This window comes from Dipteris shenzhenensis, chromosome 29, assembly GCF_047967505.1.
Source record: "Dipteris shenzhenensis isolate YYH24624 ecotype China chromosome 29, Dip_SZ_1.0, whole genome shotgun sequence".
In the NCBI taxonomy this organism is placed as follows: domain Eukaryota; kingdom Viridiplantae; phylum Streptophyta; class Polypodiopsida; order Gleicheniales; family Dipteridaceae; genus Dipteris; species Dipteris shenzhenensis.
The window spans coordinates 27,490,873-27,562,961 of NC_141624.1; the positions used below are offsets into that span (position 1 = coordinate 27,490,873).

Here is a 72,089-nt window from a genome sequence, read left to right on the forward strand (position 1 = left end):
CCTACATGGCAACCTAGATGCTACCCATCTACCAAATTCTTGCCAATGTGACAATGTGACAACCCGAGCCCGAAGTGAACATCCTCTCCATTTGTAAGACCCCAAGCCTACCTTGCCCTCGGACTACTTTTAGTCTCAGAGCTGGTCTTTTATCTGTTGCAAACAATCATATGTGTCCTGCAATCATTTTGCCTCTGATCTGTGCTGATAGAGTCCTCCAAAGAGCCTGACATGCCAGGTATTTCCTTCATTATGTTTGCCCACTTGGTAGCCTGTTTGCTGCCCATGTGGCAGCCCCTTCTCTATGGCTTTCTCTAAATGGTTGCTGCCCACATGGTAGCCTAGGTGTTGCCCATGTGGCAGCCCCCTCCTTCTAGGTTTGAAGTCCACATGGAAACCAAAGTGTTGCCCATGTGACAACCCTAGCCCGAAGTCCATGCACTCGTCATATGGGGGCTTACAGATGAGGAGGTGACCTCCAATCCCTCTCACAGACACATCTCGTTTCGATCCCAAATCATCAATGAAGAAGCTCCATTGGCTTCCCTCTTGAAACAATCTTGAAGAATTTGGTGTGGGTCTTGATTCCTAGCTTTTCATCCAACGGCTCCCACTCCGCCAGGTCTAGTCCCATCCAAGCAAAACTCCCTAGTACATAGGTCCATCCATGGTAGCACCTGATGGCCCCACTAACTTCAATCACGTACCTGCATTTGACCTCAAGCAATAGCATTGCCCAACTGTCCAGCTTGAGGTCCTCCAAGCACCATGCTCTCGAAGTCCATTTCAACCCGTCCTCCATCAGGCAAGGTCTACAACCAAATAACAATTCTCATACACCTATGTGAGCCTGAGCCCCTCCTCCATCTGGCAAGGTCTACAACCAAATAACAATTCTCATACACCTATCTCAACCTCAACATACTCTTTCCCGCAAGGGTACAATCCTCCAAACATCCAAGTAGATTCCCCCGAACTTTGAATCAAGGTCGTCCGTTAGAAATGGCCCCCACAAAGGGTATCCCATAGCGAAGGCTAATAGTGTGTCCCAAGAATTACACACGAAAGTGTTTAACTACGGAATTCAAAACTTATTTACTTATGTGTACTTCACAATCGTGAATGGGTCTGTTGGCTCCCAATCTCCTTGCTGCCCTTGAGGATAGCAAAGGGTTTTGATCCTCATGAGTCTATTGCTGATGGCCACCTCCTTTGTGCATGTCTTAGTCCTTGAGGCAGGCTACTTGCAGCTCCAATCTACTCCTCAGGTGAGTGAGTAGTGAGGCCCCAATGGCCCCTTTATATAGGGGAAATCTCTATCCAAAAGTAGCCAACCCAATAGCCCTAGTGGACCGACCTCTACTGTCCAAAATTGACTCAGGTCCACCAGCCCTAAAAACCAACCAGCAAAGCCCCTACCATCTGACATGCAAGTCGGCCTGGTTGGCTACCTCTGCCTTGCCTATAATCAAGCCGTCATGGCCACGCCTATATCATGATAGCATTGGTCTCAAAAGCAACCTTGCTAGAGAATGGACCTCCTTTGTGCTCACATGCAGAGTTGATGTGTTGCCACATGCTTTCAAGATGGCAACAAAAGTAAAGCCACTTGGTGAAAGACCTTGCTTTGCATTTCTGCATAAAAGCTAAAAGATTCCTTGCTTTTGTTATTGCAATTTCTTCACACCCCAAGATCAATGTACTCTTTCATTAGAATGAGGCAATTCATGAAAGACACACCATACATCATCACAATGCATATGCATTTCCACCAAAGTGGTTCCCTTAAATAAAATAGACACGAAGACACTCTTAAAAACTTTGGAGTTGAGGGCTTTACCTTTCACCAAACGTCTTGTTTTTTCAAACTTCATGTCAACTCGATTCACCTCGTCTAACACTGCAAGGCTATTGCAAGCCTTCACTACACCAATGAATGTTTGGGCATTCAGTTAGACACCTTCTGGCTGCATCCCAACATAGAAATTTAAAGAAGCAGGCACACACTCTTCCTGCTTGCTACAACCCATGCTCATGGCAAACTAAGAAAACACATCAAGATAAGGAAATTGGTCAAAAACCCTCCATGCATCCTCCATGTCTCCACATTTTATGTACATATCCACCAAATGATTTCCCACAAATACATCTAAGAGTAAGCCACTATCTACTACTTGGAAGTGGATAGCTCTAACATTCTAGAGGCATTCTACTACCACAGATTTGTGGTCAAGCTGCTCCCCACCTTTCACTATCGCCAAGGTATTGCAAGCCTTCAATGCACCAATAGATGTTTGATTATTTGGATGCAAGCTAGGTGACTTATCTTGCTTGGTGTATCCCAAGGTCATGCAATCCATGTAATGACATCATGATGAGGCAATTCATGGAAGACATGCCATGCATCTTCCAAGTTCCATTATAACACATGCATATCAACCAAGGTATTTCCCACACCGCCGCTAGACAGGGCTGCATTATCTAGACCTATCGAGCCATAGTAATTTGTAGTCATTTTACTGTTTAGAACTTTAACATAGATCATGTGGGCTTCGGCAGCCTTCCTGTAGAGAGGGACCTTCTCCCTTACTCTGTTAAAACTGGAGAATATTGGGGGTACTCTTGCTCTAGATCCTCACTGAACTGTGGAGGCTTGAAGCTCTGCTATAGGACTGGAATGTAGGCTCAGCGAGCTGCTACTGATTGATGCTTGAAGAATGAGAATGCCCCCTTTTTACAACCTGGAAGGCTCCTATAACTACCATTTCACCCCGCAGTAGCTGCCCTTCCCCATTGAAGGGCAAAGAGCAAATCTAGGGGGGCTAAAGCAAGGGGGGAGAAACCGGATTCAGGGAGGGATTGCGGAGTAGGGGGGGGGGGGGGGGGGGGGGGGGGGGGGGGTTATAGGGTGAAGTTTGAGATAAGGAAGCAAGGTGAAAGATGTTGAAAGTTATCAAAGGGGTGGGAATAGGTATGGGAATCCAAAGCAGAAGATGATCTGTTGTCGAGTTATGCCTACAAATTGAATCAGGTCAGCGCTCCTAGGTCACGACTCCAAATAAACTTTCTTTCTCTGCAACGTTAAACAAAAAATGGACATCTATTTGGGAGCCACACACGTCTTCCCCTCCTTCGCCTTTCAATTTCTCTTTCGTGTTTCAAAACCCTATGGCTCCAACATACTCTATCGCTTCTTCCACCCTCCCTTGCATGAAATTTCAAACGATTTTGAGAGCTCAGAGCTTACCGACCACGTTGCTTCCTACCATTTATCCTTCCCTTTGCTTTGATGCAGCATCGCACCTTCTTCCCCTTTCATTTCAGCATACACTCCAATTTTCTTCCATCCAAAAAGGCCCGAAAACTTGGACATTCACGATCTGCAGCAGCAGACCTTTTTCCACACTGTCATTAGATATGGCTTCGCTATTGCTGGTGATTTTGTGAAGTGAGGATGCTTCCCTGTCTACTCTACTCTCAGCTACCTTTTCCTTTGCTGCATTTGCTGTTGATTCCAGGCCCGTAGTTTGCCACCGCGACACCATTTGATCTCCCCGTTTTATAGCCATCACTATCAAGCACAAATAACAATGATCTTTATCTCTATCTCTCTCTCTCTCTCTCGGGATCGAGGGGCTAAACGAAGGTAGGAGAAAGGAGTGAGGCAGGCTTGAGGGGCTGAGCAGTGGCAAGAGAGGCAACGGGGAGGAGCTCTCTCTCTCCTTCTCTCTCTTGGGCTCAAGTCCTGAGTGGAGGGATGAGAAAGGGGAGAGGCAAAGGGGAAGACAGCAAGTGTTCGGGGAGAGAGGGAGAGGCGGGCTTGAGGGGCTGAGCAGTGGGGCAGGAGAGGCAACAGGGAGGAGAACTCTCTCTCTCTCTCGCTTGGGCTCAAGGCGCTGAGTGAAGGGATGAGAAAGGGGAGAGGCAACGGGGATGACATCAAGTGTTCAGGGAGGGGTTCCATCGCTTCTCCTTTGCACCCCACTCCATCTCTTCGGACAGTAGAGTGTTTCTTGGCAAACCTTGGAGAAAGACTCTCTGGAATTCAAATTCACTCTCCCTTTGATGCCTTCCCTCCACTCCCTGTCAGCGTCCCCCCTGCAAGCTCTCCTCCTGTCAACCATGTGACACATGGTGCCCTCCAGTCTCAACCACGCAACACGTGGCAGTTGAAGGCTCTCCCTGAATGACACATGGCAGACTATTGCCTCCCTCCCTCCTTAGTATATAGTATATAATATATAGTATAGATATAGATATAGATGTTCTATTGCTCTATGTTCTATTACTCTCTAATGTTCTATTGCTCTACGATGTCTGCCAATTTTTCTAAGGTTCTATTGCTCTATCTCGATGTCTGCCTCCCTGTCGCTCTAACGTTCTATCCCTACCTACTTTTCTACGCTCTATGCTCTCTTACTCTCTACGCTCTACGATCTTTTCCTCTCTCACTCTACCTCTCTACCTACATTCTACCCTCTACGCTTTCTACGCTCTCTACATTCTACCCTCTATGCTCTCACGCTCTCTACCTAAGTTATATGCTCTCTACCTCTCTACATGTCTCTTTCTCTCTACGCTCTACCCTCTCTACCTTTCTACCTCTCTACGCTCTCCACCTATCACACGACCTCTTTACCTCTCACGACTGATCTATTCACCCTCTACCTACACGTCTCACGACTTATCTATCAACCCACAATAGACCTTGCTCCACGATAGCTTTGTTTCGGCGCAATTAATTCCTATGACGCGTGATGTGATTGCTGCTCGTTTCGAGGCTCTTCCATGCGTCGCTTCAAGGAACTGTAGTACTATTCAGGGTGCCGTGGCATGTAGCTGCATCCAATAGAGAATGGCAGCGTGGCTGCGTAGGTGAAGTAGTCTCTTAACGTGAGTACCACCTGCAAGCTGGCGTTGATAAATGAGCAATGGCAAACTGCAGCAACGTAGCCTTGTACCGTAGTAATCGCTTCCATGAAGATGAAGCACAAGTTCGGAATTCTCATCACCCTCTACTCCATTCCTCAAACGCGTGAGCAACACGAGAGGTCGACGTAGCTGCTCCTACCCTGCGTGCCCACAACGCTCAGAGACAGACAAAGCTTCCCATCGGCATCTGCTCATGGTCGAGAGCCTTCAGAGAGCACAGGAATCCGCACTCTGCTAAGCAAACAATGCAAGGGCGAAAGGGGCACTACTGACCGTAAGCATCAATGTTACAAGTAGCAGCAGCAACACCTTCTACTTCAGACCCCCCTTTCTTCCTTCTTCTCCTCTCCCATGCCCCACCTTGGTTCTTGCAGCCTCGCCTCTTATTCGCCCCCTCTTCTTCGTAGCTGCTGCTGGTGAAGCTGTTCGTGGACCAAAGATACAAGCCAGCAATCCATCTGCATGCGCGCAGACACCCAAGCAGCCTCACCTCTTATTCTCCCCCTCTTCTCCGCCCGTAGCAGCAGCTGCTGCTGCTGGTGAAGCTATTTGTGGACCAAGGATACTAGAAAATCAATCCAACAATCCGTCTGCGTGCGTGCAGACGCCCAAGCAGCCCAAGGTTCATGTTATTTTATTTTGTATGGGAGGGAGCTAATAACCTGTCTAAGGTTTCTTCCAAGAAGAAAAAATAGGCAATGATAAGTTCATCTAGCTCCCCAACTGTCTGCACACGCGCAGATAAGGGCATTTTCCATGAGCTAAAATTTTTCAAATGGAATATCTCCATTTTCAATGACCTTTTATGTAGCTCTCCGATCATCTGGGGGCGCGCAGATGCTCTAGGAGGGCAATTTCTATGTCAATGGAATTTTAAAGAGTTGCAATGCAAAATTTTGAAATTTCTCTCCCATGCCTAGTTTTGGTAGCTTTTCGACAACCCATGGCTCTCACAAGATCGACATTTCTACACAGTGTCTAGCACTTGATGTCTTTGAATGATGATGTTGACGTTAGCATGCACTTTTGTTGAATACTTTTATTTTATTAAAATTCTTTTGCAAAACTTTGACATATGTAAGGATTGCTTGGTCTTATACAGCTTTGGTCTTGATGTGGGATTGTTGTCATCCTTATGTCTCTATTGGCTGATATGATTGAAGGTATGCCATTAGCATATCATAAGAATATCCAGCTCCCTGCTAGGCATTTGCGCACAAACAAGTGTCCAATTCTTCATCACACCATTTCTTTGTTGTCAAAGGGAGTAAATTCATGCTCGACCAAGTTGTCGTGAAGATCTATGACTTTGCAAGATTCATGGCAGCACGGCCCCTCTCTCCTCTGGTTCTACTCTTCTATATCTCTCAATGGATGTGTTTTAATATCTCTTCCTTGTCAAATTCCTTGCCTACAAGACATGTTTTATCACTTCCCTTGACCTCGATTCCCTACTTGCCCTCGATTTCCTGCTTGCTGTGACTTGCTTGTTCTTGCAGGCCCCTTTCATTGGCCCGTACTTCATTCTCTAGACCTCAATTTTACTAGCCTTCAGTGTCTAACAGTTTGTTTGATCTCTTTGAAAAGTAGGTTGAGGAGAAAGATTCCCTTGTACTAGATAGATTAATAGTGTTGTGTATCTTAAGAAAGAGGTAGTAGCTTTCTACTGAAGTTAAATATTTCTTTGTTTTTAATTGAAGTTAAATCTTTCTTTGTTTTCAATTCACATAAATTAAGCTATAGATCATCATTACCACAGATTGATTTGGGTTGGTAATAAGGGTACTGTCATAGTGCATTTTGTAAGTATTCCATCACAAATTCATATTAGGCAAGGAGAAAGAAAGAAATTTCAATAGTAAAGAAATACAACATGGTATTTAGTATGTGGCTATGTCTTTGAACATTTTTTTCTAATGATTTAGAGGTAACATCGGAATGGCGGGAAGGCGCAAAGGTGGAAGGAAAAGGTAGAGCAAAAATGGACGAACAGGTTGGATTTATTTGATTGTTTCAATTTCAAATTTGTAATGCCCAGGATCACATTGAGTTGGTTGGATGTTTCAATTTTAAATTGTATTTCTTTCCTTAGATTATAAGAGCTGGTAAGATGCATGTCTGCAACATATTTGATTGTTTGATTTTTATTTAATTTAAAGGTTACATTGGAATGGATGGGAGGCATAGAGGTGAAAAAAGAGGACAAAATGAAGTTGGAAGGATAGGTTGGATTCATTTGAATTTTTTCATTTCAATTTTTATTTTCTTCATAATCTTATAAGAGTTAGTTTTTTCAAAAGAGCAAGAGGAATCCTACTCAGATCTAGGTCTTATGGTCAAGCACGAAATGTTGATGAAGAGGCTTCATCTAGGACCTTTTCCGAATCTCCTACAAAAAAGAGTGGTAGACCACGTAAGAGGTGCATTTTTATAGATGATGAGGCAATGGAGGATAGCATTGAGGATGCCAGTAATGACATAACTCATAGGATGATAAGTGATGTAGGCAACACAATGACTGAGCTTATAGAAGGAGAGGAAGAGGGCATAGCAAATGAAGATGGAGAACATGAAAAAAAGAAAAAAGATAAGCATGCTCATCATCTTGGTGTCTAGGTTCCTTTGGGCATGATGTCTGATGTGTTAGCCACTTTTTTTTAAAGGATGGGCTCTGATCCAAGGCTCTGATCCAACCCATGGTCCCTTTGTGTAGACTTGTTCCCAATGAGGCCATTAGGCCAGCTTCCTCTAATGCCTCTTGGTTGATTCCCTCATTTGGCAGTGTAGCATACATTGAAACCATGGGAAAGTTTTTGGTTTCATTAAAAGGAAAAAATGGGGATTATATGCCTATAACTCCACAAAATTTGAAGGATTGGGGACCGATTTGGAGAGAAGTGAATGATATATTTGAGAGAGAGCTTCCTAAAGAGTGGGCAGATTTAAAAGGTTGGAAGTTTCTTGTTTGGGATGGCAATCACCGATTGAAGACTTGGATGAAGCATATCAAAGATGGTAAGTGATTCAAATTATTGTATACTTATTATTTTTCTTTTATGTTGTGTGCATATATGTCTGACAAAAAAAATTTGTGGTTTTTTAATGAAGTTTACAATGATGATTTTACACACCATATTCGTGTTAGTTGTCAATTTATTGAAGTGGAAAAGAGGAAAGAGGGCGAGCTTCTCCTAGCATTAGATGCTTCCAATGTGTAAGTGCACATTCACCACATTCATTACCATGTATATATTCAAAGTTTATGTATTTTTTTCATTAGATTGAAATTGTTTTCATTTCAAAATAACTATGCTTTTCAGTGTGACAGGGGCCCATGCAAAGTCTAATCTTGGACATGAGATATTCATGTTCCAAAAATTTGGTATTGCCAATAAGGAGAGCATTTTGGAGAGAATGACACCACAACAACAGCGATGGGCAGAAATAGAGTATGAGTTAGAGACAAGGCAACATCATGGAGTGGCTCCATGGTATCATACACCATGTTCATTAATTGCAGTATTGGTTTGGAAGGTGCGTTGTCATGGTTCTTATTTTGGTTCTTATTGCTCTACTATTTTGGTTTTTATTGTGGTCTTATTTTGTAACTCTATTCTCATAATGTAGGATGAGTATAGTGATTCTCTTGCAAAAAAGGAGACACATCTTTGAGGCCAGGGCTTCGATGGGGAAGAGCTAGTAGCCAAGAAAAAGCAATTTGTTAATAAGGAAGAAGACAAATTAAGAGATAGAGGGTACAAATACTTGGCTATTGCTAATCATGCACATGGTGAGGAGTTCTTTACTGTGTTGTTGGAGCTCAACTGGGAAGACAAAACTAGATGGGTATCACAAAGGATAAACTATATTCTTTGTGCTGAGCTAAAGTTTCTTCTGAGAGGTAGTCATGATCCTTGAATAAATCTTATAATTGTTGTCTTAGAAGAGTAATGCTATTTTAAAGATTTCATTATATATTTATTTTTAAATGTTTATATTGTAGAAAAAAAGAAATCCTTCTAGCAATGAGCCTATCTAAAATAAAAGACTCCAATGCGGATCATTTTTCCAATGCCAAAAAGTTTCGCAATTACATGCGAAAGGAAGTGTTTTGGTACCATTTGTATGGCGAAGCATGCCTTCAAATCCACATTTTGGAGGTGGAGGGACCTAGGCTTCCTAATGGCTTTGAGGTTTTTTACAAATCTCAAAGATGCATGCAAGATGAGAATTCAATGTATTCTCCTACTTTACAAGACAGGGGTGTCTCCCATTGAGAATGTCATGAGTGTCCATGGTGGTTGGAATACCCTCTACAAGACATTCCCAAATAAGAACAAGAACTATGGAAAAGTAAGTCCAATTTTCACCTCTATCTCATAATAAAATAGTTGTGATTTGAAAGCAAATGATAGTATCATTGTCCTTATAAATTTGTAGGATTTAAGGAAGAGGTCCAATGTATTGTGGATGAGAATATTAAATCTCCAAGCGCCATGGATGCAACTCATGCTCAAGAGAAGTGTAGTGTGAAATCCCTAAGAGCCACAAATGCAAGTCATGCCCAAGAGAAGCCAAAGGTTAAAATTGACAAAGCAAAACAAAAGAGGGAAGAGTCAAAGGAAAAACCAAAGCTTGATAAGAGCCAATTGCACATGTCACCCACCAGTAAGGCATTGTCCATTGATTGTTGGGATATCTCAAGGTGTATGCCTCAGGCACACCTTATGTTTCTATGTGTGAGTGCTAGAGGCACAGTTAGGTGCCCACAAGCACAGTTAGGTGGTGGAAAAGCCACATAGGATGATTGAGTGAATCTAGGAGCAGATTGAGGAGATGATTGTGGAGCTTTGAGGTCATCAGTGATGTCAGTGACCTTGTATGAGGTGCCTACTTAAGGACCTCTTTCTTCTTCATTCTATAAGCAAGTATTCTGATTTTGTGTCCACTCTACTCTTTCCTTTCAGCATTCCAACATGGTATCAGAGCCATTTGATCCTCCTTGAACCCATTTTTGCCACATCATCATCTTCTTCCTCTTCTTCTTCTTCACCATCTCTCCCTCCTCTTCCAAAAACTTGCTTAAGCTTGTTCTCCTCCATTTCTCACTCATTTCCCACGCCCTTCCAGCTGAAGATCCACCTAGATGGGGCGAACTCCTGGCTGCAAGGAATCGATGAAATACCCATGCTGCTGGTCACCATTGTACGAAAGTCGTCGAAGTTCTCTGCTGCAAGTTCTCTGCGCCTGCTTCGACTTTCTCTAATTCCTTTCAGGGGGAGTTAGTCCATACCTAGAGCTACCTTGTGCTGAAATCTGAGCAGCAATGGCTGCATATTGAAGGAGAAAACAGAGAAAAACCAGTCGACTTTGTTCATGAAGGTGAAGGCGACCTGATGCATATTTTCGCCTCTTCTTCCCAGAGGATCTACTGTGGTATACCAGCTTTCTTTTGCCTCAGAAAGCCCTCTTTCTTTTGCTTTGAAGAGTGTGATATGAGCCCTCCAAGTTCAGCTCTCTAGTTTTGACAGTTTTGACATACTTTTGAAAATGATGCTACATAAAATGCTACTCTAGCATTTCTGGTCATTTGAAGTTTTCAATAACTTCACTATAAGTGTTGCTTCAGTTTTGTTTTGACTTGCTAGACCTGGTTGTGATTGGAAAGTGTTTATTTCATTCACTTCTATGAAGCATGCAAAGAGTAGCATCATTGTTTGAAAACTAGTCACTACTATTTGCTACATCAAGTGCCTATACTTTGGAAGTATTTCAGTTCTTTTTCACTTGTAAGAGAGAAGACACTACCCAATACTTGGGTTAGAGCCTCTCATGGCTTGCTTATGCCAAATATGTGAAAAGCCAAAACATAAAGCAATGTCTTGTTATGCTACAAAGGATGAAAATGCCAACCTGACTTCCTTATTGAAGATTGCCAAAACAATGGTTGCCAAAAAGGAAGCAACTACAGAGATCTACCCTCTCATGGCACTTTTATTTGACTCCAAGTACAAGAAAAAGATGAAGGTCAGACACCTAAGATATGCTTCTCTACACAACTATGGAGATGACAAGGTAATTGTTCTCTTGAAGGATATGACTTTCAAATCCACTTGTTCTATCATAGTACCATCTTATAAGGCACTAGACACTGCCCATGTGGTAAGACCTTGCCTTGACACTGCCCATGTGGTAAGACCTTGCCTTGACATGGATATTTTGCCTCCACAAGATGAGGCATCCCATGAAGATTATGCATTTTAAATCATCTCTATGTATGCTCCAGATCTCTTTTTTTTATGTAAAGGTACTCAGCCTGGATAGTCCTCCAAAATGAATGAAAATAAACTATTGTGTTGTGTGTGTTTTGTAAACACCTCTGGTCACCTTATGATGTAGGCCATGTGTATGTTTTGTTCCATGGTACCTCTTGCAGACATTGTGTGCATGTACATGCAAGGGAGATAACCATTGGAAGGTCTGTTTGTATCCCTTTCTATTTACCTTACACCCAAGGGAACCCTTGCTAGCATGAGAACCTAGCCATAGATTTATCCTTGACCACCATGAGATGGCATGAGAAACTATGAGACTAGATGTATCCTTGACATAGCCTGAGGCATTTCCTTGAGGGGGGGTTTGTTGGGATATCTCAAGGTGTATGCCTCAGGCACACCTTATGTTTCTATGTGTGAGTGCTAGAGGCACAGTTAGGTGCCCACAAGCACAGTTAGGTGGTGGAAAAGCCACATAGGATGATTGAGTGAATCTAGGAGCAGATTGAGGAGATGATTGTGGAGCTTTGAGGTCATCAGTGATGTCAGTGACCTTGTATGAGGTGCCTACTTAAGGACCTCTTTCTTCTTCATTCTATAAGCAAGTATTCTGATTTTGTGTCCACTCTACTCTTTCCTTTCAGCATTCCAACATTGATGTGGCCGATTCAAATAGACATCCCTCGACACATCGAACAGGTGATTTGGTTTATGGTTCACACAATGTGAATTACTTTGATTGTTCCTATCCGATTTCTACTAATACTTGTTGGAGTTTAGGTTTCCAATTTCAGTCCAAAGTAGATGCTCTATTGGTTGATGTATCATCCATTGATTCCTTTGCATTGGAGAGGTACCCTTCTTTTTCAAAATTCATATGAATATAGGCTTATAAGAATTATGATGAGATAAATGGGTAAATGTAATTGCAAGTGGTCTTATTGCAGCATACTACACTTCTTGGAGACCAATCAATATGATATGTACTCCCATAATGGGGTTCCATCGTTTGAGGTGGTGAGACTTATTTTTGCAGACTTCCCCACTTCCTTGTTTGTCAAAGGTTTTCACAAAGAAGATATTCCCATATATTTTTGCTTTATTTTCTTTTGTTTTTTTTCCTATGCATACACAGTACAATTTACTTAATCATATGCCATTTTTAAGCTCTTACATTTTATTTTGCATTGAGACTATTCTACACAAAAAAATGTTCAAGTATCGTACTTTTGCTGTAGTACCAATAATTTAAAAAACGACACCCATTGTTGTAGGGAGCATACCATTGTGGAGCTCAATAACCTAGAGAAAGTCTCTAGGTCAATAACCACTGATGATGAGTGGACCCCTGTTTGTTTGCATTTTCTTCTATGACATGTTGTAGCTTTTGATACTCTTGACCCCTTTAGTAGTATGACTTCCTCATCTCAAAAGGTTGTACTCACAAGCTAATTTTTTGGTAATAATGTATGCATAGATGGGTTACAATTCTAATCATATGGAGGGAAAATCAATATGGAAAGGCACCCTTCTATTTTCATGCTCTCACAGTGACATATGGCATAGAAGATCGAAGTTTTCTTAGGTGTGTTAAAAAAGCTCTAAATCAAAAGCTCACAGTTTTATGATCGCAAATATAACTAGTTTGTTGCATAATTACTACGCATGCATGTTCAAACTACTTCTAATAATTGAAACAATGACATGCCATTTCTTGCAAGGACCTTGATTCTCTCATCTCAAACTGTCTTCCCCCTCTTTACATATGATTTTCTACACAACCAACAGTTCAATCTTCCCTCTCTCCTCCTAGGTGAAGACTAAGCTTCATTTCTCCTGCACCTTGCCCCTCTGTCTGATAGTCCAGCTGAGCCTGAGCTTTACATTCCTTCCCCCGTAGAACTCCAGATGAAGACTAGGCTTCATTCCTTCCGCACCTTGCCCCTCTGTCTGACAATCCAGCTGAACCTGAGCTTTACATTCCTTCCCTCTCTCCTCCTAGGTGAAGACTAAGCTTCATTCCTTCCGCACCTTGCTCCTCTGTCTGACAGTCCAGCTGAGCCTGAGCTTTACATTCCTTCCCCCGTAGAGCTTTACATTCCTTCCCCCGTAGAACTCCAGATCATTGAGGCTATTCATGGCCTAGGATTTACATGCAAAAATAGGTTGATGAACTTTCTTTGATCTTGTGGCTCAAGTTAATTAAAAGTATGCATTCCGTGACCTTGCAATTGGTACTAATTTTCAATACCAGGCTGTGCAAACTCTATCGACTTTCCCATAGTAATCTTTGAAAAGCTACTATTTTTTGCTTTCTTACTCATTAATTTTGAGTTGCGTGCAAGATGTTGCCATTGTATCTATTTGTAAGCTCCTTCAATTGAAAGTCTATTTTGTAAGCGACATTAACACTCAGTCTTGAGTCTACCTATAACTCATTTTTGGCTAGTATGTTTGTTAAGCCAAATAGAGTGAAATTACCAGTTCGTGGGTAACTAGTACTATGTAATGAGATGAGTCCATGTCTATGACTCATTTTTGGCTAGTATGTTTGTTAAACTAGATAGAGTATCAATGCGTGGGTAGCTAGCACTATGTCATGAGAGACCTTTGCAAGCGCTAACTTAGCATGGTTAGGTGTCACACTTTTTATGCTATATAGCATAGATATTAGAATACTCAAAGCATAGGTTTTCTACCATACAATATGAATTTTTTTTAATTGATGCGTTTTCATATTGTGAATGTTGAAAAACAATTTTAACATTGGAATTGACTTTCAAGGTTTGAAGGAAGTGTGCTATACTACTCAATAGCAATAATGTCCAACATCTTAAAATTAATGGGTACATCCCCTATTTAGTACTATGTGGTACTACCTAATGCTAGCTACTTTTTCCTTTGCCCCTTAAGCTTTTTGGATAAAAATAAGGATATTCTACTTCTTTGTCAGCCTTTGAAGCGATTCCATACCCTTTGGTCGTGCTTGTCCCTCATTCCTTAATGGTCTTGGTGGTCTACGATCTGAATCCTCCAGATGAAAAGAAATCAAGATGAACAAAGGCTACAAAGAAGAATATTTTCTCCAAAGTCTAATGGGAGATATTTATGATTTCATCAAAAGCCAATGCAATCCTAGTGATTTTCCATTGAGCCTAGAATGAGTGTTTCCTTTCATGGGTTAAAGAGGTGGAAAAATGTTGGTTACCACTAGCATATGCTAGTTGGCACCTACAATTGCTAGTAACCAAGTTCTACAATCATCTTTTACTAAGGTTGTGGTTTCATTACAAAAAAATTGGACTCAAAGAGGAGCCTTTAGAGAATTATTAAACTATTAGAGGCTTGGATTACATGATAGAGGAGAAAGAGAGCCACATCAGATGCCCGAGTAGACAAGGGTTTAGCAATGGCCTAGCGAGTTATGTAGGCGATGAGAATGATCATGTAGAAGTTGCTAAAATGTGAGGACAGGAAAGGGCTAGCAATATCATAAGCGACCAGCTCAAAGGAGGCTAAGATAGAGTGAAGATCCCAAGCACGCTTTTGAGGAAGTGATTTATGAAGCTGATAGATAGAGCATGACTGAAGATACCAGTGAACAGAGAAGCGGATTTTAGGCAAAAAGAATTTAGAGTGTAGCTTGTGGAGCACTTTTACGAACCTGAGATGTCCGCCAAAGAGATCCTCATGAAACGACTTGAGGTAGAGATCCTAAACAGTGAGAGGGACATTTAAGTGAGCCTGGAAAGGAGCTCAATGATAGTAAAGTAGATCATCGTAGAGGGCCTAGTGTAATGGTGGACAATTGGCCTTAACTTGCCAAATGAGAGTGGAGATGGTGGGATCCTCAGCTTGCAAGCGACAAAGGTCATCCACTATACACAACGAGGTATCATGGTAAGGGACAAAAAGAGGTGTATAATGGGCGATGGGAGCTTGGGCAAATGACAAAATGGCTTAGACGGATTGATGATAGATACGAGAAAGGCATTAACAATGTGATTCGGGAACCTCGACAGATAAGTGACTACAAAATCGCAATCCTATAGGAGGAGAGCTGTCATGGTCTCTCAAACATAGAGGGCTCTTCTCCAGCTTTCCTCCCAGCCATGGTTTGAAGGAATCCCCTATCTCATGATTCTTGTTTCCTTTTTCATTACCATAGAGATCTCTCTCTTTCTAGAAACCTCCCCCTAGCCCAATGCTTGCAAAGTGGCCTCATGTCTTGGTGCCATGTGTCCCACAAGGTACCTTACCTTTTTTGGCCCTCTCATGGGCTCCCCTTTGCACCTCTTAACTAATGTCTAGGCCTAGGCATGACCGTAGACCCAAACCCTCTAGGCCTCATAGTATGCAAGCACCGTCAAGCCCTATGGTTTCCCGCCTAACCATAATCAGAGAGATCTCAACAACAGAAGCAGAATGGAAGAAGGTGAGAGAGAGGGAGAACCAGAAGAGAGAGCCACACAAGTTTTGGTGGGTGCAAAACACCCGAATCTTCTATGACATCAATATATATATGTGTTTGAGTATTGTACATAACCGAGGTTAAGGTACAGTGGCATTTAACCCCCACAACCTCCCACCTTAAGGCCAATGTGGCTTTAAGGGAGAACAACAATCGACATACTATCCAATGCCCATCAATACACGATAATACTTAAATCACTGACTAGGTAGACACTTCATCAGCATATCTATAGGGTTATCATCTCTATGAACCTTGACAAGCTCTATGCACTTGTCCTCAAGTGCCTCCCTGATGAAACGGTACTTGACCTCAATGTGTTTGGTCTTTACATGAAAGACCAGATTCTATGCTCGTTGAAAAGAGCTCATGGAATCACTATGCAATGTCAGTACACCTGTATGAATCCCAAAATCTTCCACTAGACGATCAAGCAATATAGCCTCCTTGCAATGGGTGCAACATACTTGGCCTCAGTGGTAGACAAAGCAATGCATTTCTATGTGTGAGACATCCACGACACTGCACCACCTGCAAAGGTGAACACATAACCAGAAGTGGATCTCCTGCTATCCACTTGCCCTACATAGTTTGAATCTGTGTACCGAAGTACATGCATCTCTCCTCTACCAAAGTAGATACAAATGTCCTTGGTATCCTTCATGTACCTCATGATACACTTAGTTGCCTACCAATGCCTCTTTCTTGGATTAGCCATATACAGGCTAACAACTCCCACTGCAAATGCAATGTCCGGTCTAGAAGCTATCATAGCATACAAAAGACTCCCCAACCACTGATGCATAAGGAACCAGTGAGGCAGTGATCAATCTCACTTCTTCTGAACCATAGGACCGAATGAATGCATCAAACTTTTGATACCATTCTCTAGGTGCTTGCTTAAGGCCATAGAGACTCTTTTCTGGCTTGCAAACCAAATTCTCTTTGCCCTTTTCTTTAAAGCCTTCTAGTTGTACCATGTAAATTTCCTCATGCAAATCCCCATGCAAGAAAGCTGCCTTTACGTCCATCTATCTAAGTGTGGTCATTTTCACAACCAAAGAGAAGACCTTATCAAATTCCACACCCTTCTCTTGCTTGAACCCTTTAGCAACCAAATGGGCCTTATACTTAGGCACATCATCACCTGTCACCTTCATCTTGTAGACCCATTTACATGGCAATGCTTCCTTTCCATGTGGCAAAGAAACCAAGTCCCAACTCTTATTTTTCATGAATGAATTCATCTCTCATTGCATAGCATTCTCCCACTTGTGTTGATCCTTGCTCATGATAGCCTCTCTATAGCAAGAAGGCTCCCCGCCACATAGTCTGCTATTGGCTCTTTTCCACGGCTTCTATAGGAAGAGCAAAGTATCTTTAGTATGTAGGGTTCGGAGGCTTTTTGTCACCTACGGATATATCGGTGTTGTCGGTTGTAGTATAAGTGTAGCTTAGGACCTCGAGTCGTATTCCAGTGAGAGACGTAGGCTTAAGTGTGGTAAGCAAACATAGTGCATGCATGTGTGAAAGGAACGTGCATCATCATGGTTGAGATAATGAAGGCTTTCGCCTTCATTGGGGGTTGAAGGGTTTAGGAGGAGTTTAAGGGTTAGAGGGGCCATGCGTGTAATCCAATGGTTGTGGAACTTGTGTCGTGCCATATAATATTTGCTTAGTTTCTAGGTAGCATGTATCCACCATTCGTTCGAACAGAGATACGTGGTGTGCTTCTAAGAAGATGACTCTTTGATAGAGTCCGCTTGTAATTTGAGCATCGATCCATTCATTGGGATTGAAACTAAGTGGAGGCAAATGGCTATCGAGGTGACATAAGACCTACAGAATGCATTCCAATGTTTTGCAAAAGATAGCACTTAGGTGAAGGAAGTGATCAATGTTGCCGCACATTATTTGCTCATGCTGTTGAAGCACTCGGATCATTGTGCCGTGCATATTTCATTCTACTCCAAAGTATGGTTCGATCATTGGCCAATTAATGGTGTAATCTTCATCCAAAGTATGTATGTTGGCTTCCCACGTGTGACGTCATGGAACTGCATAGAACTTGGGATGGGTTCTAAGACATGGAGGTGCATGTAGGTACTCTTTCAAGAAGATTACATCAAAGAGCTTGGGACAGTGCCAATCAGGTTGTGGATCCAACTTTCTTATCCAATCTTCACTAATTTGACGCTGACAAAGGTTGGTAGGGAAGTTGTCTAGGGTCCATCCACCTCAAGTTTTCATATCAGGATATTTGCTCCAAAATTCCTTGATGGGGTTACTGGGAAGTGGTATCTCATCAAAATCATACCCATCATTGGAACTTGCATGGGAGTATGAATTGGATTATCCAGATCCTAATATTCAAAATCAAATACTATGTCATTTTCTATTGATGGCAGCACAAGTAGTGTCGGAGGTGATGATGGGGCAGGGAGAGAATCTGGGGACATGGGGGAGAAATATGGAAGAGTGTTAGTTGTGGAAGGAGGAGAAGATGGGAGGGGGGGAAGAACTAGGTAGATGGTTTCAGCAGCTTGGTAATCCTCAAGGGTAGGGTTAGCAAGGGAAGGGAAGAAGCTAGGTGTGAGGGGCTCGTAAGTTTGTGATTGTTGGGTTAGTTGAAAATGGTGAGAGGCATGAGCAAAGAGATGATGAAGGGAATAGATGTTAGGATGGAGCTCAAGGAAGGTTAAGAGGATGGTAGCAGCAAGGGCAAATGAGTTATGAGGTTGGCAGAGAGAGTGGTTAGATATGGAAAGTTGAATGTGAGATATGTCATGTCATCTTTCGACACTTCTTTTTCTTGTGCGATGGAATCATCAGTTGCTGCAAGGGTGGGACATCGTCATGCCTTGCAAATAATAGTGATGACCTTTGTAGCAATGGCAACAAACTAGTAATAACCCTAAGGGGAGGACTACCCATGAGGCATGCATATGTGATGAAAGCATCCGTCCTGAGTGCTATAAACTCGGCATGTATAGACAAGTAGAAGATATTTTTCTCATCTTTGGACAAGTCTTGGCAAATTATGTGCAGAGTTTTGGTCCCTATGGAATGTTCCCATTTGATTGTTGGATGAGCGGATATGATCTTGATGTGGAGCTGCTTCCATTGGATAAGCACTCATGCATTGAGGTGATCTTCTACTTGTAGAGCAACCACAAGCTCTTGGTACACCACTATTGTGCATTGTAGTGGAGCTTCATTGGTGTTGTGTTCCATTATTTCATTGTGCACTAGCAATTGGAGTTCAAGCTTGGAGATGATTATCTTTTGGGATTGCATCTCGTCCATTTTTTATTTATATTTATGGTAGATGGATGTATATGCCTCGTTTAGCTTTCTCAGTTGCATGGTGACCTTCGCCTGTTGAGGAATGTCTTCAGTGGTATTGGACCATTGGTCCAAGACTTGTGCTTGTGAAGTGCTAGCCTCTTGAGCAGTAGCAAGTTGATCCTTTAAGATTCTGCATTCCCTTGTAAGCTTTTCAATGTTGAACATGCAAATTGCCAAGACTATTGCATGTCTTCAAGCTTGTCTTGGCAATCCTAGAGCTCTTCTTCTTTCTGAATTAGAGTGAGTTAAGCTTGTGCCAATGCCTCCATCTATTGAGAATGTGCGGACGTCAAGGAGTTATAGTAGGTCTGTAGGATTTTCGTTGCTTGTACTGCTGTTGTCAACTATGTTTGGCGTTGGTGGAGGTTGGAGGTCACATCCCTCACTGCCTTCTCTTGACCTTGGAGAGCTTGGTTCATGCGCACTTCTTCAACCTCCTTCTCATCTATTTGCATCGGAAGTGCCCTAACCTCTATGGCGATTGCCTGGAATTCTTCTTTGAGTTTTGTTGCAGTCTGTCTGTCCAATTCTCTTGCATATTCCTCCTTGGCCAAGCTAGTGAATAATTCGGACATTTGGATCATTTGGCGAGCTTGATGATGCAAAATGACAGACGGTGATGAGGACTAGCGATACTACTGATAAAATTGGTGCCTATATAGCCATCCTAATGATTCTATAATGCTTGTTGGGGGTTGTTCCAATAATATTTTAGTCACCTGGGTACAGTAGTCATACTATTGATCAGGCACTTGCTCCTCTTGTGGCTCATGGACTTTGGCATGGTGCGGTATTGGTGCTGATGTAGCCTCAAGCTCTGGCTTCGATCTTGCCTTAGGCTCTGGTGCCTGCCTTAGGCTCTGGTGCCTGCCTTAGGCTCTGGCTGCTACTATTGTTGGAGACATATTGGTTGCAATTGTGCATCTAGCTGCAAAACAAATGTGCGGAGTGGAAGGGATCGATTCTTGCAGCACTTAACCCCCAGGATTGTGGATAGAAATTGTGATGCTTCCTTGAGTCGAGGGTTAAGGATGGTGCGAAGTAATATGTCGTCCCTATGAAACATTGTGCCCTTGGCGAGGAGAGGTTGTACTTTGAGAAATTTAGCATCGACAGGTTGTATAGGGTATTGGCACCTTGTGTTGGGAGTGAGAAGGCCCTTTGAATGACTGTACTATCAAGGATAATGTTGAGTGGGCTCTGATGTACAATGATGGTACCGTACTTGCCAACCTATGCATTGCTGGAGTGGCAAGAATGGAGAAAGTCCCTGATGTATGTGGTCATTATAGGACTGTCCTCCAAGGATTTTATGCTCTCATATAAACTGCCCAGACCCCTTTGCTTTAAGTAAGTTGTTGTTGTGTTGGAAAGAGCATAAGTCAATGTAGGTGGCCACACAAGTTCCAATGACTGGGCCCCATCAATGGTTGTGTAGGCCGGTGGTGATTGGGGTGGCATTTGGGTCTCCATGTCATGCACAGAATCTTCCTGAGAGCTATCACTTTGGACTACAAATGCATGTGGTCACCGTGGTTGAGAGGAGGTATATGGCTTCGAACTCTAGAGGGGGTCTAGTGGGTGGTTGAGGCAGTGGGCTCTTTCTGTGCATCCTCTTTAGTGGTAGCATTATTGTTGAACCTGCATCCATGTGCATATGGTGTACCATTGATCATTAGATTAGTTGGCACATAGGTATGACATTTATGTGTGTTTATGAGAGATCTTATTTTTACACATGCTTTGAGAGTGTGGAATGAAAGTGTGTGGCACAATTATTCATGCAATCGACTATGTGTCTAAATGAAAGCGTGTGAATGCACATGACCTAGTAGCTAGGTATGGATTAACTATATGCTTATTTTTTGTTGCTGGGATTTCATAGGATAGCTAGAACTCAGGCATCACTTCTGAGACCTAGGTTGAAATCGATTGATGCTACTTATATGTGCAACGATGTACATATGCAAGTGAGTGCTCGTGATACAATCTAATCAAGTGGCTTGCGGGTTGAAGTAGTAGCACTTTAGTCGGCTCTCGTTGATGATTGTGTTGAATTGGACTCCATCCAATGTTTCTAGTAGCACAGCTCTGATGGGATTCATCTTTCTGACTCGATAGGGTCCTTGACCTAGATACTTGAGTTTGCCCTAAATCACCTTCTTTGATATCTTTAGCTTTAAGAATTCTGTCAAACCATGCCTTTTTTTTGCGTTTTTCTGTTGTCATGGCATGGTAGGCAACTAGTCTTGTCTCTGTATTCTTCTCCAGTTAATAGAGTCTTTCTTTCAAGGATTCATGATCTCCCATGCACTCCTAGACTACTATGTGTAGACTTGGTATTACAAATTCTAGTGGGATCACAACTTCAAGGCTGTACACCAATTGAAAAGGTGTATTCTCTATATTGACGTTGAGTGTGGTTCGGTATGCCCATAAGGCTGCATTTAGTTTCTCTGCCCAATCAAAATGCTGTGGTTCTACTACCTTGGTGAGGATAATGCATAATATTTTGTTGTTGGATTCGACCTGTCCATTCCCTTGGGGGTAGTAGGGTTTGCTTTTTCTATGGATTACCATAAAGCCAATCAAGAGTTCTTGGATTACCTCATTGACAAATGTGTGCCTCTGTCCGACACAATTTTAATGGAACATCCGAATCGGGTGATCACATTCTCGTATAAGAATCTTGTTGTGCTTCTGGCATCTGCCTTTCTAACTGCTTTAGCTTCAGCCCATTTGGTAAAGTAATCAGTGGCCACAATGATGTAGTGTGCCTGTGTTCCCTTTGTTGTTGGATGGATGGGAGCCACATAGTCAATCCCCCATTTTTCAAATGGTTTTTGTGAAAGACTGTTGTTAGGGGATTGAAGTCTTTATGTTGGGGTATAGTGGTCCGTTGGCATACATCACAACCTTTGACATATTCATAGGCATCTGCCCAAAGTGTTGGCCACCAATAGCCTATGAGGAGGACTTTTACCATCTACACAGGGATATCTTCAATGTCGTCCATAGGTGGAGGGGGATTTGTGAGTTCAATCCAACCTTTGAAACTCTCCCAGAGATTGGGAAAATTCCGTAGGAGGAATCCGATGGGAATTGACACAGAGCAACTTAGGATGCTAGAGAGTGTGGCTCCTTCAAGTTGACGTGGCAGTACATTATGTTGTGGAGTCTGTTGTTGGAACAAAGGCTCGAGTACAATATCAATACTTTATGGGGCCAAGTCATGGATTGGATCTTGAGCTTGTTTCTCAGCCTCAAATTGAGCTTATTCCTTTTGTACCCATTGTTGAAGTGCTTGAAAACGAGCCTTCTCCACCTCTGCATTTGGGTATGGAGCTTCTTTTAATTGAGGCTCGGGAGCTGATGTGGGTGACCTTGGCTACGTATTGCTTGGTGAAGGTAGAGGCACTTATGCAGTCTTTTTAAGAAGTCGTCTTGGTTGGATTGGAATGTTAAGGTCCTTGGTGGCCTCTTTCTGCTGGCATGTAATTACATTCACACATTATGATATTATGCTTACCAGCCCCAGACTTTGATGGTCCACCCAATGATGCTGATCGGGATGTCAGGCTTAGCCTCTGTTTATTGTGGGACCTTATTTTTCATTGGACAATCCATACAGGCATGGCCTATGCCACAATCTCTACAGAGTGGTTGGAAAGTAGTGGGGCTACCACGATGAGGACACTCTGCAATTCGGTGATTTTCTCCACAATCGTAGCACTTGATTGGCGCTCGATATGTGTTGGGTCATACTTGATTTTCATAGACTAGTATTAGACCTTCTACGCCTTCTACATAGTACACTAGGTAGTCGGCTTCCTACTCGAATGGCGAGTCTACTTCTTCAGCTTGCAATTGTTGTATTGGAACTTCCTGAGGAGCTGGTTTTGGCGCTCTTGGATATGGTCGTGGATTTGGATTCTTGAGTAATTATGGGACTTGTGTCCGAACAGGAAAAGGATTCAACCTCGGAGCTGGGGGCACTTGTGCAAGTGCCGGTTGCCTATACACTGGCATGAGTGCCGGTTGGTATTGTTGAGGTGGAGGCGGGTTGTTGCACATGTTGAAGATGCAATTGTTTTCATCATAGATACCGACAATGTAGATATGGCACCACAACCTTGGCAATGGATTTGCTTGTGTAATCCTGGCTCTTAGGACCAGGCATTCATTTGCTGTGTGATTGGCCATGCAGTGTGGGCACCAAACATTTTCTCATTGTGGATAAGTCTGAGGTGGCAGTTGAGACAAGTAAGGCTTTGTTCCATGGCCTACATCATTTCATCTTTTAGCTTCATGGTCATGGCCTCTAGGCGATCTTCATTTGGCATTTTAGTAGTGGACTTGGATTTGCCCTTTTTAGAGTGCTTATCTCATGCACTGGATCTTCCATCATCACTACTGGTGTCAGAGTTGGTCATGCCATCATCAATGTCAATGGCTATCGCATGAGTAGCACTAAACGTTTCATAATTGCTAATATTTTTCATGTCTTTTTGAATTTTCTTTCTTAGTCCTGCAATGAACCAGGCCATGAGGTACTTTGCATCGGGGTGTGGGTCACATTTGGCAATTAATCTTTTCATCTTGCCCAAGTACGTGCATACATCTTCTCGACGGCCTTGTTCGATCTTGTCGAGTTGGAGGGCGGGATCATCTTGTAGTCTCTCCATTTGAAAGCGCCTCTTGAATTCTATTTGAAGCAAGTCCCATGTAGCTCTCTCTTCCACGAGGAGGTCTAGGTACCACATTCTGATGCTTCATCGGTTAAGGTGATGGGAAGCCAGGCCACCTTGGTTTCATTGGCTTGATCTCCACCTGCTCGGCATGCGGCATTAAAATTCTAGAGGAATCGGGTTGGATCTCCCCTACCATTATATTTGGGAACTTTGAGTTTCCCAGAAGGTGCCTACCTTGATTGTTATTATTTCTGCGATTAAAGAAATTGTTACCCTCTCTGCATCGAGGTCAATATTCCCATCATCGTCTCGCAATGGCATTGTGGCATGGAGGAGTCAAAGGGATTTCTTGAATTTCAAGGGGGAAATCGTGGTAAAGGATTGTCAGAGGTAGTGGTTGCAGTGGAGCTGCATGTGAATTTGGAAAGCGTTGGAGTCGAAGGCATTGGCTAGAGCGTAGCTACATGTAGATTGGACGAGAGTTGCAAAGGCTATCTCTACCGCGCAAGTGCGGGTGTTGATGTAGTTGTGTTAGGAGGGTTAGCAATGTGTTAGTGTTGTAGGGACCGTCGTGTTAATAATGTGTCTAGGATTGTCCCATGTCTATAGGGAAATGTGCCGGTGCTGATGGATTGTCAATTGGAGGTCACGACGTAAAGATATGAGCGAATTAGTGTGAAACAAGGCCCACACGGGGGCGTGAATTAACGAGTGCTAGGGATGCCCAAATAATGTGCAATGGGCTCGAAAAATACCCCGTAGTGTAGTGTTTCCATGTGTGAAATTGTGGTTCAAACGAGATCCATTTTGGGTCCCAAACGGGCAAGATATGAACGGTTGAAGTAGGGGTAAAATGGGGTCTTTTTCTTTGGGGAGGGTCCATCTTAAGGTTGGCGTGAATGGGCTTTAAGTCCAACTGAGGGGTTTGAACTAGGTTAATTCCAGTTAGTCTAACTAGCCTATTATCCTAACTATTTAGTTATTATAACTAGATAGTTACTTTAGCTAGCCTAACTAGTTCCATTTAATTAAACTAACTAGAGTTAGTCTACTAACTGAAGGTCAGTTAATCTAACCTGACCAGACTGTAACTAGGTCAGTTAATCTAACCTGACCAGACTGTAACTGGTCTATCCTATGTTATGCTAACCTAACTGTAAGCCTAACACCTATGTTAAACTAACCTAACTGTAGCTAACTAACCTAAAATAAAATTAACCCTAGGTTAATACTAACCTAACTAGAGTTAGTATAGGGTTAAGTTAGTTTAGGGTTAGGTTTTTAAAAAATAAATAAATACTAAGGAGGGGGGTGTCATGCAGCGCCTGAGAGGGGGAGGGGGGGTAGGAGCTACAGGAATGGGGGGGGGAGGGCGGTGTGGAGGGGATGCGGGGGGTGAAGGAGATGAAGGAGGATCAAGGGAGGGTAGGAGAGGAGTGGAGCAGAGGACTGGGGCAGACAAGGGGAGATGTTGGAGCGAAGCAAGGTGGAGCAAAGGAGATGGACGCCACTGGTTGCATCACCGTGGGCGTCGCTGTAGGCGCCTTGGGCGGCCTTGCAACCACCAAGAAAGGCTTAAGCCTTGTTGTTATAAGGCTTTAGGTAGGTGGTGGAGGGCTTGTGGCTAGAGAGAGAGAGAGAGAGAGAGAGAGAGTGAGTGAGAGGTAGGGTCGAATGGAGGGGGGTGGTCGAATGGAGGAGGGTGGAGAGGGAGGGAGGGGAGGAGGGGGGGGAGGGGAGGGAAAAGAAGGGGGGGTGGAATGGGGGGCGGGTGGAGGTGTGGGGGGGGGGGGTGGAGAGGGGGTGAATAGAGGGGGTGGTGATGAAGGGGGGGGGTTTGGAGGGGGTGGTGGAGAAGGGGGGGTTGGAGGGGGTGGTGGTGGAGGGGAATGGAGGGGGTGGTGGTGAAGGGGGGGTTGGAGGGGGGGGGGGTGAAGAGGGGTGGAGGTGGAGATGGAGATGGAGGGGGTGGGGGTAGAGGGGAATGGAGGGGGCGGTGGTGCAGGGGGGTTGGAGGGGGTGGTGGAGAGGGGGGGAATGGAGGGGGTGGTAGTGAAGGGAGGGTTGGAGAAGGGGGGGGGGTGAGGGGGTGGAGGGGGAGGGGAAAACTTGACAGACAGAAAACTTTGACGAAGATCCAAAGGGAGAAGAGGTCATCTTAATGCTCTCCAAGTCTTTCTCGATGTAACGGGATTGTTGATGGCGAATGGACGGTGGGTGGATGGCTAGGTTATCACTGTGAGAAGGGCTCAAAATAACTCACCGTGTGAGGATGGGAGTGAGGTGGTGGTCGATGGAGAGGGAGGAGTGTCTTGTGTAGGGCTCGGAATAGGGAAGAGGATGGAGGCTAGATGTGAAAGAAGAAGAATGAGGGGGTGGAGTGGGTTTTTATAGGAAATGGGTGTAGGTTTAGGGTTAAAAGGGTTAGAAGGAGGATCTAAGTTTCAAGGTAGAGTACATGGTGGAGAATCATCTCCCTCATAGATCATGGAGGTTTGAGGGTTGAGGAACTAAGGGTTAAGGGGGAGCATAGGAGTAGGAGAGGAAGAAGATGTAAGAGCACGAGGGGAAAGGAGGGAGAGAATAGGGAGGAGGAGGAGGAGGGAGGAGGAGGGGGAGGAGGAGGGGGGAGGAGGACGAGAGGGAGAGGATGGGGTTGCAAGGTTAGAGGAGAGGGAAGGAGGAGTTGCAAGGTTAGGACATGCTTTTGGACATGGAGTGCAAGGAAGCATGGACACTTGAGACAATTCCTTGGAATACCAAAGTAGAACTCAACACAATGCTCCAAATAGTGTGGGATTCATTCCATTATGGGGTATTTATACAAGTTGGAGAGCTTCTCTCTTTGCATGTAGGAATTATAAGACATTCTCTCTCTACATATAGAACTTGCATATAGAAGTTGCATGTAGGAATTGCATGTAGAACTCGCATGTTACGTGTTGCATGTAGGAGTTGCATGTAGAACTCGCATGTAGAACATGCATGTAGGAATCGCATGTAGGACTTGCATGTAGGAGTTGCAAGTGGAAGATGCAAGTAGAACATGCATGTAGGACTCGCATGTAGGAGTTGCATGTAGAACTTGCATGTAGGAATCGCATGTAGAACATGCATGTAAGAGTTGCAAGTAGAACTTGCATGTTGAGGATTCCTAAGAGAGATTACTCCTAGCCTTATGCAAGTGCAAGCGGAGCTTTGCTGCTACTCTACACACACATTCTGTACTACCTAAGTCCATGTTGGCACAAAGACAACATCTTCCCCTGGAACAAATCTCTCAGGTGGTCTAGACACTCTAGATCTTATTCTCAAGGGCATTTCAACTTGTTGTCCCACCTATACTCAAGGGCATTTCAGCTTGTTGTCCCACCTATATATCAGCCACATTTGGCTCATCATTGCCACCAATAGATGACCCTTCATCTACCCTTGATTGTGTACCTGTGGGAGTACTTGGTGGCACCATTTCCTGCACATTTGATGCATGGACAGCTTGATGTCTATCAACATATGCGGGTGGATTCACATCCTGGAAAGTGATTCTCCTCATTTTCAAATCCCTCATGGGTGTCTTATGCATCTTCTTCTCATTGAAGAGCACATCATGGCTTCGTATGATTTTCTTTTCTTCTGGATCCCAAAGACGATAGCCCATCACTCCACTTTCACCATAACCCAAAAAGATGCATTTCCTAGACTTAGGCTCTAGTTTCTTCCAAAGCTCTTTTGGCACATGTTCATATGCCTCACACCCAAATACACGCAAATGAGAGTAAGAGGGCTTCTTGCCACTCCATGCCTCTTTAGGAATACCACCATCCAAACTCTTACTAGATGATCTATTGATCACATGCATTGCAGTCTTCATTGGCTCAGCCCAAAAACCACTAGAAAGACTTGCATTGGAAAGCATACATTGCAACCTTTCCTGAATGGTGTAGTTCATCTGTTCTCTGCAATTGGATTCTGCTCTAGAGTATGAGGAGACATGAGCTCCCTCTTGATCCCACATGTATCATAGAAATGATGAAAGTCATGAGAGATATACTTTGTACCTTTATCAGTCCGTAGGCATTTAAGCGTTCTACATGACTGACTTTTAGCCAAAGCCAACCATTTTGAAATACTTGGAACACATCGCTCTTCCAAGCTATAGCATAAGCCCACACTTTCCTAGTAAGCATCATCAATGAATGTCACATAATATTCATAGCCTCGCCTAGTGTAGGCATGGGACCACATACATTTGAATGCACCAAATCAATCCTTTCAAGCTCTTTCTTTCCCCTTCTTTTATGGGCTGATTTAGTCTTCTTCCCATAGAGACAATGCTAAAAAAATTCAAAGTAAAAAAAACTCAAATGCAGTACATAACCCAAATAGCATGAGTGTCATTCCATTCTGGCTTATATGCCCCAACCTGCAATGCCATAAAGAAGTACTTGGCTACTTGGTTATTGCAACAACATGATCAAACACCCCTGATACATGTAAGGGATACAAAGTCCCACACTTGGCACCCCTGGCCAAAACCATAGAGCCCTTCTGAATTTTCCAACTTTGAAAGCCAAAAGTGGTCTAAAAACCAACAAAATCTGGCTGACCCACTGAAATGATACTCTTGGTCAGCTTAGGCACATGTCTCACATTTTTCAAAACAAATGTAAAACCATTTGCAAAAGAAAACTTTATGTCACCTTCTCCCACTATGCATAGTTATTTCCAAGATGCACACAACCTGTCTTTCCACTGTCATAAGTGGAGAACCATTCCCTATGGGGAGTAACATGGAATGAAGCACCAGAATCCAAAATCCAATCCTAGGAATATGTATAATCTAAAGTTGTAAACAAGTCTGCAGGTAGACTAGTCATGAAGAAAATGTCATTGTCAATTTTATTAGTGACTGCATTAATCTCCTTGATCTTCATTTTTCCTTTGTCCTCCCTTCGACTCTCTTCCTTCAATTTGCATTCTTTTTCTTATCCTTTTGCTCTCTTTCTAGCTTGTAGCAATCCTTTTCCATGTGTCCCTTCTTGCCACAATGGTAACACTCAATGTTCTATGCCCTAGATTTGCTACGAGACTTCCCTCTTTCTTGGGACTTCCCTCTGAAGTGTGATCTGTCCCTTTGCACATTTAAGGCTGCATCCTACTTGTTTCGATCCATAGACTTTTGTCTCATGTCCTTGGCCAACAAGCTACCCACAACATCATCAAACTTCAGTTTTCCACTAGGTGCAGAGTTACTGACAGCTGTACGGAAGGTATCCCATGAAAATGGCAATGAACACAAGAGGAATATTGCCTTAGTCTCCAGTTTCAATATTGAGCTTGAAACTGGCTGAAAATAATATTGAATTCATTCAAGTGAGAAGAAATGGAGACCCCTTGCTTCATCTTCAACTCAAACAACCTCTTCAAGAGGTAAACTTTATCAGAGGCAGTTTCCTTCTCATAAGTGACACATAATTTCTTCCACAAATCTTCTATAGTCTACTCATTTACTACTATGAAATAAAGGGACTCTACAAGATGAAGTCTAATTGTAGACTTTGCTAATGCATCCAACTCATTCCAATCATCCTAAGACATATTTGCAGGCTTAGCTCCAATCCCTACCAAGGGTTTAATCTGCTTCTTTTGAATAAGCACGTCCCTTATTTGTTCTTTCCACAAAGAAAAGTTGTCCCATCAAACTTCTTAATACATAAAAACTCCTTTTTAGACATGGAAGAGGATGCCATGATGCAAATGAAACAAAATCCCAAATGCTAGTACCTGCAAGAGAGAAATCACACCAAATACCAGGTGCATTCAAATGTTTGCCTTAATGAAGGATAGTGTCACCAAAACTCAAGGCTTAAAGAATCAAAATGCATCTACCTCATGTGCATATACTATGCATCCATATGAGCAAATCTGGCCCAAACCAAGTGCAATGGCAATCCCAATGCCAATAAGTGCCAAAATGCCTCAAGAATAAATGTCATCCATGAGCATATGCATCAACAAAGTCTCATCCAAGAGATCATAACACAACCTGTGCATCCATTGCAATATGTCAAAGCTATCCCTCACCATAAAATAGCATCTGTGTGCTAAACGTCCATCAATAAAGCATCCCACAGGGCAATCTGGGCCTATCAGTGCATTCAACAAGGATCACAATGCATCCAAATGGCCTGTAAAGCACCCAATGCAAACCACGAATGAGTGCACATGGCTCATACTATAACTTGAGTGATTTGCATAACGTATATCCAAGAAATCACGGCCCCACGGTAATGACTACTAGTGAAAATAGAACCTGAGATGCCTCAAAACATGGGTGTCACTGCATAATCGGACTCATCAAGACAATCTGCAAATATCTCTCTTCTGCTGGAACTCCAAAATCCCAACCAATGAATGGGAAATGGGGAGTCAACCCTTGCAATTGACTTGTAATCTAGAGAAACAAATGATTCAGTGCCTCAAAAGAAATAGACGATTCGGTGCCTCAAAGAGACAGAACTTCTCCAAATCTCTATGGAATCATGCAAGAGCTAATAGGTAGGGGTTTTTAGGCCTTCGAAACGCAATGGAATAGACGGTTTTGGAAACCGTGGTCCCAATCACCAAGTCCAACACATGGACCAAAAAATGTTTTTGCAAATAGACCTATTTGTAAACACTACCAAAGTGAGAATAATGAGCAGCACAAAACTTTTAAGACCTTGTGAGTCCACTGGAACTGATAGATTTGCGAATGGTTGCTTCAAAATTGAGTTCCAACATACTAGCAAAAAAATGTTGAAGTAGAGACAATGAGTCATTGGATTTGAGTCATAAATCTAATGAAATGATTCGAAATTCAATAATGAAGGAGTTTTTGAACCCCCAAAGTGCAATGGACATCAAAAGCAAGCAATGGTTGCCTTTGCAAGTCATTTTGGGCTCTCAGTCACGTCAAAAGGAATAGGGGAATAATAAAAAAACATCTTTTTGCTCTGCTGGCTTGCAAAAAACCACCCAAAGAACTTACCAAAGGTTTTTGCAAGGTCTCTACACACCAGGATGCAAGTAAAGTCACCCAATGGAGCTTCTCCTTCCTCCCATAGAGCCATAGCCAACAACAGACTCCAGGCTCTAGGCTCACAACGAAAGTGGACACAAGAAGGTGAGAGAGAGGGAGAGCCACCCGGGCTCAGTTAGAACACCCACGCTCTAATACCAATTGAGAGATCTCAACAACGAAAGTGGACACAAGAAGGTGAGAGAGAGGGAGAGCCACACAAGTTTTGGTGGGTGCAAAACACCCTAATCTTCTATGTCATCCATATATATATGTGTTTGAGTATTATTCATAATAGGGGTTAAGGTACAGTGGCCTTTAACCCCCACACACCACACGGTTTTGAAATTATGACTGATGTAACATTCCCTTCCCCTTAAGAATGGTTTACATCCTCGAAAACAAAATTGGGAAACCTCCTCTGGAGATTGCTTACCCTTCCCATGTTGAACTCTCTTTAGGTCTATCTCTCCACTTAACTAGAGATTCTTTCCATATTGTGTGTCGCGTTCTTTTTTCTTGCTTATCTAAAATTCTTTATGATTCATGTGGTAAAGATGCAAGTTCAATGAGTTCAACTAGGACTTCATTTCCAATGAGATTATCATCATCTCCTAATTTTCTTTTAAGCCTACTACCATGAAAAATCGGATGTTCTCTACATCCCTCATGTAAAACTAATTTGCAAGCAAGGTCTCCAATCCTCTTAAGTATTGTGAATGGTCCACAATACCTAGGAGACAACTTTGGACATTTACATATCTTTAGAGATTCTAAAGATTCAGGTACCTTGAGGTAGACTTTCTCATACACTTCAAACTCCAACCTTCTACGGCAAGGGTTTGCATAACTTCGTGCTCTATCCTGAGCTCTTCTTATGCTATCTTTAGCTAACTTAAGCATTTGATTCATATCTTCAAGAAAGTCTTTGGCCGCTTGAACCTTCTCTTTTTCGAGTCCGACTGCCATTGGGGTTCTTGGTTGAAATCCATACATCATCATGAATGGACTAAAACCTGTAGTAGCTGAATGTTTGGCACTGTTGTATGCAAATTCTAATATGGGCAAATAATGTTACCAATTAGTTTGTCATTTACTTACGTATGCTCGAAGCATATCCTCAATGATCTGATTGACTATTTCAATTTGACCATCACTCTATGGAAGCAGTGCTAATATCCGATGAAGTTTCTAACCTCTTAAACATAGCCCTCCAAGAATGACCGTTAAATTTGCTATCTCGGTCACTAACAATACCAGCTGGTATCCCATGCAATTTGTAAATATGCTCCACAAATAGCCTAGCTAATTCTGGAGTTTTAACGTCTTCATTGATAGGAATAAAATGAGCCATCTTGGTCAACTAATCCATAATTACCCACACAAAGTTGTGCCCCCTCTATGTGCTAGGTAGTCCCACAATAAAGTCCATGGAGATGCTTTCCCATTTGCCAGATGGAATCTCCAATGGGTATAGGAGACCTCCTATCTTAAGGTGTTCAGCCTTATTGACCTGGCATTTTTAGCACTTCAATACATAATCTTGGACGTCCTTGCCTATTCCAGGCCAGAATAATTATCTATTTAGAAGCGCATATGTCTTATGAATTCTTGGGTGTCCAGCACTCGAACTATCGTGACATTCAAAAAGAATTTGGCACCTAATGTCATTATTATCCAAGACACATACTCTACCCTTGTAAAGCAGGTAACCATCCTCAATGGTATATTTTTTCCACTTGAGTCCTTTATCACACCAATCTGTGGTGTGTTGTCATTTCCATGCGACTCCTTAGTGAAAGCCTCTCAATTAGTTGGATCCCTATTTCTAATTGCTTTCCATATTTTAGAGAAGTGAGGATCAAACTCACATTTCCCCTTTAAGGACTCTAGGATTAAAACTCAATTCATTAACAATTGGCATTCAACTAAGGGAGTTTGCTACCACATTGAACTTCCCCTTGCGATATGTCAATTGTATATCGAACTCTTGCATTAATTCAACCCATCTAGCTTTTCTACCTTTAAGCTTTGGCTAATTGCAAATCCACTTAATACTCTCTTGATCAAAGATGATCTCAAATTTTGTACCATATAAATAGTGCCTCCACTTCTTTAAAGCATAGACTATAGCATATAGTTCCTTCTCATATGCCGAGTAATTCCGTTGGGCATGATCTAACATTTTGCTTTCAAAAGCCACTGGTCAACCTTTTTGTAAAAGTACTGTCCCAACAGTAAAATCACTGGCATCTATCTCAATCATGAATGGTTCATTGGGATCCACTACCTTTAAGGCAGGAGCTGCTGCTTTAGCTACTTCTAATTTTTCAAAACTCCTCTTTTGAGGTTCATCCCATATGAAGGTGCTTCCCATCCCCTTAAGTTGGTCCCTCATCAGAACAAAAATCTTAGCATAATCCTAGATGAACCTCCTATAGAATCTAGACAAACCTAAGAATATATGTAATTCTTCTAGGTTTGTAGGATGTGGCCATTCCAATATGGCCCTTACTTTTTCAAGGTCCATACAAACCCCTTCTTGGAATATTATATGTCCCAAGTATCTCATTTCTTTTGCAAAGAATTCACATTTGGATTCTTTAGCAAAGAGTGAATTATCTCTAAGTAGCTAGAACACTTTTGCAAATGTTCCAAATGCTTTTTTCTTATTTTACTATAAATAAGGATATTGTCTAAAAATACTACAACAAATTTCCCTAAATATGGCCTTAAGACACCATTCATAAGTGCCATGAAAGTTGCTGGAGCATTTGTTAATCCAACAGCATTACTTTAAACTGATAATGCCCATACCTAGTACAAAATAATGTCTTAGGAACATCCTCTTCCCTAATTCATACTTGGTGATATCCTAACCTTAAATCAATTTTAGTAAACTATTTGCCCCTTGCAATTGATCAAAGAGCTCATCAATGCAAGGCATATGATACTTATTTTATATGGTGATCTGATTTAGTGCTCGGTAATCTATGCATAAACGCATAGCACCATCCTTGTTCTATACCAATAAAATTGGTGCAGACCAAGGTGAGCTACTTGGTTGAATTTGGCCCTTCCTAAGATATTCAAGTAATTGTCTTTCAACCTCACGTTCCTCCGTTTGACTAAGCCTATATGGGGGTTTACAAACAGGGGTAGATCCAGGAATTAAATCTATTTTATGATCTACTTCTCTCTCAGGGGATAAACCATCAAGCAAATCAAACGAAAAAATGTCTTTAAATTCAAACATTAAATTATTGAAAGAATATTTATACTTTTTAACATTATCAAAAACAATATTACTTCTCTCTGATGCAGAAGATATAAAATCACCAATAAAAGTAAGCTCACAGAGATATACCTCGCATTCTTCTTGGTGTAGTAGTCATTTCAATTCCATCGAACAAATAAGAGGAGAGTTGGGCATATCATGTTCTCCTTAAATATGGAAGACTCTACTCTCTTTTTCAAACATAATGTAGTTATTAAGATAACTTCACTGTAAGCTATGCCCAACCACTCTGGACCAAGCACTACATCTGTTCGATCGAGATGCATGATTTACAAATCCAAGGCATCTCGATAGCCTTGAATATCCACCTTTACACCATGTATCATGGCGTCCCAAACTTTTTTATCACTGCCCTTTGCCAAAGAGACCACAATGCACATATTTATGGGCACTTGGACTCTCAAGCAATTTTAATTTCTTAACTAACGAGTAGTTCAAGAAATAATGTGTTGCACTATCATCAACCATCACTCTTACCATTTGCCCCTTTATTTTTCCATGCATCCTCATTGAATCATGAGGTCTAAAGGTGGGCTGTCACATTGTCGATGATAGACAGCACATGTGGGTGCTATCCTCATGATAGACCTCTACCTCAATGTACTTTTCAGTACCATTAAGCAGCAACACTTGCACCACACGTTCTTGTTTTTGTGGAGCTCTATTTGGGGTTTTAGCTCTTGCTTGTTTATTTTTAGGCTAATTCCAAGCATCATGGTCTTTGCCCAAACATTTGAAGCAAAGATTTTCCTGTCTGGCCCTTTCATAATCCTCTTTCTTCAAGAGAGGATAATTTTGTGTTTGAGGTTTCTTAGGTGCTACCTGAGGAACCTCCTTCTTAAAGTGCCCCTTCCATTTCAAATTGGGAAATTTGTTGAACTTAGGAAAAAAACCCATTTGCTCTAAAGTTCCAACTTTGGATTTCCTCGTTGTATTGTCGTATATTTGGTCATACTTAATTGCCTCCTTAAAGTTTTTGGAGAATTTCTTTTCACCTCAACCTTATAAGTGTCTTTAAGACCTCTCACAAAACCCCTTATCTTCGGAAATTCATCAATTCCTTTCAACTTAAGGATTGCCTCCCTATAATTCGCTATATATTGAACTAGAGTATTTCTACCCATAGTGTAATTATCCCAAGCCTCCCATGCCCATCCTAGTTCATTTTCTTGTAAAAACTCTTTTAACAAGGCTTGTTCAAACTCATCCCAATACTTAGGATTTCTATCCTTTTCTCTGAGGCTCATCCACCATTTATAGGCCTTGTTTCCAAGGGAAAAACCTGCTTCCACAACTTGATTTTCAAGAGGGGTATTCCTGAGTCGATGGAAGTCTTGCCACTTTTGCAAGAACGTATTAATCGCATCTTTATTACATTCCTTTTCTTCCCCATTGAAGATTGGCGGTTTCAAGTCCTTAAGAATGTTAGAGGTTTCTCTAAAGCGCGAGAGGTGGGCCTCTCAACTTGATTAGGGGGAGTCGGTGAATTTTCTTTAGAAGTTACCGATTGAGAATCGACTCACTTGGTTATGATTTCAGTTAAGATTTTCAATGTATCACCAATAGTTCCTAACTGTGTTTCTGTATTTTGCGTTTGAGTTTCAAGTTTAGTAAATTCCATATACGGAATTCCATAATCACTGTAGTCTATGTCCTCCATTTCCACGTTATCCTCATGAGTTTCATTTTGTACCTCCTCATGTATTTCCTCTCCATCTACAGCTTTTCCTTTCCTAGCCCTTTCCTTGCTCTCTCTAATCATTTCATCTCTTTCTAGAGTTGATGTCCTTATTCTTCTTCATGTGATTCACGATCCTTTCAATTCCGCAACTTGGAGAATGAGGATCTTTGAAAAGAAAAGAGGCTTTAGAGAAGCCTTGGGACCAACCCTGGGAAGAGAGGGGTAGAAAAGATTGGGATGAGGTGGATTTTTTTCAAAGGTACAAAGACCTTTGAATGATGTGGTAGTTTCTCTTCTTCCTTATATGTATACTTCATTGACCATGGGCTGCTTCTTCACGTCGTGTAGATCAAGTAATCATCCCAAAGGCAAATCTCCAACTCATAAGGCAAATCTCTCTGTGCATATGTTCTGTGAGCGGATCATCAAATGGCTCGGTTTGTTATTGGAACAACATGTGCATTTCTGGCCCGCTCTATATTCTGCATGGTTGCTTCGATGCTGGGAACCTCTATTTGTTTACTTGTTGTAAAGGTCTCCAACACATCTTTTTATAGCCATGAACTGCACATAGGTATATAATGACCTTGAATACTTCATACGTCTCACTTCAAATGCATATCACACCAACTGGGCCCTTGAAATGGCCATCGATCCTCTCTCAAAAATTGTAAGAAGCTGCAATGTTCTCACTATTTTTGCCACCATCTTTAGCTGGCTCTCCTTTTATAAGTCACAAAGCCTTAGTAATTCAACCACGATGGACAGACAAAACCAAATAGTAGACACTTTTCTTGGTTCTTATCATGAGCTTTCACGATGCGGTAGGAAGCAACAAATAGCCAATTCTTTGCGACTTTGGAAAGGAAGATAACTACATATGTTGCACTATTGCATGTGTTACGTTGCTCTTCTTCTAGAACGAAGCACAGTAGCGGATGAACCATGGGAGGCAGAACCATCCACGAGATGTTGAGGAGCATTGTGCTCTATGTTTTCCATGGCATGTCTAGCAAAACGTAGCGTACACAATGCAATGTGCAAATGGAACAAAGCAACATGAAGGGAACCAGAGGCGAATGAGACTAGAAATGCGACCCCAAAGAAGGCTACTCTTCATCATGTTACTAGAAATGCAACCTCGAAGAAAGCTGCTCTTCATCATGTTATTGTGCCATTCAACGTTCCATGGCTTTCTTACAATAATTGAACCCAATAGGTCAATGCTTAGCACAACTCCACTCAACCTTGTGCTACCCATGCCTCTACATCTCATTTTGACATCTCCACATATACAATGATATCGGCATGCGTCTTTTAGCTTGGTGGATTGGCATCGAGTGGGAACACTCCCTTATGGTTCCCCATAGAGAGTCCCAAGGGCAACCATAGTTATTGCTAGAGCTACTATAAGGTTGGTGCCTCGAAGCATATAACTTCTATGAAGGTTGGTGCCTGCAAGATGTGAACCCAATCTTTGGAAACTCCTTTCATGAGCTCTCATCGATGACATTGAGCATAGCTTCTAAATGAAGGTTGGTGTCTCCAAGATTTGAAACCAATCTTTGTAAACTTCTTTGAGTGTGATGAGATTGAGCGTGAGCTCTCATGGAGTGTGATGACAGTGAGCAGGAGCTCTCATCGATCGAATTGGAACTGCAGTGAAGGCGAGGAAGCGTCGGCTTGGTAGCTCATAAGAAGAAGCGGACGATCTGATAGAGAGCTCTTGCAAGAAGCTGAAGCAAGCTTGGGCTTGGTAGCTCATAAGAAGAAGGGGAAGATCTGATAGAGAGCTCTTGCAAGAATCTGCGGGGACGATCTGATAGAGAGCTCTTGCAGGAACCTGCAGGTACGATCTGATAGAGAGCTCCTGCAGGTCTGATAGAGAGCTCTTGCAAGAACCTTGAGCTACCTCTGCGATGGTAGATCAAAACAACAGAGCTTGGCCTTCCCCTCGCAAACAGCAGCATCCCCCAGTCCCCGAGTGGCTCTGCATGAAATGGCCATTCGAGCTTCCTGGCAACAAACACTTGCGAGCTATGCCCACTCCCCCCCTTGCAGCACAGGGAGCTTGCAGGCTTGAGACCCCCTTGCCCTTTCGGGTCCTCCGTAACTTGGGCCTTTCCTTGCTTTCCCACGTTCAACAGGGACTCCACACCCTCCAGAAAGAAGCATCTCCATCCTCCAACCTGCATGTTCAATCCTCCCAACGGCCCATTAGTAGCGACGTCTCCAATTCTACGTCTAGCCACAGCTCCTGGCTTTCGCCCTTGCAGCAGCTCTTCCCTCAATGGCAGGGTCATGGGAAGGATAAACCCGTCCTCACACCGGAGGAACAAGGCGAGGCAGAGCAGCGAGCGCTTGCGTTGGCCCTGGCGAGCAGAAAGCCTGCGACCGTTCTGGAATTTTATTCTCCAAGGTGCACTCTGTGCCGTTCACTACTTAAAATGGTGATGGAGGTAGAGGCCCGAAATGGCGAGTGGTTGAATATTGTGATGGCAGACGTGGAGAACAAGCGATGGCTGCCGGAGGTGGGTTGCAGCATTCTTACACCTATCCCGTTTTTCTGATAATTTAGTCGCTGGGTTTCGCTGCTTGTAGCATATAAAAGTTTTATCTTTTCTTACCAGGTTCTTCAATACGATATAAAGTACGTGCCATGTTTTGTACTTCTCGATGCTCGTGGAACTGCTCTGGCGAAAACAGGCACTCCCTTCAGCCGTCTGCACGTTGTAACTGGGTTATCATACCTCTTAGAAAGCATGAGACCCATAAAAACTAGATTGAGAAGAATCACTACATCCGATTCCTAGTGAAAATTAAGCCGATGTGATTTTATAATTGGAGTCTTAAACCTTTATCAAGTTGAGCCGATGGGGTAAGCAGATGTATCTCGTGGTTCTTACGACCCTTTTTTTTCCCGCATGGTAAGTTGGAATGTTCGCCCACAGAAGTACTCCACCATGGCAATGAAATGAGATGTCACTAGTTTCACTGTAAGTCTTACTCTAGCTCCATGTTAAGACATTTACATTCTCGTCTCAAACCGTAATGAATTGAGCTAATTTCCTACAAATGCATCTCATTGGCGTTCCCTAGGTTGGGCTATCAGCCACCCAGTTAAGCGCGACATTTTCATTGAGCTGAGACACAACAGAAATTAATTTGGGATCCTTGCGACAATCTCTCACATGAGGAAGCCAAAATGACGTTGAACTCAGATTTTCAAAGAGGAAAGCCTTGGGACGGACTGTTTTCTCTGGACCCAAGGGCGATTTGATAGGTGAGTAACGTTTCTAACCAAGTAAAATACAACTAGCGTCTAGGTGAGGATCATGCAGCAGGGAAAGTTGAGACTGTCGTCAACGTCTCTCTCTCTCTCTCTCTCTCTCTGAGAAAGTTGACATCAGTAATGACTCCAGAGACTGAATAAGAAGCAAATCTGTGCCGCTGTATACTATTCAGATGCATTGAAGGAGGATCCAAGACTTCATGTATATATTACAGAAGATATGAAATTATTCTATCTCACATATGTTTGGATTTGCAATATCAGTTCCAAAGGTACTTACCCATATTTTCTCAATCAATGCTCAAACTTTGAGAATACATTTTAGTATAAGAGTGCTAGAAGCACACCTTCTGTTAGTAAAGGTCACTAGTCCCATGTGTGAGCCTCCATATGAGGACAAGTGTTTAGTTGATCTGGTTAGGGTAGAGGCTTACCTGGGACATCTGTCTACTGTACAGCTTGATTCATTGCTCAGGCCGCAGCACTGCAGGAGAGCAGCACCAGAGTACTTACAGCAGGTCCAGGGCCTATTTATAGGCCTGGCAGCAAGCCAAGCATGGCCAACTGACTTGTCCACTTTGAACAATTCATTCTGGAGGGCAAGGATGTATGATATGTTATTTGTCTTGTAAAGATCTTCCAGGCCTCCGTCACTGTATCTGCAAGTTGGATGCGGGGTAAGACCGCATCTGGAGTGGCAACCAGGTCCAAAACCAATCGCATGGCAGGCTGACCAGAACAGTAACAGACCCACCTGGTCTAGAGGAAGGTGGCAAGGGTAAGCCCGAAGGATGTCAGCGACCCCAAGGGGAACAAGTCAGAGGATAGTGGGGACAAGAAAAGGAGGAATTGGATCGGAAGTGTTTCCGCTAAAGACTTCAGAAAGAACAAACCGAATGTTGCAAGTCAAATTCAGGCAAATGTGGCAGCTCTTTCTAGTCATAGAGCACCGCTCAGCTCATGCATTGAGTGAGGAAAGCGATGGCTGGTATGCTGATAGTGACGCCTCCAGACATATGTCCAACAATACGAACTGGTTCAAGGTATTGCAAGCCCGCACATCCGGATTGGGCAGTGATTGTTTGGAGATAGCAACAAGTGCTGGTCTAAGGGATTGGGAGCATTCAATCCACCATAGATTCAGGTCAAGAAAAGTTAGTTCAAATGTTCTCTATGTACCTGATCTATGTAAGAATCCACCTACTGTTAGCCAAATTACAAAGAACAGGGTGAAGGCAAAATCCGACGATGGAGAAGTCTTGATCCGATCAAAGGATACAGGAAAGATCATGGCACAAGGAACAAAGTAACATGGGCTGTACAAAATTAGAGCATTGTTGGCCCACATGGATGCAGACGTTCTGGCATGAGATATTTGTGACGTTAGCTATGGGACTCTCTCAGAGATGTAGAGGGCTGGATTTGTGATGTGACTTCCACATGCAGATATGGCAGATGTCTGCCAGGCTTGCATGGAGGGGTTGCAACACCAGGAGGCCTTTCCAAAGGAGGCTACACAGAGAGCCAAGGTTCTGCTAGAGTTGATTCATTTTGAAATATTCGGAAAGGTGTCTACGACATCATTCTTCAGAGCTGCGTATTGTCTTACTTTTATTGGTGCTTTCAGTAGGATGACATGGGTCTATTGCATAGCCAAAAAATATCAGGCATTCAATAAGCTCAAGGAATGGAAGGCTAGACTCCAGAAAGAGTCGGAAAGAATCCAAATCGACAGAGGGAGAGAGTTCACTTCAGAGGCTTTTTACTCCTACTACACTACAGCCTTGTAAATATTAGAGGTGTCATCTCCAGGCTCACTGAGTGAGGGCCCTGCTTGTGGGTCTGCCCAGCCATGTGAGGAGAGTGAGGGTCATGTTTGTGGGTTTGCCTGCCTGAGAGAGAGAGAGAGATGGGTGCTGCCCAGTCCACGACAACGAGGAGGTATGGGGCTAGTTTGGCCTGTTTTGGGCTTGTGCTGGGGCCTACCTAGTGCTGCCACTAGGCCCTAGCCCCAGTTGGCTGCCCCCTATCCTGCAATCAGTTGTTTAGGGCTGGGGGGGGGAGCCTATATATAGGGCTCCTCTCCCCCCATTCTCTCCATCTCAGCAGTCAACAGTTCCCTCAGTTGTGCAAGTCTCTCTTGGTTTCTCTTATCTGCAGTCGAGAAAGAATCAAGGTTGTTGAACCCTTGATATGAGGACTGAAGCCGAGAAGGAGGCACTTAAGGCGGAGCGATCTTGTAATCACTATGGCAAGAAAGGCCATTTTTGGAGGAAGTGCCCTTATCGGGTCAACAACAAGGTACGGGTTCATCCAGGGTCCAGGTTATTCCTTTGCTGCTATAACTCCTGCTTTTGTGCATATTTAAATGATTGGTTCCCTTGCTTCCTCTGTTGGAGAGGGGCTTTTGTCTCTTCAAGCCAAAGATTTCTGGGCTTGGATTGTTGACAGTGGGGCATCCCGTAATATGAGTCCTTATCCAGCTAGGCTGAAGGATTTTGTCATCCCTGGGGGGGATGTCTGTATCGGCGATAGCTTTGTCATCAAAGTTTGTGGTGAAGGCAACCTCGACATCATTTCAAATGGCAAAGGAGGGATACACTCTTCTCGAGTACAGTTTGTTCCTTCTCTCGGATTCAACTTGTTGTCTGTTGTTGAGACTTGCCGCCTTGGTACCACAGTGTTATTTGATGAACACTTTGTGGTTTGGGCTGAGGCCACTGCCACTGCAGTACATATCCTGATCCATTCTCCGACGTTTGCTATTTCTAAAGCAACCCCTTTTGAGGCCTATTTTGGAAAGAAGCCAGATGTATCCTATTTCCTTGTGTTCGGGTGCGATGCCTTTGTCCACATTCTGAAGAAGTAGAGGGGGAAGTTATATCTGAAGACTGAAGTCAACCTAGACGATCTTTGTCGGGTACAGTTTCCAATCTACAGGGTATCGGTTGTATGACCCTTCCAAGATGGAGATTATTTTTAGCAGGGATGTCATCTTTGATGAACAGATTCCTTCTTTGATGGTTAATGTCGATCCACCTCTTATCCCAGAGACCTTGAGATGATGATAGTAGTGATGATTCTGTTCCTGCACTGCCCCAGCCCCGGCAACTGTTCGTGATCATCCACTCGAGAGTGACTCCGACGGTGATCTAGATGATTCCCCACCTCCGCAGGCAACAGGGTAAAGTTCCGGGTCAGGCTCTCAAAAAGTACCCCGTTGGTTGATTGAAACCCTTTGTGGCTCAGGTGTCACAGACATCCCTTCTTCATGGCTTCGAGAGGACGGACCCCGTAGATCCCACTGAAATAAGGAAAAGGTTCTGGAGGTAGTTGTTGGAAAAGAGGTCACCTTCCCGTGTGAGCCCCAATATGAGGAGAGCATTGGGGGGGTGGCAGGGTATTGACTGCCATGTGGGCAGGAATCAAAGAGAAGAGAGAAAGGTACTTGGAGGGACCAGCATGGCTGCCAAGCCTGTAGAAGGAGCAGATGGCGGGGACAGCAAACCCTAGATCTGGCCTGGCAGGAGCAGATTTGGAGCAGCAGCATAGCGTGGTAATCTAGGAGCAAAGACGTGCAGGAATGGAGCAGGGAGAACAGCAGCTAAGGTGGCCAGAAGAAGGGCTGGTTGGGCTGGTTGGAGCCAGCAATCAGGCCCAGGATGGAGCAGACCAAGAGGCTGGGACTCTGCAAGGAATGAAGGGCCAATGGTCCAGCTATAAAGGGCACAAGCCAGCCAGGCAGGTCGGCCTGCATAAGGGCTAGGCCCCTGCGTGGAAATAAGGACAAAAGCCCTGGTTTTTTAGCCCACAGGTTGGTGGGGAGGCAAGGAGCAGGTCGGCCAAATAGACCTGCAAGAGGGTCTCAAAAGGTGCCCCCCAGTCGGTTTTGGGGGGCAGCAAAGTCAGCCAGAAGGCCTTTCTGGTCGATCAGTTTTGAGGGGGTTTTTCCCTTTAAAAAGGGGCCCCTGGGGGGGGCATAACATATCCAGCAGCTCAGCAGAAAAGGGGGCAGACAGGAGCAGCCAGTAGACTATTCCTTGGGCCTCATCCTGGTGGTGAAGGAGAGTCGGTGTGCTGCAGACCGGGCTGAACCTTGGCTGTCTCTCAGGGCAGCAAGGTGTTGTGATCTGGACAGAGAGTCTGCATACACTCGAGGTTCCCTGCCTCAATCCTTAGTTGATGTGACGAGACACGCAATTGCCCGATGGCGATTGTCAGTACATGCGAGACTCTCCTATCCTCGAGGTACTGAGGTTTGATGACGAGACCATGCTTGAAGATCCTCAGGAAGTGGTCATGGTAGAACTGGATCTGTTGGAAAGGTCAGCTCCCCATCTGTAAACCCCCATATGAGGAGAGCATGGGGAGGTAGACCAGGGAATAACTGGGGCTGCCACATGGGAAGCACATGAGCTGCCATGTGGGCAGCACACAGCAAAAGGTAGAGGCTGCCGCATGGGCAGCAAACAGACTGCCATGTGGGCAGCTATCCAGACAAGGCCAATGGGCTAACAAGAAGAGTACGTGGCAAGTCGTGGAGCTCTTGATGGTGAAAGTAGTATGGAGCAGACACTTGGACATAAGGGACCTGCAGCAGCCTGATTGCGCAGGGTTTTCCAGCAAGAACAGATGGCGCATCAGTCAGAAGGGTACGTTGTGCATATGTGGCTGTACGGGGCTGGTGAAGGCCTGGCAGGAGGCAAGGATGCTGCAGCAGGAAGGCGCCTGCATGAAGAAAGATGAGGGGCAGATGGCAATGGCTATGGGCAGGTGAGAGGCCTGCAAAAGGCCCTGGATTGCACATAAGTTTAAGAAGTTTGTGATTCTACACCCCACACCACACTGTGTGAGCTCCTGGGCAATTCTATCAGTCTTCCGCTGTGCGTACCCTCTATTGGTGAATTTCTAATAGGATCTTGGTGAGAAACTCCTTTCCCCCCCAAGCCCTAGATGTATGGAGCTGGAGGAGGTCCAACTGTATCTCTACTTGGGCCAAAGCACCTCGTCCTCGTGTGAGTGGTTCTGTACCTACATGTTTCATAGTGAAACCTAGTCCTGGTGAACACTGCTACCAAGTATGTGTAAGAATGCACTATCTCCACTGGCTCATCTCGGTACATGAAGCTATGGCAACGGGACACTGCTCGTGAGGCATTGAAGATCATAAGCTTGGTTTTTCCAAGGTTAATGGTCAAGTCTCTCTCTCTCTCTACAGAACATCTCCAGAGCCTCTAGATGTTCTGCAATCCCTCTGTTGACGATGATATGAGGACTATGTCATCTACGTATAGCAGTATTTGCACCATCAGGTCAGCCAGAAGTGAACCCTCTCCACCTAGGCGATCTACAAAGGATGCAATCTCCTCAATATAGAGCCCGAAGAGAGTCGGTGAGAGGGGGCAGCCTTGCTTCACTCTGATAGTGCTCTCAATCCAATCTAATAGACCTCCTGGGGCACAAACCCTTCCTCTGATGGACTCATATAGACTCTCCAAAAGAAAATGGAGTGGTGTGTGTGGAAACACATTCTCTCTTGCGTTAAGTGGAATGGCAGGGATACTCTTGTAGGAACTCTCTTGCGTTAAGTGGAATGGCAGGGATACTCTTGTAGGAACGTGCTAAGAGCATTTATTGGTCCAAGGTGTTGTCACCCACATTGGCATTGTAGGAAGCTCGCCGATCTTGTTTTATTTGGTCCAAAGGAATTTCCTATGTGGATGATGTCCTTGATGCTGCTGGTATGGTCACTTCTTTTCCGGCAACAATCAGATAGTATACTTTGGAACAGCACTAGAGACCTTTATGGCATTTGCTAGCACAGATGCTCCATGATTTTCGGCCAGTCACTCATCTTGAGATTGCTAATTGCCTCAAAGATTGGGTTTTACAATCGGATTTAGATGCTCGTTTGGGAGAGACTAAAGTGAAATCGTTTAGACTTCACAAGCAGTTGTAGCTTGAATGAAGAGATTTTGGACTACTTTTTGATTAGCCTTCTCTTTTAGTGCTAGCCTTCGTCATGGTGGTCGAGTCTACCCTTCACCTTCGGAGTGTCGACAAAAACTCAGTACGAAGAATTTTTATAAATGGGTGCTCAAGTATGTGTGGTGTGTGGATTTGTATGTGTGAGAGCGTTTTTTAATACTTTGTTCTACACCCATTGTTGGGCATTGATGATGTCAGTGGGGATGTCATAGTAGCTAGTCCCTGCTATGCGTGATGGAGTTTATGCTTTTCAACCTTATGAGTTTCTATCATGAGATTGAAACTGCACTATGTTGTGTTTTTAGAGGATGAGTTTGGGAATGTTCTTGGGTTCATCTAGGTATATCTCCAATCAGGTGACGATGTTTGCCATGCACTAACGCTTGCTAACCATGACATCATGGTTACATCTTTATATATAGTCTTGTTGTCTCCTCCTTGGGTTTCTCTTCATGCCAATCGTATTTGGTCTATGACACGCACCTCTCAGTGTTAGCGAAGAAGATTACATCATATTTGGGATTCAAAACTCCTACGCGAGTTTGGATTTGGGGTTCTTCCTTTTGGATAGATTCTAGCTTGTCGTCATATTGCTCCTACCACTTGTAGACGATGTCTATTCTTGCGAGGGTCTATGCCCCAAATATTCAAGCATTGCCTGCAGTCTCGTGATTTCTTATTTTTGTTGTAGCAACACTTTCAAGCTCATTTCTCTAGTGCTTGCTTTGGCAAGCAATTCTGGTTGTTTAGTTTTCATCCAGTCAGGCAGGGATATGACCTTTTTTATGGGGTTCGTTGTTGGGCTATAGACCTTATGGAAAGATCGCAACCATCGTGTCGTTGGTGATCCCTCTCTTGCTAAATATCACTTCTTCTGGGCATCTCTGTGGCAATCGTTTTATGATTGCCTACATGTGCGGGGTCTAGATTATCATGGCTTCTTGTCATATAATGAGATATTCTAAAGCTTGTAACTAGCTATCCCTTTCCTTGAGACTGTTTCTTGCAATGTAAAGACAAATGGATTTCACCCCAAAAAATAGTGTGGTGGAGGTGATGATGGACGAAGGTAGGCATTTCGTTGTCGTCACACTGGTGGACTCTGAGGCATATGACGAGCAGGGCGTCGAACACTTTTGCTAGGATGCTCCATTGGTTGTTCCTCGTTCGACTGCTTGCCCTTTGTTTGATGCATCAATTTTTTGCTGGAGTAAGCCTTATCCACTAGTGAGACAGATGGCCTTTGCTTGATATACCGACAGGTGTCACTCTAGCTGGTGCAAACAGTCCACATGCTCTGGTTGGATCTGTTGTCTCATCTAGATCTTTGCATCAGGATTCTCCAAAGGTTGGTATCGCTTTAATGTTGCTTCATATGCTGTTTTCCGCTCGGTTGACTCGCATCTTGATACAATCTCCGGTATCAGAGCTCCGACTCTGGCACCTTTGCTTCCCTCTCCTCACCTTGTTGCTTTGTGTTGGATGGTGGTAGGTACTAAGTAGTACAAAATATTTAATTCTTTTCCTTATTACTTTAATGTCGCACCTATCCTTGTTCTTGCATGTATTGAAAAACATTAGAATAAACACAAATTTTGTTACTAATTTTCAATTTTTTGGTCTTTACCCACTTGGTGTGTACTCGAGTATATTCCTGATTACTTTTCAAATTGCATAAAAGTATTTCTTTCAATAAAATAATTATATTTTTTATCCCATAGTCCTTTCTTCAAAATAATTCCTCATCTTTAGGCATTTCACAAAATGCATAGGTACCTATTTGTAGGAATGGTCAAGCAACCAAAACATACACAACACACGTGCGTGCGCTTGTATGCTCACACACTACTCACTCTATACACAATATAAGATAGTTAGCTCATTAATGTAAAGGGATTTTTGAACTTGGGTGGACTTACAAGTCATTTATAGATAGGCAAGGGCATTACCTATCTATTATAATTACGGTATGTACACGTACAGAGGGGACTTTTAAAATGAAGATTGCAAGATATATACCAAACAATGTAAATTTTAAAATATAGGGGTATTTTAAATATGTGCTTACTTGCATTATATGGTGTTTATAGTGATTGCACACACGTGCGAGCGTGCATACACACACTTGCTCTCTAATGATTAGGCTCTTGTAGTTTCATTTTTTCCAACAGACTGAAAGAAGATTTTGGGTTTGCTATCTCAAATTCGTTGATTCTTATTAGCCATACTTTGAGATTTCGAAGAGGTTATACTGGATCTAGGTGTCTTGATCTAGACACACATACTTCTTCTTTTTTTTTTTGGGGGGGGAGGGGTATACTTTTTATTAGTATGTGGGAAACCTCAGCAAAGGTGAAAACCCAGCATGACGTACAAAAGTTGAAAATTACAAATGTGAGCTCTTGATGAAGGAGTCAGAGAGCCAAAAGGAACCCAAATGTCAAGAAGACACAAAGGGAGGCACAAAAATTAAATCTTCCAAAGTCAACCTCTAGGTTTCCAAAAAAGAATGTAAAGGAATAACTTCACCAGAATGAAAATGAAGGCATTTAATCCCTTACCGATTCTTGCGAATGATTCCAAAAAGGGGGAGTTTTATATTATAGCAAAGCAAACTGTTTTTTAAATATACAACTGTTATACTTGCGAATGATGGTAAGTATTTTGAATTTTTAAAGCATAGGATCAAATGATGACTTCAAAAGGGGATGAAAAAGCTCTAAATCAAAAGAAGTATTCGAAGCTACTTCTTGTACTGAGAGTAAGAACATGAGCAATAGCACCCAGCGACATAGCCAAATCTGCACGTAAAGACTCTAGAATGGCACCACTAGACTCAAACCTCAATCCTAGCATCTATCTCAGCTGTAGTAACATTTGCCACAATAACATCAGCTTACCCATGCATGACAACATCTTCCAAGGGAGCCTCCATGACAACAATAGGATGATGCAAAGTATGGGGATCCAACTGAATTGAATAAGGTTGAACCAAGGGCTCCGACTGAAATACAATAGCATCAGGAAGAGTCGAATGCATCAGCTTGTCCATGCACAACACCATCTTCCAAGCGAGCCTCCATGACTGTATTCAGACAATGCTAAGTATGGGGATCCAAGGAAAAAGAGGAATTGGAAAGTCCTATAGTAGTGAAGGGGTAAGGGGCTGATTTGGAGATGGGGATAGAATAGAAGAAGGAAGGGAGGAGAAGAGAGGGGAAGGGGAAAGGGAGAGGAAGAGAGAGAAGGATGAGGGGATAGAGAGATAGAGAGAGGGAGGAGAGAGAGAGTGTGAACGTAGGCAGCAGGAAGGAGGGAGAGTAGATAGGATTAGATGTCACATCAAAAGGTCCCCAAGTACATGAGAGGATGGTACTTATATAGTTACCCCCTCAGCTATTTAGACCCCTCTATTTGGCAAACACCCACTTTTGGCCTTCATTACAAACCATCCGCGCTCAATATAATTTTGTCCTCAAAATTGCAAGTGATGGTTGAACTCCAAAACTTCCTGCTGTAGAATAAACATGTTCCAACATGCGGGTCACCTGGGTCAAAAGGGAAAGGCCAATAGTTCCCTTCCATAGATGTCATGGCACCTTCCACATCTTTACTTTGCTGGTCAACATCTGCATCTTGATTCCTATTAAAGACTTGCTCATCATTGCTTGGCTCATTATCTAACTTTTCACCCATCAGGCCTGCTTCGTTGTCACTGTCAGGTAAGCATTTTCCATCACCTTGCATAGAGGTGTTAGTATGCTGAAGTGCCAGGGCATCATCTTAGTATGCTGAAGTGCCAGGGCATCATCCCGATCAAAGTTTTGTTCGTGCAAACTGATATAACAGCCCTCTTTTTCTTGCTGTCCATATTTGCTTCCATCATGTGGACTGCTCTTTTTATCTGAGCGGCTTTCTCCAAAAATCCCATTTGTATTTGCAGTTGTAATTGTATGGAAATAACCAGATTTGTGTCCGGCATACAAAGGCATGTTCACTAGCTTTAAAGCATGATTTGGCTGTGTACGAGTGAGAGGCATAGGATGGCTGGGCTGCATTGGCTGCGTTACCAGCGTTGGCATACGTGCATTCTCCTCAGATGTTGGGTGGCTATTTTTATCGGCCTGCTTAGCCTTTGCCATCACACCTCTAGGCATCATAGCTCCAAAAACAAGTGGCTGCTTTATGGCATTTGTATCTCCACTTTTAGCATGGAATGACCCCACGAATGACAACTCTGTCGGTTTTAACAGCTGAATGTGTAAGGTACAACCACCGTCATATATATTGCAACCTTGCAGAGTGTTTTGTGCTTGCAATGCATTGGCCCACGAGGCAAAGTGTATTTCAGCTCCACCTGAAAGCTGATGCATGATAATCTTATCAATAAGCCCAAATGGGAAAAAAACTTGATGCAACACATCCAATGTACTGGGATACAACAGATGATGGATGGTGATCAGAAGGATTCCCTTGGGCTGTGAATCTTCCTCCTGTTGAAGCTGCCCTAAGCTTCCTGCATACTATTCAAAGCCCCTGCATAAGCTGCCCAAAAGTCAAGGCACGTTGCCCCATGTTCCCTCCAAAGGCATGTGGTTGTCCCATAGTGTGTGACCAAGCTTTGTTGCTATCCCACTGCACCAAATGCATGCACATGTGCTCAATTCCTACCTGTCTCAAACCACTGGAGAAGCTTGGAAGGTGGGTGAAGAAGTTGCCATGCACTAGGCTAGCTCCCTACAGGACAGTTTCAATCTGACAGAGGTGGCTGCCCCCACAAGCGAGTACAAATGCAAGGCAAAGATCTGTTGTAATGAGCACCAGATACAGTGTGTGAAACACTGAAAATGTTAATGGAGAAGCTCAAGAGGAAGGTTAATGAAGAGGCTTCAAAACTGAGTCCAAAAGATCCCAAACGGGGCTGTAAAAGGCCCTAAGAAGGGGCTGTGAAGAGCTGTCTTTCTTGCCTCTCTTTTTTTTTTTTTTGGGGTTGGGGGGGGGGGGGGGGTTCCCTAAGTCACCTAAGACAGTTAGGACTCCTAACCTATGACTGGTAAGACAGTTAGGACATTGACCTAAGGTAACCTAACTAGACCATTTAACCCTAGTTAGCACTAATCTAACTTAGTCAACTAACTGAACCTAAACCCAACCAAACTAACTAAACCTAAACAAAGTAACTCGACCCACTAACTAGCTAGACCTAACCAAACCTAAACCAACCTAGCCCAACCTAAACCCCAACTAGCCTGAACCTTAGCAATTGCTAAAGTCTCCAGTGACGCACCAACGAAAGGGCAGCATCAACGAGCACAGCGTGGGCCGAGAAGGCACGACGACAGGATGGTGACGAGTTGGATGATGACGATGGGTTTTGTTTGAAACACTTGTATCTACATTGATTGATGTCAAGAGCAAGTTTGGTGTAAGAAAAGGAAAATAATAACTTCTAGATCATGTGATAAAATAAATAAAGAGGCTTTTTCTAGTATATGATAAAATTTGTTCAGTGCTTTGAATTTTGATTTATCGATTTCAAGATTCGGATTCATTTTATTCGAGCGTTGTCTTGAGCGTTCGACTTCGTGATCAATTTTTTTAGGCATTGAATTTGGGTTCCATTTTTTCATAGTTTTTCGCAGGTTTCGGGCATCCAATTTGGGCTCCATTGTTCTAGGAATTTGGTTTTGAGTTCAATTGAGTTGAGCATTTGATTTATGAAGCGGTTGAAAGAAGTGCAAGGAATCTTCATTGCAAGATCGACAAGGAAGACCCATAGGCCCCCGCCTCCAACAACCCGTCTGAAGGAAGAAAGTGCGCTGAAGTGAGAGTCAAGGCTCTGCAAGAGGTACATAAGCAAGTTGTAGCCTTTTTAAATGAGGACCTTCTATAGACTGGCTTAGCTTTTATTGAGAACTGGGTGAGAACCAATTGGGTGAGACAAGGCATTAATGTCACTAATGTGAGGTTTCCGAGAGTCTTTGGACAATTAGACACCAACCTCTCTACTTAGAGAGGTGGAAGCATAATTTTAACCCTGACCTGCCCAGGTCCACAGTTTGGGTAGAACTACCAGGTTCCTCTACAACCAACTTGCCTCCCTATGCAATGGTCTGGGAGAGAGAGTGGGTGTTCAGAAAGAAAACTTTATAAATCCTAGAGCTAACCCTCAGGTGTGCATTTAAATGGATATTACAGAGGATCCTCCCAGCACTCTGGTCATGGTAATTGTGCTCCTCTTTGCTCGTACTAGATCATCTTGAAATGAACCACCACTTATGTGAAGGTTTTTTTCCCTATATGATAGAATAGAGTTTCTAGTTATACCAATGTACATAGCTTATTGTGGATCTTTTTGTGTTTATTGTCTATGTTGTTGGCAAGAATGTTATTCTCAATAGTTTACCAATGTCTTTTTGAGGATTATGGCAATCATTGCCTATCAAACCTAGATACCTTTCAAGAACTAAACTTTAATTTGGAATCTAAAATCTGAAAAAATTTATTATGAGTGGCCTATTCAAATAAAAACTCAATACCAGAAAGAACCCTAGCATTCCAATAAAAATAGTGGGAGATAATGGTTAGCATCAACTCAATGTCTTACATTACTGTGACTGCCACTTTTAACGAACACTCAAGATGTCTTCAAATGCAGCCTTGCTTCTGCCACCAAATGAAACCATACTTTCCTACCAAATGGTTTTATCATCCCACCCAACCTAGACAGCAAAGATATTATCGTTATTACACACCAACTCAAGATACTACAAAATCTACCCACCACCAACACATGATCTAGCTTCTCCTCAACATGATGAACAACTAGAGAATGACTTGGGCAGTTTGATACTTGAGGCTTCTCTCGAATCATGCAACAATAATTAGCCAAAGGACCTTCATTAGAAGCACAAACACAAGGGGCGCTAGTGTAACCTCTTGCCTTCGCAACCTTCCCAGCATGAATTCCACTACCCCTCCATTAACCACTACCAATACCCCAGTGTTCCCAAAGAGAGTCTTGACCATTTTGCAAAAAACAGGGCCAAAACCGAGTTTCTATAGCACTAACAACCCTACATACATATGTGCATTTAATATTAGACATAGCATATTAATAGTATTATCCATTGTTGATTGCTAATGAAGTTAAATAATCTTGAGAGACCAATGTGCCTTTCAATATCATAATCATGATGCCATTCAATGTGCATGGAGTCAAGATACATTACATGCAGATCTTGAATGTAGGAATATTAGCGGGAATCGCGACAATGCAAGTTTCAAAAAATAACATATCATATAAATATAGTTTTTAGCCTCTAGAAATTTAGGAGAAAATGTATGCTAAAATTGAACCTTTCTATATCCATTGCTCTCTCAAAGAACAAAGAAGTAGCAATGCTTATTTTTTAACATACTTCAACGTTTAGGCATAATCTGCAATTGGAATACGTTTCAACATGGTGTATAATCAAAAAATCAATTTAGGAATCTATAAGACAATTTGATTTTGAATACGTTATGAGGGTTCTAGATTAGCTCACTCCATGGAGAGTTGAAGACTAGCATCGCCTGCCCAATTATTATATTTAATGAATGGTTGTAGCATATCTTGATCTAGCTCATTTGAGCCATGAATACCTGCAATTATACCATATCCTCCCAACTCATACAATCTACAAACAATAAGGTTAAAGTAGCTCGTATGGACACTTATATTGGTAATATAAAAAATATTATGTTTAGACATTCCTCAACATGATGTCTATCTTTTCCTTTGTCCTTTTTGGTAAGATGAGAAAAGTACACGTCCTGCAACATTTTCCTTAAAAGAGCAATTGATTATCATTCTTTTAATATACATGCATATCTATTTTCAAACACGTAGAACATGAATCCAATTTGAATAACTCACGTTACTCATGAATGAAAAGGTCCATTATCATTAATTTCACAAACAAGAAACTTGAAGACTAATTGACACTAATTGTGCTCCTCTTTGCTCTTACTGGATCATCTTGAAAAAAGACCACTTGTGTAGTTTTTTTTCCTTATAGGACAACATAGCACAAAGTCCCAAGAAACTTAGAGAATCTTGAAAATTTTGTTAGCTAAGGAGTTCCCATAGAGAAGCATTGCATTAGGTTAATGTAGCTGACATGCCAAGTTATTAACCCAGTGCACGGTGGGTTAATTTTTTGCCAATTGCCACCTTCGACTACGTTGGGTTAGCTTTGGCTTCGTGGGGATAGCACTTGACTTCATGGGGTTAGCCTGCTGACACTCTGACATCATCTGACATTGACTGATAGCCTTATATCTGACAAGATCTCTTATAGCTGCCATAATTAATGAGGAAATCTTAAATGTCTTTAGTTATACCAATGTACGTAACTTATTGTGGATCTTTTTGTGTTTATTGTCTGTGTTGTTGGAAGAATGTTAATCTCAATAGTTGTCAATTTCTTTTCAAGGATTATAGCAATCATTGCCTATCAAACCTAAATACCTTCAAGAGCTACACTTTAATTTGGAATCTAAAATCTCAAAACAATTGGTAGGAGTGGCCTATCAAAATAAGAGATTTTTCAAGGACTATCCCAAAAACCTACATCTAAAATCCAAATAGTATGCATTAGTTGTCTATCAAACCTAAATGTTTTCCAAGGACTTTCCTCAAAAGGCCTTAAAACCCAAAACTTAAAAACTGCAATCATATCACCGAAATAATTGAACCTAACATTAGATGCTTGGAAACCCAAATTATATTCGAATGCTTTCTTGGTTCTCTTTGCTTGTCTGAGGATGGTCCTGCACTTGACCCATCTTTGGTGACGCTTCCATCACGAGACTCTCCATCATTGGCTCTTTCTTTACTTCTTTCACTTCGAACATAGTCTTTGGCTCCCTGCTGGCTTGCTTTGGAGTTGGCAACTCGTTCAATGTCTTCGGACTCCACGCTGGAATTCCACTGGGGTTGGCAAAGCGAGAAGGAGAGTCCTTTCTTGGGTAGCGAAAAGAACCCTCCTCTATGCTTTTGAGCTGTAGTCACATAAGATACCATGGCCCCTCCCCTCCCAGCTCGGCTAGCTGACGGTGTGCGTCCATTCGTGCCAGGTAGTAAAGGATCATCGATCGAAATGGCAGACTCAAGGATGCCCCACCTCTATTCAGAGAAGGCTGGGGATGCCCAAAAGAAGACATCATTTTTTTCACGAAGCTCAGGGAAAATGTCATCACTTGTCAAATCAGCAGAGCAGTCTTGGTAAGGTCGAAGAGTGATGTGACAGGCCGCCACCATTACCACTTCCATTCTCATCCTCCATCTTTTCGTCCAAGTCCTTTCCATAGCTTATTGCACTGTAGTCTGGCCTGAGTGGTGGGTGAGGAAATCTAGCTTGCAGGTCTCCATCCATCTCCATCACCATCCTCCATTGTCCCATTCTTGTATATCTGTCAGAAGTGTTTTGCTGATGTAACTTCTCCCCATGGGGGCTGGCTTTTCTACTCTAAAGACTATGTATTGATCATATCATTGTTGATATAATATATTACAAACTTTTTTAGCCCCAAAAAAAAAGAGAGGAGCACAATTAGTGGTAGTTAGTCCTCGAGTTTCTCGTTTGTGAAATTAATCATAATGGACCTTTTCCATTCATGAGTAACAAGCATGTGACAAAGGATAAAGAAGGGTCACAGGTAGAGTAAAAAGAGAATTCATTCCCATAATGAGAGTATCTATGTGGTTGTATGAATGTAAGTACATACATATGTATGTTTGTATATGCATACATATGTACATACATACAAATTTTGTGCACATGTATATGTGTGTGTGTGGGCCACTTGAGTGAGTGCATACATGCATGTGTGGCTAGGTAGGTAAATGCATGTGCATATGTGCATGCATGTGTGTGTGTGTGTGTGTGTGTGTGTGTGTGTGAGTGAGAGAGAGAGAGAGAGAGAGAGAGAGAGAGAGAGAGAGTTATTGAGATTGGGATCTTCATGTTCTACATGTTTGAAAATAGATATGCATGTATATTAACAATATAAGGAACATGTTGTAGGATGTGCACTTTTCTCATCTTACCAGAAAGGACAAAAGAAAAGATAATGACATCATGCAGAGGTATGTCTAAAATTAATATTTTTTATATTACCAATATAAGTGTCCATACGAGTTACTTTTACCTTATTGTTTATAGATTGTATGAATTGGGAGGACATGGTATAATTGCAGGTGTTCATGACTCATATGAGCTAGATTAAGATATGCTACTACAACCATTGATTAAATATAATCAGTGGGCAAACGATGCTACTCTTCAACTTTCCATGGAGTGAGCTGGTCTAAAACCTTCATAATGTATTCAAACTCAAACTGTTTGAGATAATTTGATATTTTGAATATACACCATGTTGAGACTCTTTCCAATTATAGATTGTGCTTGAAGCATGCAAGCCTTGAAGTATGCCAAAAAATAAGCATTGCTACTCCTTTGTTCTTTGAGAGAGCAATGGATATATAAAGGTTTGATTTCAGCATACATTTTCTCCTAAATTTCTAGAGGGTGAAAACTATATCCACGTGATATGTGATTTTTGAAACTAGCATGGCTGATGTTGCAAATCCTGCTAGTATTCCTGCATTCAGGATCTGCATGTAATGTATCTTGACTCCATGCACGTTGAATGGCATCATGATTATGATATTGAAAGGTATATTAGTGTTAGTGCTAGAGAGAGTGGATTTTGGCCCTTTTTTTTGTAAAATGGTCAAGACTCTCTTTGGGAAGGCTGGGGTATTGTAGTGGTTAATGGAGGGGTAGTGCAAACATTCAAATCAAACAGAGAGAGAGGACTTACAGTTACATGATTCGAGAGGAACCTCGAGTATCAAACTACCCTCTGGCAGTCTCTAGTTGTTCATTATGTTGAGGAGAAGCTAGATCATGTGTTGGTGGTGGTTACATTTTGCAGCATCTTGGGTTTGGTGTGTAATCAAGATAATATCTTTGCTTTTGGGTTGGGTGGGACGACAGAACCATTTGGTTGGATAGCTATGGTTTCACCTGGCGACAAAGGAAAGGCTGCATTTGAAGACATCTTGAGTGCTCATTAGGAGTGGCAGTGATAGTAACACAATCCATCGAGTGGATGCTGACCATTATCTCCCACTATTTGGGTGGGAATGGTAGGGTTCTTTTTGGTATCGAGTTTTTATTTCTACCTTGTAGTGCTTGTTGAAAGCAGTTCGAAAAGATATTCAAGAATTTTATTCGGGATAGAGGTGATGGTTGTCAAAAATTTCAATCATTCCTTGGAATGCCATTGTGGAACCTAAAGCAGAGGAGGGGTGGGGTATTCTAGCTCAAGTCGGTGGCAATGGATACTAGGAGGATCATTTGGAAACTCTCTAAGGATGATCACTAGGTTGACTGCATAATGTGGTTTATGGAGTAGGCTTATGAGTGCATATAAAGTGATGTCATATGTGGGAAACTTTGGCGAATTTTCCTCTTTGTTGGTAAAGGCAAATGGCAGACCATAGGTGGGTATGCACCTTATGCTTGGTTTGTTAGTAACTTCTATGTTTTGTCTATGGACTGGGTTGAGCCCTTCAAGGTAAAAGGAATTGCTCATCTTCTTTCATATTTGTTGTCGTGTTTCTATCACATTGAGATCCTTGTGACACAAAAAAGATTCAAAGTATTCAATGCTCATTAAATTTTATCGTCCTTTTAGATAGTGTTAAGGTTGGTTGATGGGACTTTGGTGATTGGAAGGAGAAGTTACTATCTTCTTACCTTTTTAAGTTTGGACCTAGCTTGTAGCTTGTTAGATTACTGAAAAGCCTTCTTCAAAAGCTTTCCCAGAAAGGCAAGGGGTGATGCTAGCCTAGTCCAATGTCATCAAGGTGGGGGGGGGGGGGGGGCCTCTAGCTCTACTAAATTTCGTATAGTAAGGTTTTTGCAAAATCAAGCTCTTGCTAAATGGAAGCATCTATTTGCTAGTCCAATGCGATCAAAGTCAAGGGGGGACCTCTAGCTTACATAAAGTATTGGTTTTGCATAATCAAACTCTTGCTAATGGAAGCCTTATGGAATATTTTGGAGGCAAGATGGGCCTCTTTTGAGGAACTTAGAGATAAAGTTGGTCTAAAACCATCATATAGTGCACTTTTGAATTCAATGTTGCACTCACTTTTCTCTAATTAACTTGGTGGCAAGGGCTAGGCCATAGCAATTAAAGGCAATGAAGGTTTACTAAGGAATATACCTAAGGAGATGCCTTCCTTGAGACTCTAACAAGATTTGGGGAGTCAAGTACTTGGAACAATGTGCGAGGGTAGCAAGGTTGTGGGGGCTGCCTACTTTGGCAAATTTCTAGTTTCCTGTGGAAGTGTTATTTCACTTCCTCTTCGAAACATCCCCAATTCAACACAAGGATCAGACCAGCATACCATAGCAAGCCAATTCGTTGAGCCAACCATCACCCATAAGTGCCCACAACTAGACTCGGGATCAAGGCCTATGTCAACTATCCCCTACATTTTTGTGTGAGTGCTTGCATATAGGGCACAAATCAACAGCAGATTGATCATCTCCAAATATAATTATGAAACTGTGAGAAATATGTTGAAAAGGAAAAATTTTTCATGGAATATAAGTTCATGGTTCGGAAGGAGTAAGCTTGAATTTATCCCTCAAGCCTACTCACAAAAGGGTAATAAAGAGCCTTCATAGACTTCTATGTGGCAGGCATTCTATGAGATTTTGCTTTTCACAATGTAAATGCAACAAGCCCTGTACCCTCTTGTAGACTCATCCACTTGGTACCTCGTGAATGTAGGATTGCAGTGTGCAATCTAGAACATACACAACTCAGCAAATGACGGGCAAGTGCCAACTATACATGAAAGAAACAAGTAAACCATGTCAAGAATATCAGTTGATGAAGAGTGAGCTTGGAATTCATCCCTACCCCGCTTACTTGGGAAAAGGGGAGCTTATAAAGGAACTTTTGCAACAGGCAATCCTGTGCATTCTACAGGAGGGAGGTATTCCCAACGTATATGCAAGCTACACAAGATACCTCATTGTTTAAACAATGGAATCAAGAACAAATCCATCTCATGAGATTAAGGATGACAGTTACAACTGAACACAAAAAGTTTGGACTTACATAGTCATAACCTGAGTGATATAATGAGGACAACAAAGAAGTGATCTTGGCAATGATTTAAATTCTTGTTCAAAGACGTGCAGTTTGGTCATGACTTGAACCCCTCCACATTTCCAAAAGTTCACCCCCTATCTAACTTGAGCCATTCCACTTTGCATGACACGGTTCAAGATAAACGGTGGTCAGAGCACAATCAAGAGTAGAGGGCAGAATTGCATAGACAAAGGCAGTACTTGACATGCTTGAGTTTGTTCCCTTAATCGGTAAAAGGTAAAAAAGAAAAAGAAAATTCGTACATCAGTAGTACTTGTCATGCTTTAGAAGGGCTAGTGGTTTTACAATTTAAAAAAGTGCGGCGCTTGCGGGATGCTTTAGAGGGGATTGTGGTTTTACAATATAAGAAAGTCCAGCGCTTGTGGGATTAAAGTGATATCCTTGCATTTAAAGATTGAACATTTCATCTCCACCCTGTACAGCTACAAGAAGCCAGTTCATTGACCAATCACAATCGCTTCATGATTGGATTTTTTGGGCATCCTAAGTTCCTGATTCTTCTCTTTTGCAATATGTTAAACCTTTGTCAGACCCCATCACATTCGAGTGCAACAGGCAGTGATGCAACCTGCATTGGCATGTTCTCAAAATTTTTATAAGACCATTATTTCCTCATCACCGTCTGCACATTAAACAGAAACATAATAACTGATCGCAAAACAAAAAAACCCACATGTATTGCCGATGTTATTATAATTAAGCTGATAGACATTATAACCTGCCACACTTGGCCAACGACAAGGCCTTACAATAGGTCTGAGCAACAAGCTTTCAAAAAGAGTTAACTTTTACAATTATTTGAGGAATATTGACCTTAATCGCCCCTTGTGTGCTGCTTTTGGATTTGTTAGTAGCACAAATTAAAATTTTGAGGCTCCAGTTATTTGGAACATCATAACGTACAGGTGGCCTTGCAGCTATGTCTACTCAAAATGCTGAGCCTCACACATTTAGAACCAAGAGTCGTCACCATAGCTGAGCTACAAAACTAATAAAGCTGAATATATTTTTGTGCAATGGTTAGAAGGAACCATAAACCCCCAAGATGCTTATCCAACTTTTAGCCAGACGACAGAAAACCCAAACTCTCACTTCACAAATGCAAAGATCAATGCTAAGACTAATGTTCAGCTAATCTCCATAGAAGTCATACATAAGAATGATTGACACCACGAAGTTCCAAGAACAACGAATGCACCTTCTCATTAGCAAAAAATGCACGTTCAGAAACTTTGGCTCCAATGCACGAGAGCATCACAAAGATGGCTCACCCGATCCAAAACTCACACTCTGTAACCTCTACTGTTACGGCGTCCACGAGCTCTCTCAAACTTGCGGCCCTTTGACCGTACATAGGGCTTTGTGTTGCTGTGGGGCACACCAGGGGCTCTACCAAAATGTTTCACTGCCTCACGTGCATTCTTAGGTCCTCGAAGAAGCACCTGTTATCGCCTAATTCTTCAGAAACAGACAATTTCTATTGTATTAGGAAGAACAACAATGGGGTATGTTAAAATACATACCGTGTTTGCCCCAGTGGGAGCTTTCAATGCAAGCTCATCAAATGTGAGGCACTGCCCTCCAGCCTTCAGGATGCGAGCTCGAGCAGTCTCTGTGAATCTTAGAGCTGCTACTTTCAAGACAGGAACCTCATAAAGCCTCACATCATCAGTCACAGTTCCAACTAAGACGGCAATCTTGTCTTCCTGCGCACAAGCTATTCACCTATCAATGCAGAGAAAAACTTTCGACAAAAACCAAGGGGTCTTCATAAAGAAATGATACGGACAGAATCGCAGAGATTCAATATTAGTTTGACAGGCAAGGGACAAAATAGACTCTGATGAGACCTACAAAGTCATCATCGCATTATACCATTATACCTTGCCCTTCATGAAACGAACAAGGCGGGAGAGCGAAAGAGGAGGTCTGTTGGTTCTGCTCATAAAGAGGCGCTTCAGGACGACTGCATTGAAAGCACTATCAGTTCTGCGCACCAAAAACCTGTAAAGCTGCCAGGATTAGAGAAATCTGTGTCAGCATGATCACATTATCCTTCGTTTGTAAATTTGATCACATTTCATGAAGTCCAGCTCGATGAATTGACAGAAAGGCAAGAAAGCAAACCTTGACAAGAAGCTTGAGGTAGACGTTGTCGCTTGTAGGGGCGGTGCGCTTGGTTTTCTTGTTGCGACCACCGGCGGGCAAGTCGATACCCTGCAAGGAGGTCAGAAGATCGAAGGTAAGGATCAAGGAAAAGATGAAGAGATTGTATGAAATCGTTTACAAGCTTACCATAGCTGAAGGTCAAAGGGGAGACAACTTTCAAAAGAGAAACCCTAGCAATATGCTCTTTCCTTATATAGGCTCTTTTTTGGCGTGCCACGCGCTCGCCCGCCACGTGGTATTTCAGGATTGGTCCTCTCTTGTGTTGTCATTCGGGTTGGTGTCATTATAGGCTCGTGTTTCTTTTTGCTTCTCATCCTAGAACACTTTTGTAGTGTCTCAATGTTGCCATTCTGCTTGGTTGTAGTCTTGCTATAGTTTTATTTATGTTGCGCTATTTTGCCATTCTTCCTATCTACTTAGATGTAGTAGTTTTGCAGTTCCTTTTATTTCTTGACGGGTGTCTACTCTTTGATTATGGGGCCAACTATCACCAGAGACAGAATCCCTAACCCTTCAAATTGTTGAGACAAGCTCTTCGTCTATTTGTCCAGGGTCAGCCAGAAAGGCTACTTAATCTGTATCACTAGAGATTAACAAAATCTCAAATGTCTCTCCACAACCCTTGAGCCATTCTTCCGATTGAAATTGTTTGGTGATGAATGAGCAGGCCTGAAATCATCGAGGAGCCGCCTAGATCTATCAGATCCATTTGGTGTCTGCTGATTACGGTGCAAGGCTTTGGTGATATGAATTTACGAAAGGGCGGTGACCCCCTACTGCTGCTTGGTCAAGAGCTCGGATTGAGCGAGCTTGTCTAATCCATTTGCTAATGCTAATGCTTGCAAAGGTGGGTTCTCTGATGATGGTTTCCGGCCCAGTCCAGCTATTTCTGCATTGGTTCCATGGATTTCGAGTGAATTTAGATTTCTCTGTTATTGTATACGTCGATGGGCTGGTCCATGCAAGAATCAAGAATCAATTGTCAATTGTTCTACTTCAACAAATTCTCATCTTTCAGATCATTTGTTTCTGCAGCTGTCTCGCATCTGGCCGTTTACAATCCTCAGGTATTCTTTGTATCCCTCAAATCTAATTGCTTCACATCAGCCTCTCTCAAAGCAGATTCGCACTCAAAACCTGCCACAATAACGTCCTTTCTTCTTTTTTAACCTCTTCTACTTCAATCTTATCAATTTCCACATTACCTTCGCATGCATTCTGCGTCTCTTCACCATCCTCTACATCTAGAGAGCCTGCCTTAGTCTGCTCTATCCCATGTTGGTACTGAAAGATTGTAAGAGTTGTTTGTGCATCCCTCTTCGCGCGCAATGCCGTTCGGAAACCTATAGAAAGCTGCTGGTTTTCATGTTGTAGAGTAAGAACCTGGGCTAGTAACCCATTAACTTCTGATGGAGCTCCACCAAACCTGCGGGTACTCATTCATGTACCAGACTTCTCTTCTTTTATAGTCGTTGCTTCAGCATGCAGTGCCATTCATCTCAACTACGCCCTCAAATGGTCAGACCTTTGTTGCTGCAGAACCTTCATTGCCAACGTCCTCAAATGGCCCGACCTCTGCCGCTGCAGAAGGTCCATTGCCGTTCGTTTTCCAAGGCTTCTTTGCTTTGGGCTTGTGAATGAAGTTGTTGAAGATACGTGCCTCCAAGCCTGAAATCTGCAAGGAATCCTGGAAACAAGAGTAACCACATCACACCCTCATAGATGCCGGCGTTACGTTTCACGAATGATTCCAGAGAAAAAAGAAGACTACCTTCTGTATGCGGACCAAGTCTTTGTTTTACATTGGATGCTTTTGGAAATATTTTGTAGTGTATCCACAAAGGACGTTGACTGCGTCGCTAGAAGGATCAAGATACGCATGGGCAAACCTACACAACAGAGCGGCATGGGCAGAGCTCTTTTTTTCCAAATACAGAGAGCCTGACACTGGCTTATAAAAGCCGCTTCACAAGTCCCGTTTTTGCTTGCTGTGTCGATATCTGTCCCTTTCTCTGTTCGTCCTTGCTCTCTTGCTCCGTGTCCGCATATTTCCTCTTCACATACATTATGTCGCGATCATCTCAGGCGCAGGGAAGTCCCCTTCCCAAAATGAATCCCAGGAGAATCCATGGATACGAGCAGTGGAGAGTTTGAAAGAGGTTTGGATTGCTGTCGTTTTTCGCGATTCCTTTCAAAGTCTATATTCAATTTTCATTTTTGTTTTAATACAATCGTCATCTTAACAGGCTTGATGAACATGGCAGAATCCAAAAAGCCAGTCAAGGACCCTTTACCTTTGCTCCGTGATGGTAACGATCCAAACAAAGTGCCCATGTCTTTGTAAGCAACTTCATTGCTTTTTTGTTGCAGAAGAGATCCACCAATCAAAAGGCAATAATGACCAACGTTTCTGTACAGCAGAGGATACGTTGCTTGCTGATACACGTTCCCAACACAAAAAGCCACTTCTTGCAGCCGAACAATATCCAGACGATGCAAACTCAGCTGAAGGTGGTGGTTTCCTGCCTGTTTCAATCACTCCTCACGTCATTTATTTTATAGCTTTGCTCCATAATTTGTGCTTGGCTGTGAGCTTATCAAACGTAATGATTCGAGATCATTTGATACCTCAAAAAATATCAAATAACCCCACCGCAAACCCACCTGCTGTAAATGAGTGTTTCAATCCGATGGGAGGTACGGAGACTTTTTTGCCCTTGCTTGTCGTTTTCTTGCATCAAACGGTGTAGTATGCTCTCTTTTCATTCTGCTTTTGCATGCAAGATTACCTCCTCCAATGAGAGACTATGTCCGTGCTTTAGTGCAACAAGGTATGGTGTTCTCTTCAGGCACCTGCTTCATAAAGACATCATGTCTGAAGCCATCATCTATTTGCAAGCATGCCACTGAATCTTCATAAAGACATCAGTTCCGAAGCCATCATCTATTGCAAGCATGCCACTGAATCTGACTCCTAGGAAGGAAGGTGGCATACGCAAGAACCCAAAGCCAACACCTGCCACCGCCGCAAGCTTGTGCTGAGGGTGAGGCTCATCTCTTTTTTTATGTGCACAGTGTTTGATTTTTCCTTTGAATTTTCATTATCGCTATTTTGTGCTCCAGTTTGTCAAATTACACATGACAAAGGGTGCGAAGTAAAATTGAAGTGTGTTATAATTATCGATGTGGGGCCACCCATTCCTGAAGAACAGAGTGGCTTGGAGGTCTTGGATGCTTAGAATATTTTCCATTGCTTTGCTTTTGAAATAATCACTTGGAACAATCGCTTCGATCAACTCTACTTTTATTTAATTTTTAAAATAAAGTGCTTTACCTCATTCCAAAAATTGCTCCTACGTACATTAATTGGCACCTTCCATGTATTATTTCAAAAATTGAATATGTTGCACCAGGGAAAAGTATATACAAAGCCCCCATTTTGCTTTACAAAACGTTTGTATTTTTCCCATTAGAAAATCTTCAATTTCAAAACTAAACAAACAAGAACATAGGATGGTTTGTTCTGTTTGTTTCCCAAACACTAGTTATTGAAGCAAATTTTTTTTTTTGAAAGCAATAGTTTTTTACCATAGGATGTGGGACTCTTATTTCAAATCATCAATATTGCGCTTTACAAAACGTTTCTTCTTTTTCCATTGCAAAACGGTGGTTCCTAGAATTAATTGAAAAAAAAGACATGATGATTTATTTGGTTTGTTCCCTAAACACTACTTATTCACGCAACATTCACTTATCCAAAGGAATTGGTTTTAGCCAAAGGCTGTTGCACTCTAATTACAAATCAATGGCATATTTCAATGCAATATGATCTTTTAAAATATATTAAACTTACTCCCTCTTCTCATGACTTATGAGAACAATTGTTTCATATTGAATCACACTTCGTTGCTACTCGCAAAAAAAGTTTCATGTATTGCAGCAAATACATGCGCGTGCGTTGTCTTCAGAGTCCAATTTTTCCTTTCTAAAATTTTCCCCGTCTTCGAAGAATGAGTGAAGAAGGAATTAGTGAATCAATCGATTTGGACCCTTACAATGCATCATGGAATGAAATATTCAACAAGACAAATCCAAATAACACTGACATGATTCTATCCTTGACTCCCCTTTGTCTTGCATACAGCTACCAGATGCTCGATGATGTAATCCAAACCAGTATTACCAACTCCATGGCCCCTCGAACCACGTTGCCTTCGCACGGTGAAGGAGGAGGAGAAAACTGGAGAGGGAGATTATGACCAACTCTGATTTGCAGTCAGTCCTCCAAAACGGCTCGTCAAGTGAACAACTGATGTATCAATGCCTTAAAAAACTGCATGGCATCTCCAACGATACTTTATATGTTCTTATGTATGGGCCATTCTTTGATGCAAACATGGGGAGACAGTACCCCATTACAAGAACACAGGAAGATCATATTGGTAGATTGAACAAGATCCCCCACAACAATATGGCCTCTCCTCACCAAGGAAATGAAAAGGGCATGCAATATTTGGGCGCCTGAAGATGAGGCAGATTTAGCGACAATCTTGTTACAGAACCCAGATTTACTAGCAACCAATGTGGCCAAGCTTTACGAAAGCACGTGAGAAAACATCAGGCACAATACATTAGCAATCTGCAACAAGGTTTACAAAATCATATCATCTATATATCGGCAAGCAATTGTAGATGCAAGTGGCCACGCCTTGAATCAAGAAGCTGAACGCACTCCTCACAAAAGCAATGCCCCGGTAGGACCTTATACTGACGTGAGAGTCGATACAACCAACTACTTGAAGCGCAAGCATCACATATCTAAACCACTAAAAACATACCAAACTAAAATCTCTGACACGCCAATGCACGCTTGCATGTCCTTGTAAGAAAACAATACAACGTCTGTGCTCAACAGATAACAGGATCTCGTATGCAAGAGAGAAAAGCAGATAGTATGGAGAATCAAAATTTTGATTACTATTAAACTGATACAATAGATGGCGCTCCCTCCCAACCGTGCGCTCCTGTGAGAGGAGCTTCGATGGCGCGCTGGAAACAGTAGAGGACGGAGGCTGGATGCTAAGTCCTAAATCAAGGTTGCTGTAGCTAGTGATGATGATGGGCTTCACGGGCTTGCTCTTATATAGCCACCAATCATAGTCGGTTAGACCCAATTGGGTGACCGACCCAGTCCGCCCAAAACGGCTGATTGGGGGTCGGTCTTGAAATAGGCCACCGACCACACGATAGAAGTGTGGTGCAAAATAGAGCAATTGACCTACGGTTTTCGTTCGGCCCAGAGCCATATGGGATCATCTGGGGCTCCAAACGAGCCCGCAACCCAAGAGTGGGTTGCCCCGAGAAATGCTCCGTCTACCCTTAGTGCGGTCAGTCATGGGATGCCTTCCTGCACTTGCATGTAGCCTAGTTGGCAGTGTGCCAACTCTATCTGAAGCCGTCCAGCCATCAGGCCACACATGGCCCCCATCTGGTTTCCAAACTAGGACCTACCAGATAACCGAGCTACTCAAATGCCTTCTCCTCATATGGGGGGCTTACAAGTAGAGTTAGCTGGTTCCCGCGTAACTACACGAGAGTGGAGCATTGATATCTAATAGTCCTTCGGTTGTCTAACATTCAAATCGAAGCAGAAAAAAAACAAAGTCGACAAACACCCGCGCCTCATAGATGTCGATGTGGAGGCAGAGACAACAAGGACTACGACCTGGGTTTGATCACTTTGCCATGCCCAGCTTCGTGCAAACAAAAAACTGAGGTTTTCAAAAACAAACATGCAAATGTCCAAAACACGAGAGCACACATCTGCCCTCAACAAGATCGAAGAGTGCCTAATCTCTATAAGAATTCCCTTAGTGTAGATCAGACAATTGACTTACGAAGGGCAATTTGGCCTCCATGGTAGCGTTGTCAACGTTTTTGCAGACTTGGATAGAGCACAACATGTACTGCCAAGATTTATCAACAACTGCGCAACTATTATGGTAGCTATCAAAAGATGAATGCAATACAATCACAACTACATAAGTGGTTTGGTCCGGCCAACATTAACAATGCGTGCCCTTTTGGAAATGCTAGAAACACCTTTGTATGTCAAGAAGAACATCATAATAAACCACACATGGCTCCAACACATTCATGGAATTCTTGGAGATGAGCATGACATGCAACAACCAAATACAACATCAGAATAGCATGACACAACAAATGCTCTTAACACAGACACATTGGTCCATGGCCTGTATACAAGCCAACAAATTATTGACTTTGAAAAGAACCTGATAACCGTAGCACCGTCTGAAGGTTTTTCACCACTTCGGCTCTTCAAAGACGAATATTATGAGGAGTTGGCATTTCCAAGCTTGTTCTTTGGTTATAGTAGCCGTGCATACAAACTTGCAGCCAGAACCAGCTACCAAGACATAGCAAAATGGGAATTGTGAAATGAGGACCGGCGGTTTTCATTGTCCATAGAGAATCTATTCTTCAAAACAATGAAAATTTTAGTACAACAGGTATTTTCTTCAACCTGGGTGCGCATGAGGAAAGGCCAACTGCAAGGGTCAACTCTTATAGCAAGGATAGTAGCTTCAGACACCAACATCGAACAACTTCTGCAGTCAAAAATAGCGTTTCGAGACTTCATCTATCTTCGGACATCAGCAGATTACGTACAGCGTCTGAAGCGCAATGTGTTGGCAATGCTACAACAATTGGGTCTGCCAATGTTCTTCATCACATTATCCATGGCAGAGAAAAGGTGGGAGCCTCTGGTCACCGCCCTTTGCAAATTAAGAGGAACTGTAGACAGCCAAAACGCACGTCCCGACCAAAAAACATTACAAGAGCTCGTCAGGTCGAACCCTTGACAACAACCTAGTATTATGTGCATAGATTCAAAGCCCTGAAAACAATGTTGCGACAGGATGACAATATTTTGGGTGCGGTGGAAGAATTTTCTTTGCCACTGAATTCCAAAACAGAGGTGCTAGCATGACCATGGCTTGATCTGGATAAAAGATGCGCTAGTAATCATTGCTTCCGACAATGACAGCATCACAAAATTCATAGATGACTACATCACAACTGATAGTGCAAGAATCAAAGATAGCAACCAAGATTTGCAAACCCACAAACATTGGTAGACATGTAAAAAAAAGAACAACTAGTGCCGCTTTGGCTTCCCTAAGCCACCTATGGAAAAAACAAAAATAATGGAGAGGAAGACCTGGTGGCATGCATATTCCAAGATTCCTTGGGCATCATATGCTTGATTGAAGAGGAATATGAGCTTGCTCTGCAGACCACCATATCACAACCAAAGCTTTTTAAGAAAAGATACCCAAAGGACATCAATACAAAAAACTTAAATGCTGCTCTTACAGATTTGTGGGGAGCTAATACAGACATCCAATTCATTTTGAATCCCCATGGGGTTGCCTCTTACTGCACATCGTACATAACTAAAATTCATAAAGGAACCAACAACACCGTTAAGGATACAATCGTTCAAAGCTTTCAATAGAAAGTAGGCAATGCAATACTCAACATGCAGCACATCAGTGTGCAATAGGCTGTGTACCTATGCCTTTTGTTGCCCCTCACAAGTGCGACGAGAATTTGTCTACATCAACACAAGCCTGCTAGAGCAAAGAACATTGTTACTAAATTTCCAAGCACAACTAGAGGCACTCCATCCAAAAAGCACTGAAATTTTCTTTGATGACATCATCACAAAGTGTGCTGCATGAGAACAACGCTTACAAAATCATTGTTTGGCATCTTATGCATCCAAATATACAATCAAGTCCAAGCAAACAAAAAAAAGGAAACGAGAGAGAGTAATACGTTTCAATAACTGCAACAAGCAGAAAGACCCAAATGATCACTATAGAGAGCTTTGCTTGTTGTACTTGCCATTCCATTTCAAAGAGCATGTTCTCACCGAGCAATTTGGAAATTGGAGAGACAATATGTACAAACATTTTTAAATATCAGTTGATGAGCAAAAGGCAATCTTCACCAAGAACATTTCATACCACTCAACATCGCACAATACCGGCAACACGTCTTGCACCACCATAAGTGACAACCCAACAATAACGTCCGTAGAAAAGTACAACCTTGCAAATGAAACAAACCATAACGCAAATGCAAACAAAAAACAGATATTCGACGGACTAAAGAAATACATCTATCTGATGACAACTACTATTCTTGTCTTAGAGAACTAAACCCACAACAGCGACTCATTTTTGACAACGTAATGCTCAAGAAAAGGACAAACCTAGCCGAACAGATTTTCTTGTTCTTGTCCGGAAACACAGGGGCAGGGAAAACATTTGTTGCAACGCCAGTAGCGGAGGTACTTCGATGCTACTACACAAACAAAAGCACAACGAACATCGACCTCCCGAGTATATTGCTACTTGCATAGCAAGAACTATCGGGCGAAGCACATTGCATGCAGCTTTGCACTTGCCTTTGTTAACGAACTCATACATTGGGCTTTCAACAGAAAAACAATAGATCCTCGCCGAACAATCCTAGGATGTACGCATGATTCTAATCGATGAAATATCATTGGTGGGCATCAACACTTTCCTTGCAGCAGATATGCGAATGCGAGAAATCAAAGAAAACCACTAGCAGCCGTTCGGCGGAGTCGATAATATATTGTGTGGTGACCTTTGCCAGGTAAGCCTAGTTAAGGACTCATGGATTTTCACTGCACAATCCACCATAACTTTGATGCTTGGATCTTTGTGGAGATCACAAATACAATACTTTGAATTGATCGAGAACCAATGCATCAATAAAATAGATGCTTCTTAGAGATCCTTAATAGAATACGTACATGTGAACAAACGGATATGGACATCAACGAACTAAATCTAAAGCACCTTAGGGACATACCAAATACGATACACCACATTTATTTTTTACAAATGCGAAAAAAGACAATCACAACCTCGCCATCTTCAATAGCATGCCTAGAGAAACACATGTTCTTATAGCAAAAGACACCAAGCAAAAAACATGCAACAAAACATTGCAAGCACCAAAAGATCCATGAAAAACTGTTGGCCTACACACACAATTTCAACTCAAAATAGATATGATTATCGAAGTGTGCTCCTAAATCTTGACATTAACGATGGCATAGTGAATGGTGCCGACGGGGTATTCAAAGGGTCAGAAATAACAAGGAAACCATTTACTGTCTGGATAAAATTCTTAGACCATAACATTGGGCTAAAAACACAATATGAAAATGCGAGGTTGTACGCTGACAACATACCTAAAAAATGGACACCAATTTTCTGAATAACATGGGAATTCCAGGTGGGCAACAACCATTTAAACACAATTGCATAAACATAGTTCCCGATCTAGGCCGCAGTCAAGAGGAAAGTACACCGTTCGCAAGGTATCACCATGTGATCCCTCGCATTTGATCCCTCTGGAATAAAAACACATGGCCTCATGTACACGGCTCTACTATCACGGATCCGTAACCCAGAGAACTTTTACTTCCTCTCAAAACTACAAAGGAAAAACATCAAAGTTGACGAGCAGGTGCTGCAAGAACTACTAAGACTGAGGATAGAAAAACAATGGGAATGCAAAAAAATTGACTTCAGAGAAGAAAAAAACAACGAGATAACACTACAAAGTCTAAACACGATATCCACAAAGGGATAAAAATTAGATTTACTATCATCAAGAAGCATCCTTAGCACCTCCATATTGTGCTTGCAAGAGACGCATAGCAATCAAGAAAAACAAACTGAGCTACCCAGATTCCATAGCGTTGCGATGAGTAAAGGACAAGGGATTACCACGTACTACAAAAAACAACACACATTACTACAACACCAAGGCTTTTATAATGATGGTTGCAAAGCACTATTGACACATTTCCAAACAAAAGAGAACCATCATATAATTACTACAAACATATATAAAGGCGCCAAAAACAAAAACAAAAACACGAACCATGACAATGATAATCAAACAAATTCTAGACACGACACCCTCTACAATGAAAAATTATATTTTAGGAGACTTCAACATTGACTACAGTACTTAATCAAAAAACAAGGAGGAACTACAAGATGTGATGAGAAGCTACGGCATGGAGCAACTAATTACGACATCAACAACAATATACGGATCAAAAATCGACCAAATATGGACCAACCATGATACACATCACACAAATCATGGCATAAACTATGTTTATGGGTCAGACCACTCTCTGCTTTACACAAAAATAGTGCCATAAGATAACAAAGTGAAAAAAGGGAAATTAAAAAAACAACAATACACTATCTGGGCAGGCCCAATGAAGATCCTTCAACATTTTTTCTTTTTTTTTGCAAAGAAAGGAACCTTCTATTAGTGCTCGAAACAAGAGTGAATTACATTCAATAGGCCTGCCTATCATGAAAATGGATATGTATATTATTGAATGATCAGACCAATATGCACATTGTGTTCCTGTTAGTCAATTGCCAATGAAAGTGTTTGTCCAAATATGATCCAATGTGGAGTTATAAATTGTAGTGGGTGTGCAAATGAGTTGTTTCATGTTGTAGCATTCCATGAACTTTAGTAGTTTTTCCATGTTCCTTGCTTTCTTATTATAGTCAATATTGAAGCCTCCCAAGATATATGTTGGCATCTTTGTATCAAAATTGTTTAGGAGTTTTGGGAGTGAATGAATTAGAGTATCATTGGTTTTGTTTGGGGGCTTGTCAGTGTTAATTACAACTATATGGCTATTAGCGGAATGTAGCTAGAAAATTGTTAGCAGACATTGAAGGCCCTCTTGGAAATAATGTTTTGTTTGTATTAGTTTTATTTTGTTTCTATAGTATGTTGAGATTCCAACGTCCATTGAATTAGTTATGTGTTTGAAAATTGGAATGTTAGGGTCATGAAAAGATTGCAAGTGTGTTTCTTGTAGACAAAATATATGGGACGCAAGAATGTTATTGTTACAAAGTATATCTTCCTTGTGTTTTTGAAATGTTCTTGTGTTTAAGGATTGTATGATTGGTTGGAGAGGTCATTTTACACTTAGGTTAATGTAGTTGAATTTCCATTCACGTGTTGTTTTCAAGCGTTCAATTTCTTTGAGAACAGACATGTCTACTTTGATGTGCTTCATTTGCAAAGGTTGTAATATGTAAAGGTTACATGGATCTCATACTCATCGGTGACAATGATGTGTAAGTTAAGCCTTGTGGTTTTATGCTAGTAGGGTCAAATGCTAATTTGTCCTTGGAAAGTCCTTGGGAACGATGTATTGTTCAAGCAGTTGCAGCTTGAACAAAGAATTGATGTTTGCAAACAGTGTTTAAAAAGTTTTTTCCAATTTGAAATTCGCGAGTCACTTGGAATATTGGTGTCCAGGAAAGATGTGTTTTTCATATGTAGAACATTTTGTTGTTAGTTCTTGTTTTCAAACCAATTTTAAGGTCATTAAAGCGCAACCATACAATGAATGGTTTTTTTTTTGCGTGTTTGAGTCCATAAAAATGGCATCCGCTCCATTTACTAGGCCACCTGAAATGTCAAGATTTCTTGAGCAAAATTCGACCATTATACCTAGCTTG

General features: G+C 42.3%; 2 protein-coding genes and 1 pseudogene across 3 annotated transcripts; 2 read left to right on the forward strand and 1 right to left on the reverse strand.

Moving 5' to 3' along the window:
* Positions 1–7,669: 7,669 nt before the first annotated feature.
* Positions 7,670–8,837, forward strand: LOC147882656 (uncharacterized; annotated as a pseudogene). Its single transcript, XR_015543842.1, has 4 exons — positions 7,670–7,947; positions 8,095–8,146; positions 8,253–8,466; positions 8,560–8,837. The product of XR_015543842.1 is annotated as an uncharacterized LOC147882656 (transcript).
* A 28,323-nt stretch (positions 8,838–37,160) lies between these two features.
* On the forward strand, positions 37,161–38,569 carry LOC147882657 (Thioredoxin superfamily protein). Its single transcript, XM_087400468.1, has 2 exons — positions 37,161–38,287; positions 38,387–38,569. The coding sequence occupies exons 1-2, from the start codon at positions 37,676–37,678 to the stop codon at positions 38,567–38,569; spliced, it is 795 nt and encodes a 264-aa protein (XP_087256594.1). The 5' UTR covers positions 37,161–37,675.
* A 20,698-nt stretch (positions 38,570–59,267) lies between these two features.
* Positions 59,268–60,642, reverse strand: LOC147882658 (large ribosomal subunit protein eL18x-like). Its single transcript, XM_087400612.1, has 5 exons — positions 60,574–60,642; positions 60,406–60,495; positions 60,162–60,290; positions 59,802–59,984; positions 59,268–59,720 (listed from the first exon to the last, which is right to left on the reverse strand). Exons 1-5 carry the CDS (start codon positions 60,574–60,576, stop codon positions 59,562–59,564), a joined length of 564 nt encoding a protein of 187 aa, XP_087256738.1. The 5' UTR covers positions 60,577–60,642; the 3' UTR covers positions 59,268–59,561.
* Between the last annotated feature and the right edge of the window lie 11,447 nt (positions 60,643–72,089).

What these genes read in the sequence shown, in the direction of transcription:
- LOC147882657 (XM_087400468.1), top strand. Translation starts at nt 37,676, where the DNA reads ATGGTAGATCAAAACAACAGAGCTTGGCCTTCCCCTCGCAAACAGCAG. An exon ending in ACAAGCGATGGCTGCCGGAG is followed by an intron (nt 38,288 to 38,386) that starts GTGGGTTGCAGC and finishes TTTTCTTACCAG; the next exon opens with GTTCTTCAATACGATATAAA.
- LOC147882658 (XM_087400612.1), bottom strand. An exon ending in ACCTCAAGCTTCTTGTCAAG is followed by an intron (nt 60,291 to 60,405) that starts GTTTGCTTTCTT and finishes TAATCCTGGCAG; the next exon opens with CTTTACAGGTTTTTGGTGCG. An exon ending in CTCCCACTGGGGCAAACACG is followed by an intron (nt 59,721 to 59,801) that starts GTATGTATTTTA and finishes AGGCGATAACAG; the next exon opens with GTGCTTCTTCGAGGACCTAA.